Source organism: Patella vulgata, chromosome 1 (assembly GCF_932274485.2).
Source record: "Patella vulgata chromosome 1, xgPatVulg1.2, whole genome shotgun sequence".
NCBI lineage: Eukaryota > Metazoa > Mollusca > Gastropoda > Patellidae > Patella > Patella vulgata.
In genome coordinates, this window is record NC_065879.2 from 74,133,285 (window position 1) to 74,205,373 (window position 72,089).

Genomic DNA, 72,089 nt, shown 5'->3' on the forward strand with positions numbered 1-72,089 from the left:
TGAAGCACACCATTTAGGAATATTGCATGGGTAGTTTAACATGATGTTTCAAGTGGGCGCCCTAGTGACAAAAAACAGTTTGTTGCAAATAGACAATACAGACCAAAAAATCAATCATATCAATATTATACGTTCCCTTGGGTACATGTGATCACTGGGTGTCCACGCATTTAAAAAAGAGAGGGAGAGAGAAATGGGGTTTAACGTCCACTCGACACAGACTAGGTCATTTCGGGACTAACATGGTTTAATTTTATTTCAATAATTCGCTTGCGCGTAGTGGTCTTTAGCAGCAGTGGGAGAAAACCGGAGGACCCGGATAAAACCCACGAGGTTGAAACGCATTTAAAAGCCAACTGAATAGTTTAAATTCTAGGGGGGAAAAGGAAGTGAAAACTGTGATGTTCGACACACAAAATAAACAAATTTTACCGATTTACTAAAACGATTATCAGCATTTTCAAGCATGGGGACACCATACTGCAAGCTCTGGTTGTATTTATGACGTCACTAAAGCATTCTTTAATTAAAGTTAGTACTATCATTTTTCTAAAAGTTGATCCGAGTAGCCGTCGCCATTATACATCTTTTGTTGTAATACAGAATCAGTTGGACGGTCTCTTCTAATGACTCAATAATGGCTGTAGACTTTAGTAATTAAACAGTCGAGAATATAACCAGACCATTATAGAACTCGACACAAGACACACGTGACTGGTTCTACATGCGAATCAATATATTCTTTAATACATTATAGATAGTGATTTGAGCAGATTTCCCCTAACACTACCACATGTATAGAGTTTATTTAGTGGGATGGTGGAGTTAAAACATATTATCAAAGCGGTCATGGATATATAGTCAGTAAGTTTGATTATTATATTTTTATATTAACTATTTAATTTCTTGTTATTGAAGTACAGTGGTATTTAATTTCTTGTTATTGATGTACAATGGTATTATTGTTTAATATTGTCGCTACCTTGAAGTTAAGTAGTGTTAATATATCTGTTGATGTGATATGTATTATTCTAACATTGTTTGTGACGCTGTAGTCGTGTGGCTAATACACAGCAATGTTCCGGGATCCATCGGAATTTTTCCACTCCGGTTCTTACTTGTCAGGGGTGGAATCTGTGTAGCTCAGAATGAAAGCGTGTCTAGTTAGTAGTTTAATTTACGAGAAAAATAAACTCGATATATATTGTTTTTTCGTTATATAAACGTGTGTTTAAAACGTATGATCTGCCAGTATACTTTGATTTTATTTTAAAACAGTTGTTTATACGAATAAAGTCTTTTACAAAATTTCAAACATATGAAACATTCTGGTTTGTTGATAAATCCCATTTCAATTTCCGTACGTATGGACCAGAAAGGGCCGTAATCACCAACCGAAACAAATACATGTACAATAGTGTTGACAATTTAAGGACTTCGGATATCAAAAACAAAATCAAATGCTCTTTTCCATTTTCTTTGTTGCATGTTTATAAAATCACTCACGAAACTAGGATTTTTTTAAATGTAACCCCGTTAACCAAATCTAGCGATCATTTCCCAATGGCTCAACATTTGAACTTGAAATATTCAGACAACATGAATTGGCTAAATCATCATATTTAGACATTATATTTTGTACATTTAAATCCCGTTTACGGTGTACAGCGATATCTGGGATTACCCCCTTTAAAGTTTAAAGTCTCGTCATTATCAACCAATGATAAAATATGGAGACGTGACAGTCAAACTCATTGATCAAATACGAAGGACACGGGGTAAATATGTACATTTATGTAACAATCTTACTTTTTTGATGCGATTGCCAGTATATTAAGGTGTTTCTGGTTGGTCAGCATTAACCTAGTTTACATTTTTATATGTATATATTGTCATGTTAGATTTCATTTTTTATCATTGCTTGATAATGACTAGAGAAGCCCTGTCTAAATGTCGCTCAGTAATAAGCAGTAAATGTATTCCATATAATTGTGACCTGTATATAGTAGAGAAAGTGGGATTTAAAAATGTGTGTGTTTAAAAACAAGAAAGTTTATAAGGAAAATGTAATAAGGAAGTTGTTATATTAATAGAACTAGTAATAACAGTATAAAACATGCATAGTCATTTGTTTAATTGCCATACTGTTTATATTTAGTTAAACGATCGGTATTTCCTTGATTAATATGAAGGATACTATCGAGTCCCTAATTTTTATAATCTATAATATACTACGTTAACGCTATCCCATCTTCAGTGTTTATATTATCGAGTTTTAGTCAACAAATCGGACAATTTTAAAAATCGATTAAATGACAGAACATCGACATTATATATGATTACACGATAATCGGTACAGTATATCGGAGTCTGCTCAAAACCCTTATCAACAAACAAAGGAAGCAATGCAACTAATGTTAAAAGAAATGTTATATTTAAAGGCGAAAAAAATACGATTGTAGTTACGCCTACCTCTAACTCAATCTGTTTCACAGAGGATTACGAAAGTCTTCTTATATCTCTGTAAAAGATGACTACCTTCACGCGGCGTTAATCATTCGCTCAATGGCGCGTGTATTGTTTACATAAGACGTTACTGGTTCGGGCAGAATGATGTCTTTTACTCAATTTAATACCCATTTACACTCAATAGGAAATAATTTTTACCTACGCCAAACGTCTTTATAAAACAATGTATTAGAATTTAATTTGCCGGGGGAAAAGAGTTAATATTTGTGGCTCATTAAGTCTCGATGGCATCCTTATCAGTGGTTGTAGCGGCCTAGCGAATATTCACTGCTGATCAGTGTGCCTCTAACTCTGCGACTTTCTTTGTGATACGTCACGAGCATCTTGAATAGCCGATATAGGACAAAAGTCATAGCGTGTGAGAATGTCGTATCGTACCCTATCGTACGATTGATTTCCTGTAAAATGGCATGATTAGCTGCGACAGACTGAAGTGAAAATAGCAGTTTGGGCGGTCGGCTTTGAACTACTAGGTCATCCATAGTTAAAATAAGTTTCGATATACCAGCATCCATTAGCTTAACAACATCATTAAAGTAACGAAGCGTTCACTAAAATATCAAATTTCTCACGGATTAATTTACGCTAATATCTACTCAAATTAATTAAAAAAGCAAATCAAAAAACAAATATATATATAGATAAACGCCCGGCTTGGATTCAATCGGATTTACAATAAGTATTATCAACAAAACAAAATGGTGGTTGGCTTATTACATGTACATAGCAAAATGCATAGATCGGAGAAATTTCAATTCAACGTATCTTTGTAAACACTGAACGTGATTGAACAATATTTGGACCGATATTCTTATTGGATATTCATCTTGCACAATATGTTCGCCTGCAAGGGATGGAACCTTAATCAATAGATGAATTTGTAATTCGAGTATTTCGCTAATGCGGGTTTGTTTCCATATGTTTGGACAGGGCCGGATTAAGTTTGTATGAAGCCACTGGCTAACAAAGACACGGGGCCCTTGCATCAACAGTGTAAAGGGGCACATTCTGGTCATTGTCCGTCACACTGACGCAGATGCAATTTGTTTGTTAAAAGAAACTCATAAAATTATAAATAATATGCTTTATATAACAATGTAGAGATAACACAGGATTCGGTAAACGGTCCACTTTCCACTGTGGTCTCTAAGTATAATGTTAACCAAGATATGCGACAAAACAACTAGAATAATAATAATAAATTTAGAACTAATTTTCGAGCACCATAATATTGGGGCTTCTGGAAGCAGTCCAGTCTATCCCCCGCCCCCATAATCCGATCTTGTGTTTGGACATTATCGTCATGATCTTATATGGTAATCACGGGGGTTGGATGGCCGAATTGTTAGCACGTGCGTGCTGTATCATAAAGCCTGTCATTGAGTCAACTGGCGTGGTTTCGAATCCTTGGTTGTACGTGACAAGGAGTAGGTTCGCCTGTCCAACCTCTTGGGTTTTTTCCGGGTCCTCCGGCTTTCTCCCACTGCTAAAGACCCCTACGCGAATGCGAATTATTGAAATAAAAAAATAAACTGTATGTTAGTCCCGAAATGACCTACTTTGTGTCGAGTGGACGTTAAACCCCATTTCTCTCTCTCTCTCTTATATGGTAATCAAAAAAAAACATGCGGAGGTGAACACCTTCACTTAATGGTTATTGATCAAATTAAACTATGGCTGTAACAGATACCTCGAGTAGATATTATAACAAATAGTAACCGGAGATGGCCCACCTAGTTCTATAAGTATTACAGCTATAAGAATCAACTTTTTTTAAACCCTCTAGACGCCGCACTGAGTTAAAAAAAAAATGCGTTCGTGGCGTCCCTGGTTTAACCAAGACTGACAATTTGATTTTGGTTTAAACAATATTTTACAGAAATATTTACATACGTCTATATATACGGATACAATAACAAGCGTTGGAAAGTTAGACGACTGGATATATGATTTGATTTTCAATCGGATTGGACAGAACCACCACTAAAAGTTAATCTCGACTCACAAACTAAACAGATCTGAACGTCTGCCATTGTGTTTTACCCGGAACATATAACTGGGACTGCTCCGTTAACATGAAATTTGATACAGAGATTACATTAGTAGTGTTCGTGTAAGTTATTAATATCCAGTAACTACGTAGATTTATAATCGTTTATTTTTTTCCTCGTTATTAAGGTCATTGAGAAAAAACATCTAGGATTTCAAGAAAACATTTACTTAGGTTTGAAAACCGGTCTTAATTCGGGCTTGGAGTGAAAAATGCTTCACATAAAACAGTAATACAATCCAATCGCTTGTAGGCTATGTGAACTCTTCAAATGAGAAGTGATACCAGGTGTTTAGTATGAGTAAGCACCACCCACCACGACTTATAGCTAACTGAAGCAATGAGTTAGACCTGAGAAATAGGAATCTGATAGCTAGTGTGCAGACGATAACCTAAGGACAAATTCCAGCAACAGGCACCATACCAATGGTTTTTAAATATAGAAGTACTAAAACAAGTTGTTAGCTATGTGAATTCTTCAAACGAAAAGCAGTATCAGGTGTTATAGAAAGAGTAAGCATACTAATGTTTATGTAAATATATTGTCTGAGAATTATATATCAAATTGTGTCTTTCTATGTTGTATCGTTTGATATAATGTGTTCTGTTATGAATTAATCTCACTATTTGTAATAGTTGGTGAAAATTACATCAGCATACCTAGTAATTGACTAGTAATAAGTACGTAAACCTTATCTATCTTATACTTTTGCGAAGACACACAATAAGTTTGCATACGAGAGTGGCCATAATTCGTCACATTTCCCCACATAAATATTTTTAGTCGCGCTTGTCTTGGAAGATATTCGTTTTACATGTTGTTTAATAAGAACTTGTTCAAAGTTACCAAGGCCCCTAATATCAGGGGCGGATCCAGGAATTTTTGCAGGAGGGGTTTTGCCAGGTTCCTTGAGACAATGTATCTCCCCCCCCCCCCAGCTTGAAATTTTTTGAGAAATACATGGTCCCTATCGTCATTTTGGCGATGCACATTCAGCTTTTTAAACAGAGAAATCCAAAATCCTGTTTGACATTAATTTTTATTATGAATTAACATGATCACATTGTGAATCAATTTTATTACACATGTCTATATCATTATCTCGCGGTTGAGTGCCCATCCCGTCGCACCATCTGACGATAAAGGATAAATCACAATTATGACACTTTTCTCATAAAAAGGGTTGTTTGACAAAAAAATGCATGTAGCTGAGCAGCCCCCCCCCCCCCCTTCTTGATCCGCCCCTGAATATTTATTTCGTTTGTCCACGCCACTAACGATACGATTATGAAATAAAATGGGGTTTAACGACCTACTTTTCTGCACCGACTGTGCTAATGATGCCGGGCATATGCAACCCAGTGTACTATGAGGGAAATTGTGCCCAGCGAGTCGGCGTCTTGCTCGATGGAAGTCTATAACTATCATTCGTAATTTCTACTTTTCAGAACGCAAAAGACGAAAAGTAGAACCACGCACGTCAAGCAAAAATCGACTCGAAAATAGGAAATGATCGCCATCTATACTAGACTCAGACCATTTTTTAAACGCGAATAGCGCGTATTCAACTGTCGCCTGGAAATATAGAGACTACAACAACTTCCGAGGCATAACAGCAAGCCAAAATGACAGATCGCTAATATCGCGGTGTGTTAATTTCCCAGTTTCTACTTTTCGAGTTGCATTTTGGCTTGGTATGCGTGTTGGCGACTTCTTACTTACATGAATAATACAAAAATACGACTAAGTTGAAATTACGACACGCTACACAAGCCAAAACGCAACTCGAAAAGTAGAAGTCACGAATAAACCAGGGGCGCTAATATCGCGGTGTGTTTATTTCTTAATTTCCTATTTTCGGGTCGATATTTGCTTGGTGTGTGTGCTGTTGTCTTACATTTTGTTATAACTTCGCATTCTGAAAGGGGCGAAAAATAGATATTGATAGTTATAGTCCATGTGGCAGGCAGATATTCATTACAAATTTGGTGAGTTGATTTAACTATGATTTTCAGTTAGCCTTAGGTCTAAAGTGTCCAAAATTGGTTGATGGACTTCCGGGTCACTTTGCCAAATGTCAGTTTAGAGGCCATTTCATTTGAAATAGTGCGAATCGGGGAAGCCTTCATAACTCCTCAATAGTTTCACCTATGGATATGTAATATGGTTCAAAATGTTCATAATAGAATTCTGCATCTGCTGCTATATGTTGTTTAATCAATACTATCTGTTTTAAAATAAAAGATTAATCTGAAAAAAGCAACATTTTCGATTTATTTTCATGATTTCTGTTCATAAGTTTACTAACAAATCTTGTTTAGACCCATATAAGCCAAATTATCTATTTGGTCAACTAAAGTGATTTGATAGTTATCAGAAACAGTGATCCTAAAAAAATACTGTCTAATATGAGTGTCCCAAATCCAAGATGGCGGAAACTCAAAATGGCAATCAAATTTTCTTAAATGGCCAATTTTTCAGATAATAGTCATTTCATTGTTTGATATGACATGTAATATCCAATTGAAAGGGTTCCCAGTGTTGCTGAACTTGCAATTAACCTAAACAAAGAGTTTGAAAAATCCAAGACGGCGAAAATTCAAAATGGCGGCCAGAATTTCCGTAAAATGAATGATTTTTTGGAAAATGGAATATTTTCTGTTTCATATAGCTTATTATATCTCTTTTATAAGGTTTGCAGAGTCACCGAACTTGAATACATGATGTTAAATGATGTTAATCATAATGCTAAAGATGACATATTCGTTAGATAATATAATATCTGTCTTATCGGACCCTCCAACCCCACCCCATAAGCAATACAATGGGGCATATGGAATTGATATCACAGATCACAAGACATTCTACCAAAATAGCGGGGCATTTTAATTTCATCTCCTATGCCTTTGCACCATTTATGATATTTCCAGTTGTTAAGAATTTAATTTCTCCTATTCGTTCAAAAATAGTAATGTAGTCCGTTTTTTACATTAAAGACTCTATTCCCGGCAATTTTTGTCAGATATGTCTAGTAGGCCTGCAGCCAAAATTTCTAACTTGCTTAGAAACACAATGCCGCTACAAAGTCCTCCCTACTAAGCGAACTATACATATTTGGAAAGCTTATAGCACCAGGAACACAAATCAAGAGAGTTCCAAGCAAATGTTTGCAATAACTCGATTTAGGGCCAGATGAAAATTGTGATAATTGTCAAGTAAATGCTATACATGTATTTATACTAACAATTGTGAAGTTGGCATACAATTACACATATATTATGATACCTAGGATAGGACAGTCTTATCTTTGCTCCGTAAGGTGAACGAAAGGGTTCTCTCCAACCAGGCTCGAAATTTCTGTTGAAAAAACTGATTGTAAATGGTGCTTTCTATAGTATATCCTGGTGGATTTAGCTTATCTTAACAATTCATGAAAAACGATGTAAATTCATGACTACGCAAGTAAAACTACGCAATATAAAATGATAATTCGTATATTATTTCACAGTTATATAAAAAAAAATGTTTCCTTTTTATCCAATATTGTTATAGACCGTGTAGAAAGATGTGGTGTTAAAACGTGTTGCAAATTTCCATATTTCTTGGTAGACCGTAACTTATCATATAAATTAATTGGTATATTATTTTACAGGTATGAAAATGTTTCTGTTTTATCGAATGAACAATTTATTGTTAATTCGCGTAGAAAGATATGGTGTTTAACCATGCTTCAAAAAAACAACTAGTATTTTAGTCGAGTATTTTACAGCTACAAGAAAGTTTACGTTTAATTGAAAATTCCAACAAACAATTTATTTTTAAGTTGAAGAGAGAGTCATATGGTAGACCATATTAAATGCTGTTTAAATGTGTATTTTCATAAACTTTGTATGCAGATAGATTATTATACTGAAGGTCTGTCTGGACAGAAAATAAGATTTTGTGTGAAACAGGTGTCGTGGAAACAATGGGTTCACTAATAGTAACATCAAATATCTGGTTCTTCAAATTGTATTTGTACCTTTTAAGCTAATTCCTGTGAGGAACAAACCTTTCCGCTTCAGCGATAATTCCAATAAATAATTCATTTTTAGAGATAATTTAAATTCAATGGCTACGAAAACACTATATATATGATATATCACAAGCGCTACCTCCTACTAGAAATTCATTTTTCGTTCAATTTTGGCGACCATTTTGGAAATCGGACAGAATTCCAACTGAAAATGGCGTCACAGAAGTGACATAATCTCAAAATTGTCTTAAGTGACAAATATGGCCTCAGAAACAACCCGTCCCCAAATACCGTTTCGATTGTGATACCTTAGCTAAACGTTCACTAAATTGGTACCCTGCCTCGGCGACGTTCAACATTTTAAATTTGACAGTCTACTTAAGACTTATGCTGAGTTTGCACTGAGCGTATTTATTTATGCCAAATGAATAACTTAAGAAGATCACACACATAATTTGGCTAAAATTACCCTGAACATGATTTGGTAGTAAACCTATAAAATTAATCTTAAAAAAATGGCGAAACGTTGCTTTTTCCAGAATAATCTGTTGATTTGGAAAACATATGATTCATTCAACAACAACAACAAGTATCATTTTAGCAGAAGATGTCGTATTTTCTTGCGAACATTGTGAACCATATTCCATATCCATAGGTCAATTTGTTCAGGAGTTATGGAGGTTTCCCTAACGCGTTCAATTTCAATAAAATAACGTAGGCCATTTTTAAAGATGGCCACCAAAATGGAATTTAGCAAAGTGACATGGAAGTCCATCAACCAAATCTCAACACTTCAGCCACCAGGCTAACTGAAAATCATGGTTGATTTTTTTTTACCAAATTGGTAATGTGATGCTCCAAAATCAGAGGTCTGTCACATGGACTATTATAGGATTCGTCCTAGTATTAATCACGACAATTTTAAAGTTGCGGTTTCCAATACCAAGAATGTTAACAGTTTTATCTACTGCATAAAACTATAATTTTAGGTCAAAATCTGGTAAAATTCAGAGTTCAAGCCCTTCCTATCTTATCTGGACCAAAAAGTCAATACAATATAGATGGACCTACAGGATCCGAATCTTTATAGGAGAGAGCGCAATAGGGTTTCACGTTCACTCGACACACACTAGGTCATTGCCGGACTAACATATGGTTCAATGTTATTTCAATAATTCGCTTGCGCGTAGGGGTCTTTATTAGGGGAGGAAACCGGCGGATCCAGAGACAACCCACGAAATTGAACATGCCACCCTACTCCGTGTCACGTACAAGTTGGGAATCGAAACCACGCCACTTCACTCAATGGCAGACCTTATGATCTAGCGCGCACACATTGAACCATTTGGCCACCTAACCCCCACCCTTTTTATGATATTTAGGTGGATTTGTGTGAAATCAAAATGATGGTGGGCCTTTAAGAAATCAGAACACAAGGTTAATATCCGGTGCAGCACGTGCCTACCCATTGTTTGGAAGACAGATACAATTAATAATTAAGTTGGTTGACAATGTTAAAGAAGGATTCAAATTTCTTGAATAACGCGTGGACAATGATTATTGACTTCGGCCAATTAATAAATAGTTCACTGGTCGATATCGTTGCGGGTATGAAGAACTGTGTTTTTATTGGCTGTTTACAGTAAACAACTAAGAACGCGATATAATGGTAGTAAAATATAAAATATATGAAAATATGAAAAACGGTTTGAAAGAAATGTCCAGAGACACAATGTTTTGGGCAAAAGAGCATCAGTTACTGCTACAAAACTCGGCAATTATTTCTGATCTGAGTGAAAATGTAGTCTATGATTCTACTCGAAACTAAGTGTCAGCTTTTAGAAAAAATAGTGTCAATCAAAATCTCCATTGACTAAATACGGAAACGAACTTGTCAGGAAAATGCAGGAGAGAGATATCAATATTGTTGAAGTGACATTAAACACAGTCCATTTAAAAAATTGAATGTCTCTTTGAATAAAATATGATAACGCATACGTTAATGGCTAATGTCACATTAAACCACCATAATGGAAATGACTTATTTATATTTTATATAACATAATACAATAGCATCATATAATTTATCATTAAAATGTCAAAAATTATAGCTGTGCTTAGATCACTGTGCTTGGGTCCGAAGGCCCTACCAGAACAACAGGGTCCGAAAGGGGTGGGTGGGGGAGGGGTCGGGAAAGCAGAATTTCAATTGCTGATATATAGATAATGATTTTTGTGGTACCTGATATAAATGAAGTTTTTAAGCTATAAATCTTATATAATGCATTTTAATTCGATAGCAGACACATATGCCGTGTTATTGATTTAATAACTGTCTAAATAGTGGTTTATATTAGTAGTTTTATTTTTGCTGAATGTTTCATTAGGAATTACGCTACATAGAAAATTAGTTGATCACCATGCCAGTCTAAGCTCAAGTTTAAATTTCCATTGCCAATAGTTCTTAAGACAAATTTTAAGCCATTGAATAACTATGCAAACCGCCATAACCAGTGGATATTGTGGACCGAGTTATTTTTTAGTATGTCGTGCAGCCTCCTTCGAAAATTTCATCACGTGTCTGCACAATAGCAGATTAAAATTTTGTGCGTAGCTTATATCGATGTCAAAAAGTTCAAACCAGTGGGATAAACAACCGTGGTCTGGGGGGTTGGATGGCCGAATGGTTAGCACGTGCGCGCTGTATCATAAGGTCTGTCACTGAGTCAACTGGTGTGGTTTCGATTCCCCGGCTGTACGTGGCAAGGAGTATGATCGCTTGTCCAATCTCGTGGGTTTTCTCCGGGTCCTCCGGTTTCCTCCCACTGCTAAAGACCCCTTTGCGCAAGCGAATTACTGAAATAAAATTAAACCATATGTTAGTCCCGAAATGACCTAGTTTGTGTCGAGTGGACGTTAAACCCCACTTCTCTATCCCTCTCTCTCTCTCTCTCGCTTCAAAAGAGTTATTTTCTACAGGGCCGAAACAACCACCTACATATCAAGTAGGGCGAAATGACTTAAAGCTAACCCAGCACCCCTTATCCGCTTAGGTTCATCCAGATAACTAGGCCAAACATGGCTGTTTTCAGTACCAAAATGTCAACAAACCACTATTTTTCAAGGGAGAAAAGCTAAATATCTTGATCTGAATTTAATTCTCACAAGATAGAAATCAATGGGATGACCATTCCAGTTATTTCACAATTTTTTAGCCATTTTAAATAGAAATTAAAGAAAAGGCAAGCAAGTTTCGAGTCGTAGCATCACCTGGAACAGACAATAGTGGCGTGGGTAGGATTATGATCGGATTCTAATAGTCCACTTTCTTGTCAAGATTGGTGAATTATAAACTATGATCCACCTCGTTCCGTTTGCGGCTCTGGTCAGGGTATCCTGACCCGGCAAATAATGGGGGCCTATAGCCCGGGCCTGTAGAACGCTACAAGAACGGTGAGCGCACCATCGTTGCGCTCTGCCACCAGTGATCATGCACGCGGTTATTGATCGCTCTAGGTAGGCTGACTGCATCCAATAATTAAAAACGAAACTGAAAGCGAAACTTTTACTTTCGTCTTGGTTTCGTTAGGCGCTAAAAAGGCTATATTTGTACCAATTGCGAACCTTCTCCTGACCATTGTGGTTTAAAGCGACCACCAGTTACCCTGCAGATAAACGCTACAGTGACGCTAGAGACCCATGTATATTTCAAAAGACCCCCATCCCCTCGGTGAGTTGCTTGGCGACAAGCTCCTCCGGGCCCTGTTTATATCTCTTGAGTACAATGCAAACAGTGCGATTTGATTTTAGTTTTCTTCGGGTTTGGGGGCTGATCAGTTGGATAATTGAAGAGTAATTTATACATATAATTTTGAATTGCATTAAAAGTTTTAAATATTTACATAAGGTCTGTCATTGGGTCAACTGGCGTGGTTTCGATTCCCCGGTTGTACATGGGTTTTCTCCGGGTCCTCCGGTTTCCTCCCACTGCTAAAGATCAGTACACGCAAGCGAATTATTGAAATAAAATTGAACCATATGTTAGTCCCGAAATGACATAGTTTGTGTCGAGTGGACGTTAAACCCAATTTCTCTCCCTCTCTCTTTAAATATTTAAGTTTAATTGTCTGTTATCTTTGTTTGACCTATTAGGACACAAGTAATAAGCAATTTCTGTACTACTGAGTTACCAATATAATTATTATATAAAGTGTCTGGGGAAACAAAGGCCGTAAATTAACTAATGGATTACAATTTTTAAATCTGTGTAATAAAAGCTGTTTAAAGCCACTCTAGAGTGTCACCCTGCTTTGTGTGCGACAAGTTTTCGTGCAACACCATTATAATATAATAGCGAGTTCTTACATTGCGCACAGTTCTATCAAAGCTAATGCCCAAAGCGCATTTAGCTCTCCACTTATCACATGATAAAAACACAATTAATATTAATAAACAGTCGAAAAAAGATGTGTCGTTAAATGCTTCTTAAAACAGCCAGGAGATTGTGCATTCTTTATGGTTAATGGTAATGAATTCCATAGATTTGGTAAAGTGTATGAAAAGCATCTATGACCGTATGACTTAGGACTAAAAGTAAAGCCCGTCGTACACGAGCAAATTTCTTAGAGGAAATTTGCCATACCAGATTTGACAAAAGCAGGCATGCATAGCTTTTCGCCAAATAAATGTGTCAAAGATTTGGAACTTATGCTCGTGTACGATAGGCCGTCAAATAAACTTGCCACAAATCTGCGCACGCATATAATGATATCACTTTCATTTTTCGACGCAGGGGCGGATAAGTGCAAAGAAAAAGTAGTTGAACTTTCGATTATCGTCTCGTTGATTAAATTGATACCGCATCAACAACAGGACACCTATTCCACAACCCATGGCCACTTTTCTACGCGTCAAGGGCATCGTAATCACGCTGTGAAATCACTATTTTGAATTTTTTTTGTACACAAGTTGGCTTTCTTTTTGTTCTATGAATGCGGTTCTATCACAGTTCCGACCAACCATGTGAAGTGGCGCTGTGATCGTCAAATATATTTGATGGCTTCGTACACGGTTAAAGAAATTTTGAAGAGACCGTCAAAGAAATTTGTCAAATTTTCTTTGCTCGTGTACGACATCCTTAAGGTACCACAATACATCATTCACGTTCAGACAGAAGATTTCTTTAGGGGGAGATAAGAAACAAGCATTGAGGACAAGCAGCCTGGGGCTTCGCTTTTCTGCAATTTGTAGGCTATGTACAGAAGTTTGAACTTAATTCTGCTTTCCACTGGAAGCCAATGTAAATCCTTTAACAGGGGTGTGGTATAACACTTTCGATATAGTGTACAAGTGCCGTTCTTGTGTATTTTCTGTAATTCTTGTTATTGACTAATTAAGACAGGAATCATGTTGGTTGTTAATATTACTATATTATATGTTAACAGTTAATCAAAATAAATTACAGCAGACAATTAATGTAACAAATATTGGTTCAATGCTTAATAGTAGATAAGCTTCAATGTGGATATGGGAATTGACATAAACTTCTGTCTCCAAATATCCAAATACAGGTAAATAAGGTCTGTCCTTAGGAATGTGATCTATTTTAATTTCCCAATGACACGGTTGTAGCAAGCCGCCTCTTAACTAATTCATTTGAGTCTATATATCCCATGAATTACCGAGGGCATTAATCCCATAAATCCATCTTCTATACAAATAATATAAACGCTATAGCCCGTAGACGTTAATTACAATTTATAAGATCAATTTAAAGTGTAAAATAAAGAATACTGGAGACAGGTGACAGAAATATATAAGACAATATGAAGTAGATATAAATGGGGGGGGGGGGGTTAATTAAGGTGGATTAAAGTCCATTAAAATATAGTTCATTGAATTAAGTAATACTCCGCGGATTAGCACGATGAATTAAACATTTACTATTGGGTCGCAATTCACTCGTGCATATGGTACTAGCTGTGTAATTTTTTCGGACATTTCATTTCTGCCCCACCCCTAAATACATCGGACTCGTGCGCTTATGTTACCAACAAATGATGCTATCTAACTATAAACGAAGCGGGGGTGGGGTGGGGTGGTCGAATGGATAATGCATGCGCGTTGGATCATAAGGTCTGTTACTGAGTCAAGTGGCGTGGTTTACATTGCCCGCTTGTACGTGACAAGGAGTAGGGTCGCCTGCCCAACCTCGTGGGGTGTCTCCGGGTCCTCAGGTTTCCTCCCACTGCTAAAGAGGAAATCATTGAAATATAATTTAACCATATTGTATTCCAAAAATGACCCAGGCCCTTATTCACGAAAACTTAAACTAAGATACAATCGAAATTTTAAGAAATACTGCAATTCGATTGGCTGACCAGTAAAATCAATTTGCATATATCCAATTTGCATATTGGTCAGCCAATCGAATTGCAGTATTTCTTAAAATTTCGATTGTATCTTAGTTTAAGTTTTCGTGAATAAGGGCCCTGGTTTGTGTCCAGTTGACGTTATTTATCTGGTTAGTGAATATTGTTATCTGTTAACATCATAAAAGGGTGGTTTTTCTCATTGATTTGTTCACGAAAATATACTTCAGACTGGCTGGTTTTTGCAGCCTCAATACCGGTTTATGTACAGAGAGCGAGCGAGAGAGAGAGAAATGGGGTTTAACGTCCACTTGACAAAAACTAGGTCATTTCGGGACTAACATGTGGTTCAATTTTATTTCCATAATTCGCTTGCGCGTAGGCGTCTTTAGCAGTGGTAGGAAATCTGAGGACCCAGAGAAAACCCTTGAGACAATTTAGGATCTTTATAAAATTGTCTCTTCAATTTTGTCTATAAAGTCAAATCTCACGTACTTAATGAACGTGGGTATAGTTATTCGTAAAAAAGTGATATTTTGGTCAAATTATAATCATTGTCAAAATAGTCATCAAATTCTGGCTGTTTATTGACCTATGGTTGATAGACCAAAAATAGGTAATGTTTCCTATCTTATTTGTGGGAAATAAAGAGTTTTATTCCTTATATGGCGTGGAAATTAACGTCAAGGTTATCGAAGACCTGCAGAAATTAGGGGGTATAAATTAGGGTGTAGAGGCGAGCTGGATTAGAGCTCACCCAGAAATTCCTACCAGCCATTATCATTGAAACTAGTTGTGAAACTATTTTATGCTGTAGTCTTATTAAAGATCACCAGAAAGTAGTACTACACCTTGAGTGGTGTAAACCTTATATTCGGAGGCGTGTTTCACTCAAAGTAGTTTCACACTACAATCACACGGGTGGCAACTATAGTTGCCATTTCCGATCGCGTAACTCCTCACGTCTACACCACATTCGGATGAGTGTTATATTTAAAATGGTGTAATTTTACTCTTAAATTGTTTACATTCGTGTGTGTAAATTATTCATTACACCTCAGTGCAGGATTTTTTATAATTTACACTTCTATATTAAACATGCATTATGTAAGAGCTAAATCTGCCTATTGCGGGTCTTTCTTTTGGTCTGAAATGTTATCTGAATTATTAAGTAGGCATTCATCAACTTATCCAGTCCGTAATCAACTCTCGATGCCATCGTTACCCTGCGATATTTAGTTGATTTAAATATATTTTGTGATGGATAATTTAACGTAAAAATGCATAATCAAGACTTTGTTTATTATCGTACCGACGTTAGTAATGAAGCAATTTGACTGAAATTTTCAGCATATTCTGTTTTCATTATCTATTTTTAATTATTATAGCCAGAACTGTCAGCTCTTATCTAATCTTAAGTAATGCCCCTTGAACTCTTACACCCAAACTGGTGTAATAGTGTAAATATTTATTGAAAACAGTTGCAGAATAGAGTTGATTGAATAACTCTTTCAAGCCAACGACTTTTACGTTCAGAAGACTTGAAATTGAGTTTAGGTGCCCCTGTGAAAATCAGTATAGGTGTTTAGTTCGGCACATTTACATACAGAACGTCCGTTAATTTGCTTCATTTTACAACAACTTTAAATTTACAAATATCCACCAGCAGACCAATTCAAAGTTAACTGCCGTTGAGCAATTAGACATCCCGTAAACATTTACAATGAGTTGATAGTGTGGTTTATTCATTTATGCACGTCATCTGAATTTAAAATAAGTGTTTAAGATATTGTATACGGTAATATTTTGGAACATTTACACGTTTTATATTGTAAACACTTGAGGTAATGATAATATTTTAAGAGTAAAACACTCTTATATAGGTTATACCTGTGATACTAAGGAAATCAACGCTATATTTTACGAAAACACCCAGATTGTAATAGAATGGTGTAGCGCATCCAAAATAAGCACCCATTAGCGGCTATAATTACACCGTCCGCTTCTGCTTAAGGTGATATTGCAGACAAGAGAGGGATCCACTCGACACAAACTAGGTCGTTTTGTTACTAACATATGCTACAATTTTATTCAATAATTCACTACCGCGTAGGGGTCTTTAGCACTTGGAAGAGCCCAAAGAAAGGACATGAGGTTGGGCTGGGGACCCTACTCCTCGTCACGTACACGCTTGGTATCGAAACCAAGGCACTTGACCCCATGCCAGATCTTATTATGTAAGCCGCACGCCTTAGATCATTTGATCACCCTCACCCCACCCCACCCATCCGACAAGTCCAGTCCATTCCGATTTCGTATCAGTTTGCTATACAATCGGCGGTATAAAAATAATCGATGAAGAATAAAGAGCAAATAATTAACATTCTACTTCTTGGGGTCGTATTTAATTACACTAATAGCTAATAGAAATCCATAGACTATTCATTTTATTTCAATAATCGATAAATCTCGTTGGTTTAATGCTAATCACAAAAAGACTATTGATTTTTTTTTGATTTTTGTTTTATGCCGATATAAAATCTTAAGGAGTATTATGGGCCAGTGTCTAATCTTTGTTTAAGAGGCACAGTGACACAAGAGACTAGTAAACATTTTCCTTATTTAAAGATACATTATGGGAGATTAGAGAACTATAATGGTTAAAAACTAGATAATAAAGGCAATTGGCTGAATATTTCAGTCAAATGGATCCACTATGAACCGAGAAATAAGCGATCGAAAGGACGCATAGCCTCGTTCATCATTACTAAAGTCGGTACGACAAAAATCATAGTCTCGATTATCCATTTAATCGTTAAATCGAGAAGGAAATTTATGCAGCAAATCGGATCATAATCCAACAATTATCGCAGGCTAGCGTTGACATCGAGAGTTGATTATAGTCTGGACACGTTAATTAATGTTTACTTAATAGTTTATATAACATTTCAGGCCTATAGAAAGACCTAGAATAGGCAAATTTACTCTTGGATAATGTATGTTTAACGTTAACTAAGATACACCCGCCCACACATCCGCTGTGTCTCGGAAAAAAAGATAACCATAGCCAGCAGCTTATCCGAAGAGAAAATTTGGATGGTGGCCAAATTGGATCTTTTATGCCTTCAATAAATCGTTATGACCCAAATTCTTCACCAAATTTAAACGAAATCTGTTAAAAACAAAAAAAGATGAGGCAACTACCACTTTGGCCTCGATATTTGTGGATAGAAATGATTTATAGCTTATTTTGTAGTATGTTATATTTTTAATGAAACAATTCACTTGCTTGTAGGTGTCTTAAACAATGGAAGTAAAATGGGGTTTAACGTCCTACTGTTCTCCGACTAATGATGATGGGCATACGCCATACAGTGTGCTACAAAGAAAATTTTGCCCGGACAGCGGCACTACTGCCTACTCTTATATCGAATTCCAACTGCTAAGGGATCTTTTAAGTGCACGCCATTGTGTACACGGGACCTCGGTTTTTCGTCCCATCCGAACGACTATACGTTCCTTTGCCAGGCCCCCTGTTCTGCACCACTGACAAGGAGGAACCACATCGGAAAAATTCAGATGAACTTTCTCCGCCAACCAAGGGGCTAGCGAGCCAACGTCGTAATCACTGAGCCAACGTGACTCCGTGGAAGGAAACCCGCGAAAACACACCGACCCTACTTCTGTTTGCATACAAGCATGGGAAATACTGGGAATCGGACTTCTACACATGCATCGATGATAGACCTAAAGCGTAAGCCTACTCAGCCACCTGTATAAAAAGTAAATGGCTTACATGTCAAACATTTATTTATTTTTCAGAAAAATGAAATCACCAACACCAACAACAAACACCATTGCATACACCGTTAACCATGGAAAAACAACAGACACCAGTGCGTACACTGCTGACCATGGAAAAACAACGGAAGACGATTCGTCACAAAAGAATGAAAATTCGGAACCGCCACGACTGGCGTGTGGCTATTTTGGTACAGCATTTCCTGATAAATTGGACGAAAATTTATATCAAAGATTTTTCCGACGTCAAAGAGTGGAATGTTCAGTGCTAATAGTCTTCGCGACTGTGCTTTACTGTGTGTGCGTTATTATACTGGAGATTATCAGTAAATATATTTACAAATCCAACGCCAGATATTTTATATTAAGAATCGGTATCAACTGTGCTGTGTTAATATTAACAACCTTCTTTCACTGTGTCGACCGATTTTCAAATCTATTTCACAAATTTATATTCTATCCTTTTATACCTTGGGGTTTGTTTTTTATTGTTGTGTTTTTTGACACCGGAAGTCGTGATATTAACACTCCGTCTGACGGATTGACCGTTACCTTACTCTTGATATTTGTTACTTTTTTGACTTTACCGAGACGTCTTGTAGAGTGCTGCGTGGTAGCTGTTATAATTTGTGTTGTTCATATAATAATCGTGACAATATTCTGGTATCAACAACATAACCCTTTTCTTCTTGGTAACCAGGTAAGTTGCTATCGCCTAACATGAAGCATGCAGGCGTGGTTTCCCATTGTGGTTTTTGACTGAGGTCCCGTGTACACATTGGCGTACACATTCTATACTTGAATCACTAACGGTCCTTATGGTCTAAAGCGCACGCTTTAGTCCTCTGGACCCCCTTCTGACCGTTAAATATCAAATTGGCTAAAATCTTATAAGCGAGCGCTGGTGGTCATAAATTACGTTAAAAGTTGAGATAAATCACACTGCATGTAGAAATTGATTGAAATGAAGTTCTGACATTTGTCTAACTTTGTGACAAAGGTAGCATTGATAGAGTAGATTAAAGCCAGCGTAAAGCCGTACAGGCTGGCATTATACAAGGTTAGTTATGATGGAGATTTCATTGAGTAGGGAGAAGCAATTGTTATAAAATAATGGCTAGGGAATAAAAACAACACTGATTGATTAATATTAACGTATTGCAATACATGACTGGCATAGTATACATACAAGCTAATCCAATCTTAAAGAAACATTCCCACGAAAATTCTACTAAGGATTGTTATTTGCAATAAAATTATGGCGTATTTGGTGTACATGGAACGAAGAGACACCCAATCTTTTTAGAAAAATACTGGATTCTCGGAAACACCGCAGGACAAAAATGTAAGTTTGTCACTAACTGGCAGTCTGTCTACTCGGGTGACGTAAAGAACGCTTCTTCTGCGTTGATCTAATGACTATGGGTTGTAAGAAGACTAAGAAACACTGATATTAGGTCTTATAATCACGAAATATCGGAGTTATACTTGTAGATATCGCGGATACTGTTGTTTTCAATTCTTGGTGTGTTTTATGTTTATGCTTCAACCAGTTTATTGGTTTATATTTCGACCATATTTCTTCAAATTCTAACTGTCAATATGTACACGGGAGGATCTCGGTTTTTCGTTCCATTCGAACGACTAGGCACGATGTTCTTGTCAGCCCAACATCAGTCATCCCTGACAAGTGAACACCTAGCTTGAAAACTCCCAAAGGGTATTATTAGCCTATTTTGGTGTCGGGTTTTTGATTTCGTGGTGAGGGTGTTTTATTCCGAAACAAAGAACATATCTACAGACTTTGGTTTAAACAAAAAAAAAACCACAAAAAACGTTATAGTTCTGGTTCGATTTTAATCATTTATAAGCAAACCATTAATTTGCTTTGATTTGCGACTTTGATAAAGCTATGTAAGGTAATAATTATGAATCTGCTAATAAATAATGCATTTGGTAATAGAAAAAATGAAAATACTAATTGCCATAGAGGTTGTTTTTTCTTTTTTAAAAATTATTTAGCTAAGTAATAGGATGTAAGTCAGATCGATTTCCATTGTCAACAGTTCCGTATAAATCGTGATCGTCACTAGAATCATTTAAGATAATTACAACAGGTTAATGTAATTTTTGTTGAAATATAATTTATTTTTCCATTAAGCTTATTTGATGACTGATAATAACATTATGAATGAGGATGTTTTAGTCAACACAGAGGTTAGCTGTGTAAATAATACACATATAAAACAGGCCAACAATAATCAATAGGCTTAAATACGGTACGTATATATAAAACCATAGTTTCCAGTTAAAGGTGAAGCTCCACCGATTTAAAAGGATAGGAGAATAGGGTTTAACGTCTATCGACACAAACTAGGTCATTCCGGGACTAACTTATGGTTCAATTTTAATTGCGTAGGACTTGCTCGTAGAACTCGGACAAAACCAGCGAGGTTGGACAATAGCCAAGCAGCTCCTTGTCAAAAGATCGAAACCCACTTGATTCGACGACAGATCAAATGCGAAAGCGTTACCCCCGCCCCCCAACACACACACACACACATATTACTATATTCTGATATAACGATGACAGCCACTAGCAGCAACTTTACCACGTTCTAGACGCCCCCCGTTCAATTTAACTTCACACGAATTTGAAAGATCTGGTCTCAGGCCACAATTATTTCCTCCATTCAGTCATCCATGAATGTATTTCCCGTTAATCCTTTTTGAATGACCATTTTTTTTACTTTTGGTGTAGAATCGAAGAATTCTTCCATTTTTAAAGCAATATATATTTTGATGCTGAATCATAGAATGTTTTCAAAATTAAGCTGTGGGCGAACAAGTAACGCCAAGGCTAACAAACGATATCATCTTCTTAAAGTATTGACCAGAGAAACCAGAAATATTTACTATTTAATAATAAACCATTTTACGAAGGAAGATAAATTTTATTACATTAAGTAACCTAATTACATTTAATTGTCTTAAATAGCTGGTTTATGCTAAATTACCAATCAGAAGAAATAAACCTCAAGTCCTAGAATCTGATTATCAATATTTATAATATGACATGGAATGATACGAACAATATGGACACAAGGTATATTCCCAGACCCCAATCGAAAATTGTCTCTTTTTTTTTAAGAAAAAAAAAAGTAAGGGGAAACTTCTATTATGACAATTTTGATTATGTCATATCTAAGTCACAATTACCAAAAATTCGGAAGTAATGTCCCATTGTGCCTAAACAGTATTTTGGTGGAATTATTTTTACAAAATGTCCTCCGCAAACACATTTAACTTTTACATTTCAGGTTAAGTGCACAGGTGTAAAAATCAAAAGATTATAAAATACCTTTATTATTCTTACAGAATCTAATTCTAACTTAAAGTAGCTAAGTCCCTAACTCAACATTTACCATAATATTCAAAATGAAATACACAAATTAGAATATAATATTGGTTCATATTAATCAATATTGATGTTGTTATCTTACCCTGAAGATATATTTAAGACTCGGTGGTTTCGGATGGCATTAGTAATTTGTATCCTACAACACAATGCGGATTGCGGAAGTAATTAATAATGGCTGATTCACAAACGACAAAATAACAATTAAACAAAAGTAAACAAATGCCGGTCGATTTGGATTGTTCACATATTTCCCAAAACATAATTGATTAGAAATTACAATGCACAATTTCAAAATTGAATACACATCACTTTCGTCTATTTTAATGTTCCAAAGAATAGAGCCATAACCCTTTAAAGACACTTAAAGTAGATGTTTGTACTGAAAAATTAAATCTTTTACTTTTATATTATAGATTGGTGCTAATGTTTTACTGTGTCTTGGATCTGGTCTGCTGGGTTCTATCTCATATCTATATTTCGATAGACAACACAGAATATCATTCCTGGAGACAAGGTCATCACTTTCCGTCGAGGTCACCATAGAACAAGGTCATTTAGAACAGGTATTTTAATTGGTTTCTAATTTATATAGCTCAAAAAGGATATTCGCCAATCCGCATTACGTTTTGTTCGCTTAGCACAATTGGAATTATCTACAATTGTCTACAAGTTTCACGAGACATGAAAATCATCCCACAACAAAATAAAATTGTGGAGTACATTCACTTTAAGAATTTTTCTCCATATATTTGTAAGCGTGATTGGAATGTTTTCAATAAGCAATAAGATATATATAATTGGATTGTTCCCAAATAATGATATCTTTCAATACGATTTATATTGTATACTCGAAATGTTCCCAATAAGCAATAACAGTTAAGTGATACAATAAAGTTATATTGTTCTCAGTAAGCAGTAAGGTTTATAATATTGTTTAAATGACATAAATAAATAAATATAGCTGTATGGTGTTTATAATGTTATCAATAAGCAATAAGGTTTATAATGTTATTATCAATAAGCAATAAGGTTTATAATGTTCTCAATAAGCAATTATAGCAGAGCTCGTGCGAGGATGTTGGGGGACAGCCGGGACAATTGTACAGGGGCCCGGAGCCTAGAGGCCTAGAGGTATGCCGAGTAATGTTTTTTTGAATAAATTAATAAAGAATACACTGTTACTTGATCGTAAAGTAGAAGAAACCTGGTGACTATTCTGAATATGAGTAGCCTACATGTAGCTACCTAGTGGCGTGGGTAGGATTAGAATCGGATTCTGTCAATCCACTCTTTTTGGAAAGATTGGTGAATTAAAAACTATAAGTCACCTGTCCGGGCCTTCGCGCCGTGAGGCCCCGACCCGTCATTGTTCCGTTTGATGTTCTCGTCACCGTCAGGGTATCTGGGCCCCGGCAGGTAATCCGGACCTAATCCGGGCCTGTAGAACCCTACAATGATGGTGGGTGCGCCAGAGTCGCGTTCTGCCGCCAGTGGTTGTCGATCGCTCTAGCTAGGCTGCCTGGTATCCCATCATTTTCATTTTGATATTTTAGAATCTGATGGTCACGGTGTTTTCCATTTGTTGCTTGCTTAAAATTTCCTGACAAAATTATGTACATATGATATTATTACATCAGTAAAACTAGAAACTAAAACGTAGTGCATGTATTTGGTATTTCATATGTTTTGTCAAAGGGCCCCGAGCAATAGTGTGTATAATGTTATGAATAAGCAATCAATAGGGTTTATAATGTTCTCAATAAGCAACAGGGTTTATATACTATTCAAAAAAAAGTAGGGGATATTTGATTTTTAAGTGTTATTAAAGTCACCTAATGAAACTGACGAAGAAACAAATGACAAAATGAAATGAAGTTCACATTCATCGATTTATTCCAAATGATCGTTAGACTAAGTAAGGCACAGACTGACCATTATAAGGGTAAAATGATACCCGGGGTCAAACAGCAAAGTTACCACAGCATCACAACCAAGTCAGTAACGGGTAAATCCTCCTCTGTTTGCCAAACAAGCATTGATCCGACGTGGCATACTCCTAATGAGACGTCTAAGGTCATTTTGGTCCAGATTGTCCCATTCCTGTTGCAACGCAGCAGCAAGTTCTTGGACATTGGCAGGACGTTGTTGACGTTGACGTAACCTCTGTCCAAGCATGTCCCAGACATGCTCGATGGGGGAGAGGTCGGGACTCGGTGCTGGCCAAGGTAATGTGGTGATGTTCTGTTGTTGGAGGTAACCTGTAACGATCCTGGCCCTGTGACATCTTGCGTTGTCATCCTGGAAGATGAAACGGCGGCCATGACGTCGTGCGAACGGCACAACATGGACTGCCAAGATGTTGTCCCGGTAGTACTGGCCTGTAACACGCCCTGCAACAACATGTAAAGCCGTTCTTCCAGCAACAGTGATGCCTCTCCACACCATAACAGAACCACCCCCAAATCGATCATGTCTGATGACGTTAACGTCTTGGAAGCGCTCGTTTCGACGACGCCACACCCTCCTACGTCTGTCCAAAAAATCAACAGTGAACCTTGACTCATCTGAAAACATCACATTGCTCCAGCGTCGATTATCCCAGTGTTGACGATCCCTACACCAACGACGTCTTGCCTGAATGTGATGATCTCTCAAACAAGGGATCACGCGAGGACGTCGGGCGCGAAGGTGACCCCTATGCAGTCGATTCCGAATCGTCTGGCCACTCACTCTCACACCAGTGTCTGTTTGAAGACGAGCGCTGATCTGATTTGCTGTGATGACACGATTTCTCAAGGCCAAGGTACGGATAAATCGATCCTGGGCTTGAGTTGTCGCCCTTGGTCGACCTGAGCGTGGTCTGTCCTGTACAGATTGTGTATCACGGTATCTGGACCATAGCCTGCTTATGACAGACTGAGAAACATTCATCGTCCGCGCCACAACCGCCTGTGTTGTGCCGATCTGTAGCATGCCAAGGGCACGTAACCTTTCATTTTGGGTAAGCCGACGCATATCAAAATTTGTTTTCTGGTCACTAAAACAATTAAACTGATGTTTCCACCCTGGAATTCAATGCCACAATGACTGTAACATTCAAAGTCAGAGTCGTGCAAATCTTGGGTTGGACCCCCATGATGATCCCAAGCATCACCTGCATTCCATGCGGTAGCTATTGGTGCGTTTGGGCGTCACATGTAACTGGAAATGTTTCTTCTGTTAGGTTCTATAGTGACTTTTTTCGTAGTCATTTGCATATTTTAGTATTATGCCCCCAAAATCAAATATCCCCTACTTTTTTTGAATAGTATAATATTCTCAATAAGCAAAAGGGTGTATAATGTTCTCAATAAGGTTGATAATGATAACAACCTGGGCTTCCGCAATTAGGTTTATACAGTTCTCAATAATTGATAAGGTGGATACAGTTCTCAGTAAGCAATACGGTTGATACAGTTCTCAGTAAGCAATACGGTTGGTTTTATTTTCAATAACCAATACGTTGATATATACAATCGGTATGTTCCCCAATGCGCAATAAGTTTTAATATGTTCACAATAAAAATTGCTCGTAATCATCGACGAGGTTTCTTAACACGTTTGGAATGTTACCAGATAAGCAATAAAAGTTGTCCGTATAACATGAATGTTCCGTGTAACAAAACATTAAGTTGTGCCACAAAAATGTTCATAAATAGGTAATACGTTTCGTATTATCAAACCTGGAAATAATGCACCTGTCACAGACGATGTCAGGCACAGATTAATACATGTCCTGCACTAAGTTGAACATGTCGGGTACTATTTCATTAGTGTCTGACATTTTGTCAGGTACATATAAAACCGTTATTTCCAGGCCTGCGTATTATCCATTAAGTGTTTTCCCAATGAGTAGTTAACACTCCCAAAAAAGTAAAAAGAGACATTCATGTAATGACAATGGTTCTCAGTCACCAGTATGTGTTTCAACTAGAATGTTCTGTAATGCGAAATAAGGTTTATATCACAAGCATTCATATTCCATTCTTTGATTAAAGTTATCGACCCCGACCCCGGTGGAGCGGACAGTATTTGATTTTGTTTCTGGTCTTATATAAAAGTGGTATGTACTTAAAACCAGTGTTTATTATATACACGTTACACCAATTTCATTTAAATCCATTTAAAATTGATTGATATATCTTCACTCAAATTCGGAAATAATATAGACCTGCCCTGGAAACGAGTTTGCCAACAAAACATCCTAAATTTTCACAAACGCCGGTGGCGTCACAGTGACAAGATGTTTATTAAGAGTGCTGTTTGCTCTACAACTAGACGGCTCGGATGTGTATTTGTTAACGACTCATTGATTCCTTAATCAAAATAAGCTAAAACAGTTAATTACTGGATGTTTGAAATGAAATCGGGCGAGATAAAGTAGCATAGATTATTAAAAGAGCGGTTGATTATAAATCACACATGTAATTTAGAGTTTATCATAAATATGGCACGCCCAGGACGATCGCTGTCGTCATATTCCCGTTTTATTTAAATTCGAATAATTCAAGGAAGCAAATAATACACGTACAATAATAGCCCTCCAATTCAAAAAATAAGTCAACAGGCGCGTGCCGACCACCTCGCCTCCTCCGCCCTTGCTCGAGCAGAGAATATTTTGTCTCTCCTACATTCATTGATTTAACGTCGGACAAACAAAGTGCGAAGAATTGTCTCCGTTTTGGCCTCGTTCCACTTTAGTTCTATACATATGTATGCACCTAAATAAACGAAAATATTGTCTGAGCTTCTGATTTTATAAAAAAATTCTCTGGTAATCCACCAGACCTCACGTCAAATTTGACATTGTCTCGATCCCAGACCCTCCCTTGCTAAAATTTATAAACACGCCTGTGTTCAACAATGAACCTGCAATAATAGTCCTCCAATTATAACAATACAATGGGTTGGAGCAATTGTTATCGACGCCGTTAATGTGAACATCAATGACGCCAATACATATTATTAAGCTGGCTTTCGCAAGAAATAACTACATACATGTGTACATTTAGTTGATCGATATACGTGTTATTGATCATTTAGATCAAACCACGCCAGTTGACACAATGACAGACCATATGATACAACGCGCACGTGTTAACCATTCGACCATCCATCCCCTCACCCCCATACGTTAAGAAAATGGAGGAAGAATGTTTAGACTGAGACAACACTAATAAATAAATAGCCACTTAAATGACGTGAAAGATATTTTGTTAAACTTATTAAAAAGTTGGAAATAAATGTTATGTGTAGGATAAAGCACGAGACTGATCTATAGTCTCAGAAAATCGTTTTTTCTTTTTCTCGAGTTTATTTCTTCAGTCTTTCTTTCCCCAGCATAACCCAAGTCGAGGACTTTATCTTGCTTATAAACCGACTATGTTTACATGTACGCAAGATGAGAATATCCCAGAATTCCCATAAGAAAAACAAAACCTTAGATCATGTTTTCTTATGGAAAAAACCCTACCCTGGAAGAATAACCTGTTACAGGTTTAAAAAAAAACTTTCAGAAGAATAACCCCAAATTCCCCTGTATATATCCAAAGCCCCCCCCCCCCCCCCCCGACTTTCAGATCTTAAGTTATTCCGGGCGTAGAATATACCCCAAAGATCAAAGGGATTTACCGTTACAGGTTTATAATATCTTCGACTGAATTAAAATAAGGTTTATCTGGCGTAAGTTATAACACAGTGGAAATGACACAAGGGTTTGGTTTAAAAACGACGTCGTCAAGGTAGTTAATCGTCCAGTTTGGATTAAGCTGTCCCTTTATCACCTGGAAACGGAATCTTTGTATATAAATACTGAACGACATTGAAAGATGTGAGGACTGATATTGCCTTAACGGATCGAACGTTTAAAATATTGTAGTTTACAATGGATTCAAAATAACTTAAATGGCAATTAACAGCTTTAAAGGCTCAATACCACTCTAGTTGTAACTAAATAATAATTTTATGTCCCAATCTTTATTCTGGTCAACAAATTGCACTATTTTACAATATTCCAATTAATTGATGATACAAATTTCATCTTAACACACCTAATTTAAAAAATTAGAAAAATTCAACTAAATGATTTGAAAAGCCTGACGTAAAGCTTTTCAAATGTGACTTGGATTTAAAAATATTTTTGAACCCTCTGGACAAGTAAAATAGGATTTAATGGATAATTTACACAACATTAGGACACTTACACATTTAGTACTTAGAATAAAGCTATTTTTTATCTTCTGGAGCTGTCAAGCCAGCAAGAGTGTTATTGTCCCTTTAAGGAAATTGAACTACAATGTATCAGTACTTTGATGATGTTTGGAGACTGAGTACCAAACGGTTAGAATTCCGTAAAAACAAGACATCTATTTATCTCAAAATCAATAACCTATTTCGCAATTATATATATATAATATCTGTGAGAACATGGTGTTCTATTGATTATATTATTATACATCTTGGTATCCGTATCACATATTGTGTATTTATATTATGTGTAGTGATGATGTCTTTAAGGCCACACCAAAATAATTCTGCTCGTCGGAAATTTTTGATTGTTTTAAAATAAGAAATTTCCAACTTTATACAACCTCCCATGCAAATCGAAATAAATATTGCATTATTAGCCCAGACTCGTTGTAGGCTGTCAGTTCTGTCACCCATTGGAATTATTTTACTTTTATAAAATCTCTGATTTATCTTATCTCATCTTATCTTATCTTATCTTATCCGGATAGATTAAAGGGGCATAGTTAAAATAATAGTTAAAAATAGATAATGAAAACAGTATATGCTGAAAATTTCAGTCAAATCGCTTCAATCTGAACCGCGATATTAATGATTCAATTTTAGGGTAGCTTCGATCGTCATTACTAACGTTGGTAGGATAAGAAACAAAGTCTCGATTATCCATTTTTACGCTAAATTATCCATCACAAAATGTATTCAAATCCACTAAATATGGTAGCCTAACGATGGCATCGAGGTTTAATAATTTAGATAACATTTCAGGGCTGAAGAAAGACCTGCAACAGACAGATTTAGCTCTTGTATAATGCATGTTTAACCAATATCTTATTTGTAATACATGCATGTTCCACTGGATTACAGTGGTGCTCCACTGGATTACAGTGGTGTATCCTTTGTGTATTATATTTAGAAGATTAGTAACTAGGAGCGTAAGGTGACCCAAACAATCTGAAAGAACTTTGGACGACCAAGCAATGAAGAGTGTTTAGATGTTCGGATGGGAGTGAATTGTCAAATTGTCCCTCATAGCACAGTGCACTGCGTATGTACATCTTCATTAGCCATGCACTAAATTAGTACCACATGATTACATAATATCACATGCCGGATTTAGGCATAAGCTAAACAAGTTTCTAGAGCCCCAAAATCCCCATGATAAAGTTTCTATATTTTTTTTTCTCGTAAATTGTTTTCTTTTTGGTATGCACCTTCTAAGCAACGTCATCAGCATTCTTTACAACATTGGAACAAGTAAAAGGCTTATTTATAACGCTGTGCGCATGCATTATTCGCCATATTGGAAAGCATAAGAAACCCAATTAGCCGCGGGCGTCATCTTTGGTCTACTACATTGAAAATAATATAGTTGTTTTTCATTGAGGACAGTAGAAAGATATAAATCGCCTGACAAGTTTTTATTTTTTCACGAAAATACCGCGGGTATGCGCCAACTGAAAATGATAAATCACTGTAGCTGAAACGTATTATTAATACGTCACGATTCTGATCACGCCACATCTGTTTTCGGGACAGGGAGAACTGTGATGGGACTCGATTCCTTGACATTCCATTGCCGAATAGTCACGCGTGAGCATTGACATACAAGATTGTCAGACAGGCCATTATGTTATTTATAAAATTACACTAGACTCGCTACATAATTAGTACATATTATATAATTATGATTTTCAAGCTTAGATTAAATACTATAAATAATTATGTATTTGTATAAGTCTAAGCAACACCTTTATCTAATTATAAAATTAATTGATACCATATTTCACAATCACCTAAATAATTATATTATTTACGAACCATTTTTAGTGTTGAGGGATGATGTCGCTCCTGTCATCCTATTATTTCCAGGAAAGATTGTTTGTTGTGTTTTATTTTTAAGTATTAGCTGTCAATCAGATGTCGATTTCGTTTCGTTTGACATTCAGTGTTGAAAGTAGTGTAAAATTCGAAAATACATAAACGAAACAACCTTTAGCCTAAATCGGTGATATTGTCATCAATAAAATAAATAAATGTCATTTTTTGTTTTATCTAGGAAAGATTACTATTGTCTGTTTTGCCAAAACACGTGGCGGATGAAATGATCAGAGACTGGGGTGCTATGGAAGATACACAGTTTAGAAAAATTTATATGGGAAGATATGAAAATGTCAGGTAATTATATAGTTGCATATGGGCGATGGATGGGGGTGGGGGATATAAGAGCAGTATATATTCGGTTGGTAAACATCCCTTCAATCAGGTTCGGACAACAACAAACGATATAATTTCTTCGTTTGAAACTTGAATCTTTTTTAGTTTGAAAATTAAACATTTCTAAATTTTAAGATGTGATTTTATACATAAGGATATAATCGTACGTTAAAAGGTGTAATTCTACATACATGGTAAAAGTCTCATCTACATGTGAAGATTCAATTCTACATTTGAAGATTCAGTTCTACATTGGATTGATATATGTGATTCTGGCAGAGGAAACTCTAGGATAACTCTATAAAGAAGATTAAAATAATCCAATAAAAACAACCTTGTCATTTAGAGCGACCGATATATAATTTTGTTTGATGTATATGACGAAGCAGTTATTTTTTATAATTATATCTTAATAAGAGCCGCCTGCATGGAACATCAAATCGATTTTTAGTATCCCCAATTAATTACTACACGAATAAACCTACGTGCAAATTAAGATGGTTATACCTATAATGGTATACAATTATAGATTATTTGACCAGGGTCAAGGACAGGTTACTAGTGTATAACTAAATATACTGTACAATTGTTGTTTTTTTATATCTAAAATTAGTCAAATGTGTTTAAATACCATTACGTAAGGAATTTGAGGATATAATTATAGGCGTTGGCTCAGTGAGTAAGACGTTCACTCACTTAGAGGTTCATTGTTCAATCCTGGTGATAGCCGAGAAAGTTCATCGTTATTTTCAGGCATAGTTCCCCCTTGTCAATGGTGCAGGACGGAGGACCTGGCCAGGGACAATATAGTCGTTCGGATGGGACGAAAAACCGAGGTCCCATGTAAACATTGGCGTGCAGGTAAAATAACCCCTGGTTGTTAGAATTCGATATAAAACTGGGTCGTAGTGCCGCTGTCCTGGCAAAATTTCCCTCTTTGCGCACTGTATGGTGTATGTCCGTCTTCATTAGCCAAGTCGGAGCATTTTATAATTAGGCGTAATGACATTTTCCAGATCAGATATTTAATAAGATGTGCAAACGTAGCAGCATAGGATATTGAAAGGGGGCTAAAACGTTTCATTTGTTCCACAAAAAAATTAACCAGTTTCATTTACTTAAACATGCATTATGCAAGAGCTAATTCGGCCTATTGCAGGTTTTTCTTTATACCTGCGTGCTATCTAAATTATTAATCAGACATTAATTAACTCATCAAGATCATACTCAGCTCCCGATGCCATCGTTAGCCTGCGCTATTTAGTGGATTTGTATACGTATTGTGATGGATGATTTAACTTAAAATGGATAATCGAGACCTAATTTGTTTATTATCGTACCAACATTAGTAATGACTTCCGAGATTAGCCTAAGATTGAACAGCTGATATCTAGGTTCAGAGTGAAGCGATTTGACTGAAATTCTCCGCATAGTCTGCTTTCATTATCTAGTTTTTAACTATTATAGCGAAAACTGTCAGCTCTTTATCTAATTTCCCATAGTGCCTCTTTAATAATTTACTTAAGATTTAGATAATGGTCGTTCATTCTATAATAGTTTTAAAAAAAAATAACGAAAAAAGAATACAGTGTAAATTTCAGACAAATTACTTTATTGTGAACGAAGTTATAAATGTTTGAAGTTTTAGCTAAACAATCCCATGGTCTGTAGAGTTGATCATGAGCTTGCCGTGTGCATGAATAATAATTTATAACATTTGAAGCTAGAGAAAAGGACCTGCAGGTCCTCTTCTCTAGCGCAGGCGCGGATCCAGAGGGGGTGGGGGTGGGGTCCAGGGGGTCGCCCCCCCCCCCTTCTCGAGCTTGAAAATTTGAAGGGTCCGAGAAACTTAAATCTAAAAGCCCGAATCTGACCCAAAAATTGCGAGTTTGTATACATTGAGTTGAGTAATGACTTTCATTCCATTGTGGGAAAAAACAAATAGTCACACACAGCTCTGGCAGTTAGCCAAAAACGTCGACAGCATAAGCTGCCATCGGGACCAATTGACCCCACGGCAAATCGCCTATTGACGACGGAAATTTTTTAATACCGTACTGTATGAAAATATAAGTTTATTGGAATTTAAAGAGTTTTATTAACGCTGTTCGCCTGTTGACGTTGAATATTGTTGTGTTTGCTTTTTAATTTTATCGGCAGCGTTGATAAGAACGCCTGAGTGCCCTGGTGCTCATCAACGTTAACAGAAAGCTCCAGCTAAATGTCGAGAATATCGTTGGGCAGTTCATCAGAAAAAAGCCACGCCGACTTTTCTCTGCATTGCACAGTTAAAGTGAAGGTCCCACATAATTTTTGAAAGATAAATCTGTTTAATTTTGTGTGAAAATTCCCTGTAAACCTCTACATTTATGATTAAGCCTGTGCAACAATTGCAAGCTATATTATTTATTTTTATGCGCTGAAAGTAAAAACAGTAAACCAAGTGTACAGGCTTGTCGTCTGTGAAATTTTGTGCTCTGGAAAACCCCGACCAACTTTCCTATACTTAAATGGACTGGTTACTCTAATAGTAAATTGATACTTCTAATAAACATTGTTAAGAACAGCCATAATATGGTATCAACATTTTAAGGACATTTTATGCGATTTTATTGGCGATTTTTAGACCTGTAATTTTGGAATTTACCTTCAGGAAATACGTCAGAATGCACCAAATTGAATCTAATTTACCAAATTACAACGCTTAGCGCTACGCCCACCGCAATAAGTTAACCAATTATCCAACCTAGACCCCCCCCCCTGCAAAAAATCCTGCAATAGGAAGATTTAGCTCTTACATAATGCATCTTTTAGTATACTAGGGTGACATTTTATTTCTTTTTTGTTTTACTTCCAGTATTTTATTTGCTGATATTGTTGGTTTTACTGCAATATCGTCATGCTGTACAGCTGCTGAACTTGTTAAGATATTAAACCAACTTTTTGCTAATTTTGATAAATTAGCGCAGGTAAATACGAACACAAAATTAAATGAAGTTTTTTTTTTGTTGTTTTGAATTTCACCTCATTGGTTATCGAACTGCGCCGAACCGTTCTAAATGTAAAAAAAAAAAGAAAAGTCGTGGTAGAGTAGTCTACCAAACTGGTACAAAATAACCATTCAGAATGACCATTGTCTCAAACCTTTGTATGTGAAATAGCTTGTATGTGAAATGAACCCCTCCCACGTGTATGGCGCTATTGCGTGTCGCACATGCAGCTCAGTAGTTCTGTTAAGGCGATAAGTTCTTCATCTGTGAACATACTCTCAAAGTATGACAAATGTCCATGACTATTTATCATATCATAACCTGCATAGGTATTTGCATTTCAATATCCCCTACTTTTTTGGAAGAGTATGTATGATTATAGAATGTGACGCTTCTGTTTCTATTTTTACCACAGAAATTTCATCAGTTAAGAATAAAGATATTAGGTGATTGTTATTATTGTATATGTGGAGCACCGGAACCTAGATCTGATCACGCTGTTTTATCTATACATATGGGACTAGCTATGGTGGATGCCATCAAGTAAGTAGTGTTTTCTATCACCCACAGAACAGATGATACTGTTTGTTAATAAGCGATATTTACGGCGATACCCCCGGGGATAAAAAATGAATGCCTCATTATTTTTCTTCTCTACCACACATCCTCCGCCCGTCTATCTGCGAAATTCGTAGAACCGCATATTGCAGTTGTAGAGCAACAAAAGGCCTATACACACCCAAAGGGAGTATTTGTTGCAGTGTGCCCAATCCCGATTGATTTGTCGTCACCGAAGTTTATTGGCCGGAAGCACACATATTATTATGTCGGGAACAATATGTCGGGCAGCTACACGATAATTTGCTAAAATACCGTTAGTGTACGCAGGCCTTTGAATGACCTTGATAAGAAGTGTTTATCCACACAGGGGCTCTTCCAAGTAAGAAACCCTGACAGTTGGTCACATTATTCTTTTTCTATTTGCAGGGATGTAGTAAAACAAACTAAGAAAGATGTAAACATGAGGGTAGGGATTCACACAGGGGCGGTTCTTGGTGGTGTACTGGGGCAAAAACAGTGGCAATTCGATGTTCTAGGCAAGGAAGTGACGTTGGCCAACCAGATGGAGAGTTCCGGTGTACCAGGGTAAAATATTATATTGGGGTGAAACAGATTGTTTTTAGGCTCTTAGTAACAAGAATTACACTGCAACCAAGTGTAAATAACAAGTCCGTTATATTAACTTGCCACAGAATCATGCTTATGTAAACTACGCTAGTATTGGGTTTGCTTTATTGTGTACACGCATTAGAGTGTATAAACCAATTTCTTTGGCTATGGCCGTTCAGAGTTCGCGTCTACCGCCTGTTGAACATGTACACCTCCACCCGTCCTCCAATTATTCAACTGCTGATCAGTAATCTTTTCAAAATATAGCTATGAATACAAAAGGCACATCTCGTTGTCAGGCGTCCGGCGCTACCTGGTTGTTGAGAGCTGACAGTCATGGCTACCAATAGTCTGTTGACCTTGACCTTATGGTTTGTAAGTTAAAAACGGTTACTTTCGACCGTATAAATGACTTTCAAATCCAAACAAAGACGAAAATGGGATTTTAAGCTGCTATATATATTGTTTTCTTTCTCATCTCTTGTAGAAGAGTCCATGTGTCAAATAAAACCAAAACCTTTCTACAAGATGAGTTTGAGTTGGAACCTGTTGATGGAGGTCAGAGTGATGAAATGATACGATTTAACAACATCACAACGTATTTAGTAAAAAGTGTTTTAATTCCGGTATGGACATTCGTGCCATTCATTATTTTTATAGGTTTTCCACAGGACGGATTATTGAACTGACAATGATACTATCTAGCTGAAACGTTCAATTATGTCACGATTCTGTTCACGTCACATCTTTTTTTCGGAACAGAGAGAATTGTGATGGAGCTCCATTCCTTGACATGCCATTGCCGAATAGTCACGTGTGAGCTTTGGTATATAGGTTTTCCACAGGGCGGCATATTGATGTTTATACCTTAATCCATCGCCGACGTAGGGGGGGGGGGGTGGATGTCCCAATGGGTAGCACGTGTATACACTGTATCATAAGGTCTGTCATTGAGTCAACAGGCGTGGTTTCGATTCCCCGGTTGTACGTGGCAAGGAGTAGGGTCGCCTGTCCATCTCTTGGGTTTTCTCCGGGTCCTCCGGTTTCCCCCCACTGTTGGAGACCCATACCCACAAGCGAATTATTGAAATAAAATTATACCATGTGTTAGTACCGAAATGACATAGTTTGTGTTCAGTATACGTTAACCCATCTCTCTCTCTCTCTCTCTCTCTCTCTCTCTCTCTCTCTCTCTCTCTCTTTCTCGCCGACGCATTTCAGCTATAGGCTATGTATCATTTGGTAAACTACAATGTCATCATGTCCCAGACGTCTAATTAATTTTTTTCCCTGTAGATTTAACAAAAACAATTAGTTTTCTTTAACAATTTAGACGATTAAAACTAAAACAACGTGTGAAATCAATAGAAAGTGATGTACAAATTATTTTACGTTAAGATTGACTGATTTTAATCAAATGATTATTGCACCATGCAAAGAAAGATAACATTTTATCATGTTTTGTCTGAAAATCTGGAATACTATGCCTGAAGAATTTCAACTACCTCGGGCACACAGGATCACTGGTTTGCATACCATCCGAACGACTAGATGAGTTTCTTTGCCAAGGGGAAGCCAGACTGAAAAATTCCGAGCAATTTTCTCGTCCAGCACCAATATTGAACCCGAATCGTGGTTCATCTTTTAATTAAGTTCGTGTTATTTACTGCTCTTGGAAATGACGGTAAAAAGACTGGCATATACAAAATATAATCAATTTTATGCATTTCAGTACAAGGAAAACGACGTGTTAAAAGATAAGAATGGTAAAACAATATTGGATGATGGGGATTCTGGAAAGGTAACTTTTTTAGTTAGAGAGAACCGTGCATGGGTCAGTCTATTTGAAATCAGACCTCACTTTTGTTTTGAAGTAAAGCCTGGAAGCATATTCAGCTTCGTCGTAAATGGTAGGCACGACTAAGCGATACTGTAGAGACACAGGTCAAAGACATATGGATTGATATTCAATAATTACAAAAAAAAGATATATTTATATATCTTTAACTCATGACTTTAGTTTTTACTAGAGGAATCGGGAGAACCCATAGAAAATCTCAGAGATTCAGCATTCGAAATCCGTGCAGAGCTGGTAGTACGTCCTTTCTTTTCATTTTTATTTAGGATTCTGATTGTTCCCGGAATGTTGATTTATTTAACCAAAGATTGGACAAAACTCTACAGAATCGAACGTTTACAAGGTAATTGTCATTTATCATACAAAATCTCTTATAATATTATTAGAAACACGGGCGAAATATTCTGTATATTCGTGCTAATAAGCCCGAGATATTTAAATAGTCTATTCTGGAAAATAACGTCACATCCGATTGCAATTGTTTTAGTTAAAGGTGAATTATGGTTTGCTTGAAAATAATTAATTTAAAACGGCATGGATAATAAATAAGATAGAAAACAAATCAGTGTTTTGATTTGTCTGATTGATTAAAGTATTTTAATACAAAAAAAATCTGTGTGTTTTACTTCAAACAGTTTCTCCCTTTTTGGTATGTCCCCAATAACTTTGAGTTTTGTTGACTCGAAGATGGAAATGATGTACAACGACAAAGCTGAACAGTGGAGTGGTATTATTATGATTGGACTGTGTTCCACCCTAACCTTGACCTTTCTGGCTAAAGTCTGTGTTCTACCAAGGTTTGTAACACATTTTACTGAAAATTGTTCACAGGTGGCTGGCTATACAGGACAATAAATAACTGGTCCAGTTTATGGGAGTGATTCAGGATCGTTGGGTGTGGAGTAATGAATGCTCCAAGATTGAAAAAGAAATTATCACATTGGTGTCTAGGTACCGCACCTGGTCGGTCTATAAAACGATCCCATCTTGAATTATGTCAGTGATATGCTTGTCAAGCATAAGCCATTTGGGTTCCATCTTGACCTTTCCTTGGTAATGATGGCGCAATAATTGGCATGTCACGATTCTACGGGAAGTGTTACGTGTGATTGTTGTTGAGTCCCGATCTTCTGTAAATATGACAATAATACCACCAACCCACTACACACGCACCCCTACCGGGATTTACTAATTTACATATATACTTAGGAGAAGGCGAAGATAAGCACAAAAATGATTATTTTCAGCTTATACTTTGGTAACTTAAAATTGATAGGCTGGCCTGCATTCTAAGTTAATCGGTTGTATCGATTGCTACGTTTCGACAATGGATAATTCAAATCTTCAATAAATATGATTCTTTGTTTTCCAGAAGTTTGTTGGTAATCCTTTGTTTTATTGTTGGTGTCATTCTCTTAGCTTTAATGACTTTTATCACGTGGCCTCGATTTATGACAAAGGTAGGCCAATATACAAATTTCTTTTATTATCTTCGCACATGGTTCTGGTTTTTCACAATATCCTTCAGCTCGTACAGACACTCTCATAAATCCCTGGGGACTGGCATTAAAGTGGATCTGGGGGTTTGGAAAGAATGTATACATTACAACAGCAATGCTACATTAAGACAAGGGACTAGTGCGCTAAGACACTAACCATCTCCTCGCGACTCCCTCAAGTGCTAAAAAAGGTCAAATTCGTAAAATAAAAAACAACTAGAAACACAGAAAACAAAAGCATGAACAAGGCAATAAACACGGACATTGTAAGTAATATAGTTCTGTAAATTCTAGTGAATGGATTGGGAGACTTTTCTACAATGATAACATGGATAATTTGAGAATGATTTTTAAACATTAATTCATTGTTAATTGATATTCTATGATAACTGATGTGCTTGTGTATGTTTATGCTCATCTTGTGTAGGTATGAAAACTATTAATATTATGTTTACTGTTTTCTTTCATTTATCAGGACAAACATGTAGTTGAAAGGTTTATATATTGTATGACTAACCACCGTATTTTACGTCTATTATGGACGATTGTTGCTGTTATTATCTTATTTTTATCTGACGTTAGCGGCATGGTAAGTATTGGATCTTTCTCTCGCATTTTAATTTCTTTAGTCTGTTACCTAGAACTATAATGTCCTTATAATGTGCGAAACTTAGGCTGTGTGGAGAAAAGACACGAACACGAAGCTAGTTGTCTGCCATTTTAATACCTGCATCGATGATTTTAGTCGACAACACTAAGCTGGGGCCTATACTGAGAAGTATTTATTCCGCTTTCATTTAATGAAATTGAAAATGTTTATTTAGTCTTTGTGTGTATGAAAGATGGCATACGGATTTTTTTTTTAAAAATCAATATTCGGTGGTGGTGGTGGTAGTAAGAGAGTATTCCCAGGGCAGCAACTAGGTCAGAGCAACGACGGGGGGCGGAAAGTGTTCTCAGGGGTGCTGTAAAATTGACGGACAATGTATATCTATTTTTTCATGGTCGAAAAAATTTTCATGGGGGGGGGGGGGGGCAAACTTTTTGCAGAGGCAAAGCCCCCTTAGTTACTGGCCTGAGTGTTCCCATGAAGTTTTCAGGCCTTCTGTAAAAGTCTTATCCTTTCTGTTGTTTTTCTATTTCAGTTCGGATGTGAAACTGGTTCTACGTACAACGTATCTGGTTCCAATTTAGAACCAAATGACGTCAGATGTCAGAATCCAGTATATTTTATCCACTCTACTAGCCTCATTCTCATAGCAATCACGTGCCTTATGCAAATTAGTCATATAATTAAGACTATGTTGATATTAACTGTTGCTCTACTTGTGTGTATATTTGAATGTTTGATATTTGCCGATATTTTTGACAGTTATGATAACAACGTGTATATTAATTCTGCGTAAGTATTTATATACCATAGAAGCAATGTGGGATGTGCTATGACTAACTAGATGGTACTTTTAAAGCCTTGCGGTTTATATTTTTGGACCAGGAAAATGCTTAAGACTCCGCCAATTGATGCAAGATTGATCGACACGAAACTTGGACGATTGTGTATTAATTGGCGGACTTGGATTTTTGATATGGCGTCACAATTCCAAGATGGCTGTGATGACGTCATGCTCGGTTCTTGGTTCATAATATATTACGCTCGTAGTTGTTTAAAGTTAATATATTTTGTTGGTAACACAGAGCTATTACGAGATCCCTGCGGGAAAAAGGGGGTAAAATGTTCATTCTGGCATATATATTCTAACGTCGACCTAATATGATTTCTGAGAGCTGAATTAATTGATGTTACTCTTACACGATAGGAAAATATTAAAGTTCATTGGAGACTTAAGGGCGCTGATATGCTTATCAAGGGCCCGAGAAGCCCATTTATGTTGATATTTCCTTCGGATTACACCTGTAGGGGCGAACCAAGAAGAACGCCGGAATGTTTTATTGCATGTCAACAATTATTAAAGATAGCTGTTCTGAATAATATATTTTATATATATATATATATACTCTTCAAAAAAAGTAGAGGATATTCAGAAAAAATACAAAACTGCGGAAATGGACTGCTGATTTTATTAGAGGTAACAAGTGTATGTTAATAACAGGCCAATTGCCTACACATGAACATAAACAGTTCATATGGGCGGCTTATTTGACGGCCCCATTTCACTGTCAAACGTGAAAATGGACGTTTTTGATTTTTGTCTCAATAATGAGTAATTGCTCCACCAATCCTCAGACATTCAGCAATTCGTCGTGGCATGCTCCTAATCAACCGTCCAATCACGATTTGAGGCAATCTGACCCACTCCTCTTGCAGTGCCACGGCCAATTCTTGCAGTGTTGTCGGTTGACCTTGACGTCGACGAACACGTTTCCCGATCAAATTAAACGTAACACACTAAAGCAAAGATACGCTAAACAGTAAATCTTATGCAAGAACCGATAGGAAAGCAAACATGGACAGATAAACCAGCACGCGGCAGTTTTCGTCAACCCTTCCTTGAAGTGTCAAATTTGACAATGAACCCCTCCCACGTGTATGGCACATGCAGCTCAGTGGTTCTGTTGGGGCGATAAGTTCTTCATCTGTGAACATACTCCCAAAGCATGTCAAGTGTCCCTGACTAATTATCATATCACAACCTCCATAGGTATTTGCATTTTAATATCCCCTACATTTTTTGAAGAGTATATATTAGTTGACCAGATAACTTTTGCATAATGATTATATTTCTTCCGTTTCTTTATTCAAATAGCTATTTTCCTACCAAATATAATTCGCTAGCAGTCTTGGTGTTTATGTCGCTGATTCTTGTGTTCATTTCTAGGCAGGTTCGTATAAATTTTGTTGGGTTTTTTTTAGTTGAAGTGAGGGGAGACGGGAAATAGTGTTGTGGAGATAATACATGCCTGCAACCCGAATACACACGTAACACCGCATGCAAAATCAAAAATTTAAAGTGAAGAAAATCAAATGAAATGAAATGTGGTTTAACTTCGTACTGTTCTGCTCCAGTTGGGCTAATGAAAACTGGCATACACCATACAGTGTGCTATGAGGGACTATAGCCTACACTTATATCGAATTCCAACTTCTAAGGAATCTTTTACGTGCACGCCAGTGTATACACGGGACCTCGATTTTTCGTCCCATCAGAACGACTTGACAGCTGTCCTTAGACCCTCCTTCCTGCACCACTGGCAAGGGGAAACCACGTCGGAAAACCCCGATGAACTTTGTCAGTCAATGCAGGGATCAAACACGTGACCCCCCGGCTAGCGAGTCAGCGTCTTACCCACTTTAATTAGCCACCGTGGCTCCCGAAAGTGAAGAAAAAACCGTATAGTTTCGTCTGATATACATAAACCCTGTGACAAGCTATATATCGGCTGTGCGTGGCGGAATTAGCATATAGATCTAATCAAATCAGCTTTTTCGGCGTGGAGGGGTGAGGTGGGGAGTACAGGAATGACCCAATAGGCATACAAATTTGAGTGAACGGTCAGGATGCTTGATAGATGGTATGTGTATGTGCCTGCACAAATTTAACTTCGGTTTTGCTTTTTGCTGTTGTGAAGAAGTGAAGTGCACAATACGTTACCTTTTTTTTAACGTTTAATCATCTTATAGTTTGTTTTATATATTTATAAATATTTTAACAAGATGGATAAAATCTACAGACGTCTGTTTTTTTGGAAAGTCGAGTCTACCAAACAGAAAGAGGAAGTGACATTGTTGAGAGCGAAGAACGAGGCTCTTATATACAATATTCTACCTACGCATGTGGCGAAAGATTTCATTGGACAACTCAGATGTGACGAGGTGAGTTTTCATCTATTTAAAATTAGTTGCTGATATCATGATCGAAATTCCTCCTGGTTGGTTGGATGGTCGAATAGAGCGGGAGCCCAGGGGGTTAACCTAGCTGAAAAGTGTACCAATTTTCTCCTATATGGTATCAATGTATGTATATCTGGTATCATCAGAATGTAAGTCTGCCTAATCTAATCTAGCCTAGCTTTGGTCTGGAAATTAGATTTTCATTTGGTACACTTTTGAGCTAATCTAGCCTAGTTGGGGGCCATGGCATTTAGGGCGTGGAATACCACACCCACCACCAGAAACCCGGCAGACTTACATTCTGATGATACCAGATATACATACATTGATACCATATAGGAGAAAATTGGTACATTTTTCAGCTAGGTTGACCCGCTGGGCTCCCGGTCTACTGGAAAACGACCCCCGTCACCCACCGTACGTTAAAACTTACATGTAATCTAACATGACGTAATAATTAGAAGGATTACCCTCTTAATTTTAAAAGCCTTTTTATTTTGACAGGAATTATACAGTCATTCGTATGGTCATGTTGGTGTTATGTTCGCCTCATGTCCAAACTTTCACGATTTCTATAACGAGAGTTCGATTAATAATAATGGACTGGAGTGTCTCAGATTTTTAAATGAAATCATTTCAGATTACGACGAGGTAAGTTTCATTATTTTGACTCGAACAAAAATGACGTTACTGATACCACTTCTCCTCAACATACAGTCGCTCGGGTGGGACGAAAAATCGAGGTCACGTGTACACATTGGCGTGCACGTAAAAAAAAACCTTGACAGTTGGAATTGGATTTTAGCCGAATTTGTAATAAGAATCCAATAAAGATTGTTGTGTCTTTTTACCATATTGACTAATATTATGTGGTATTTAATTTAATTTGAAATGCAAATCCAAAAACGTGGTGTCGGGTTTGCTAATGCACTGGACACATTAGCCGAATCGTTCGGCCGAATCGATCGGCCGAATCAATCGGCGCCGAATTTTATTCGGCCGAATGGGTGGACACACTAGCCGAATGCTTCGCCCGATTCAACCTGTCGATTGCATCACCTTTCACGTCACATGATTAAACATGGCGGCGTCTATGTCTTCAATCTATCACGTGACTTCTCGATATGAGTGGTGATTGGCTAATGAATTCTATATTCGGCCGAATGCTTCGGCGAAGCGGACACACCAGGCGAATATAATTCGGCCGAATATATCAAACCTGTTTGATTCGGGCGAATCATTCGGCCGAATGACAGTGGACACACTAGGCGAATTTCGACGCCGATTGATTCGGCTGAACGATTCGCCCGAATCATTCGGCTAGTGTGTCCACCGCTTTACTCTTTAAATGGCACCTGGTGTTGGTAACCATTTCTCTTTTGATGAGTTCACATAGCGAATCGATTTTTATTTCACTTTTGCTTTTTTACCACTAAACTGGGTCTGGCGACAGTCTTCTATCGAGTACCTTCGGCATCTGAAATAGTGATCGAAACCGACACCCCGGTTAGCTATAGGTGTAAGGTGTGATGATTGTTGTGCACGAGACAGGATATCCTCTCTGTTTTGTGAATAAGAGTGGGATAGGTGTCATATGTGTACTCGGGCAACTACTGTCTCCCGTTGTCCAACCAATTATTAGAAGAATCCCTAATTTAGCTGATCAGGCAAGGGGTCAAGATTTTGTAACGGCGTTTCAGTTAGGTTTAGTAAATGCCACAGGAAGCGCCAAACCAACCGATGGAAGGTCGCGAGTAAACCCGTTGGAGGTTTGGGGAGTCAGTATTTTAATACATAAGTTTGTTTATACTTATCAGTTATTATCTCAGCCGAGGTTTTCAAGTGTATGTAAAATAAAGACGGTAGGACCAACATATATGGCAGCTAGTGGAATGACAGATCTCATATGTAGTCAGGTAAGTAATCAGACTAGGTTTAATCATTATACAACAATATGAGATTTTGTCGGGTACTTCTCACCATAACATTTTCTTTGGTCTTTTCTATAGACAATTTCTGGCTTATCGCAGCAGAAGGCCGATTTATGTCCATTAATTAATTTTGATCTTGCTGGACGGAGGGGCTGACAAGGAAAGCTGTCTAGTCGTTCGGATGGGACGAAAAACCGAGGTCCCGTGTACACATTGGCGTGCACGTAAAAGATCCCTTGGCAGTTGGAATTCGATATAAGAGTAGGCCGTAGTGCCGCTGTCCGGGCAAAATTTCCCTCATAGCACACTGTATGGCGTATGCCCGTCTTCATTATCCCAGTTCGGAGCAAAACAGTACGACGTTAAACCCCATTTCATTTCATTTGATCTTGCTAATATTGTCAAAGTAAGATGACGTGGAACCTGAACTCTGATCATTTTCAATTTATATTACCAGACACAAGATATAAAAGAACGGTGGAAACATTTAGATGATTTGGTTCAGTTTGCTTTAACCATGAAAGAAACACTAGCAAAAATTAATGAACAATCTTTCAACCATTTTGTTTTAAGAATAGGTGAGTAAAACAATTAAATTCCATATCTCTTAACTTAAGGCTTGTGCGCACTGCACGGTTATATTCTTCTTTCAAAACTCCCGTCACCAATTTTTTTTTATATAGTTATTTGTTCTGATAGTTAGATTTGGGTTTCAAAAACCAAAGTTACGTGTTAACAAGTTGATGTCGTGGCAGTGACCATTAGTCGAGTGACCAGCTATACAGTATTGTTTACATGCAGTAGTACAATTGAAAGAGGTGGATTAGGGAGTTCTAAAAGAAGTACCCCTATCCTCACCATGCACGAGACCTGTTACACTACCTATTGCAATCTTTTGGTCTCCCTTTAAAAATATTCGACGGTCCTGTCTAATATATTTGCACACGTACATACACGTGTACTGGCGAGTTTCATATTATGCCAATAATTTCACCAACTTATTGCTCATCATTCTGAAAACTTATTACACTGTCTAGAGACATGCGTATTCAGAATCCATGTGAAACCTACGAGGTTGGACAGGGGATCCTGCTCCTTGTCACGTACAAACTGAGAATTGAAACTATTGACTTAATGACAAAAGCACACGCGTCAGACTATTCGCCCCGCCCCGCCCTCTCACCCTTGTGATTAAGGAAACGTTCTGTTTATTAATTTTTAATTTAGGTATAAACCACGGGCCAGTAATTGCCGGTGTTATTGGAGCTAGGAAACCACATTATGATATCTGGGGTAATACAGTAAATGTAGCAAGTAGAATGGAATCAACTGGTCATCCAAATAAAATACAAGTAAGACTAGGTCACCATACACTAACCGATTATTTGTCCTTTTTACCAGGACGTTAAATAATTTAACCATTTTGTCTACACCTGATGCACCGTATTTTGGAGCCACGGTGGCTAAGTGGGTAAAACGCTGGCTCGCGTGTTCGCTCCCAGTGTTGGTCGAGAAAGTTCATCCAGATTTTCCGGCGTGGTTTCCCCTTTTCAGTGTTGCAGGACGGAGGGTCTGACAAGGACAGGTGTCTAGTCGTTCGGATTGGACGCAAAAACGAGGTTCCGTGTATACATTGACGTGCACGTAAAAGATCCCTTGGCAGTTGGAAGGGATACAAGAGTAGGTCGTAGTTCCGCTGTCCGGGCAAAATTTCCCTCATAGCACAACGTATGGCGTATGCCCGTCTTCATTATCCCAGTTGAAGTAGACAGTAGACGTTAAACCCCATTTCATTTTATCCTTTTCCATTTCATTTAATGTCAGGTATTTTCTTTGACTGTCCTTAAATAGATTGATTAACCACAGTACAATGTCTTTACTAAGTCTGTGTTCAATGTCCTTGTGGCAATAATTGTTTTTGCCAATTACAGTGGCTCACATCAAACTTCAAAGAAAACAGATAACCGACAAAAAAGTGATTAGATCTGAAATGATTAGACCAGTCGGAGCGCAATAAAGATACAAATTTAATTAGACTGACATTTGGTGACACTTTACGAAAATTAATTTTACCAATTTAATTTTCTTACAGATAGTGGAGGAAACAAAAGATATTTTAGAGAATTTTGGTTACTCGTTCCAAACACGTGGCTTAATCTCGGTCAAGGGTAAAGGAGATCTAATGACATATTTTATTAAAGAAGAACCTAAACAAACGGGAGTTATACCCAATCAGATTATTTGAAACCAAGCAATATATAATAACGCCCAATCAAACTATTTATAACAGAGGCTACTCAAATCGTAAAACACAGTGCTGCTACCCAAAGATAGTAGGTAGCCAGTCAACAAAATATCTGACCAATGCAGTCCATAAGATTGTCGCATTTTCATTTGTTTGGGAGTAACGGGGGGAATACTTTTACAAAAGACGGGCAACAACAGATGAAGTAACTATCAGCAATAAATGTTATAAAAAAGGCTCAAACATAGACAAAACATGTTCCGGTTATCAGATTTTGTCCTGGAGATTTTTCAAAGTGATCAAAGCAAATGACAATCGGAAATTGTTGTAATTGTATAGACATCTGAATCTTGATCTCACAATGTGTATAAATTAATGAGATAATAATTTTAACATCACTTTATTTGAATTGTGGGTTTGTTTGTGATTTCTGCGTATTATGTCTTGTCCTTATATTTGTTTTTGTGTAAATTATGTGTGGTGCAGTACCCCTGCACTTACTATTAGAATGTCTACAACTGTATATTGCTATCCAATCAAATTGTCTTTAACAACTATTGCAGTCTAACAGAAAACACGCCTACGCAAGAAATTGATGGGGGGAATTTACGTCCGCGATATGGACAGTCTGTGTGTTAAAATTGATACACTGGTTAACATTACAAACTGATTCAGATAATGATTAGCCAAGGTTGTTCAATGATGAACCCATCTAGACCAGACAACGCGGACCAGCACACCACCATACCTATCACTTGTTTCCAGGAGCAACGCGTTAAAATTGGATTGGGAATGGTACTGAAGGGGTCCATCATATACTGAGCGCCATGGAAAACGCATCACTTAGTTTTTCGTATAAAAAAATGATCCTGTAAACATATCTTATTTATTTTTCTTCTTATTGTGAACAATATTCAAATGGGAACACATCAATAACAACACATTTGTACACTTATGGATGTTTAATCTGTAATCAACGGTACAAAGTCAGAGGGGTCAAAACCAAAAGTACGACACAGATGTCAGTAGCGCGTGTGTCCTCCACAGGCTCTTACGCACGCTGTGCAGCGACGTCGCATGGAATTAACCAATGTTTGAAAGAAGGCGTGGGGCAAATTGTTCCATTCTTGGACAAGAGCAGCGTCTAAAGCACCAATGGTGTGCATCTGTGGTCCCCGATACAGACGGCGTCCAATCTCATCCCAGACATGTTCTATCGGTGCCATGTCCGGAGGCATTGATGTTGTTAGCAGCCAGGTAGTCTATACTAAAACGGGCGGTATGCGAACGTGCATTATCCTGTTGGAAGTGCTGAAGTTGTGGGTGAGCTCGAAACAACAATTGGTTGCAAGACATCATCACGGTAGGCTACAGCATTAACGCGACCCCTGCAAATATGTAGGGCGGTCCGGTGATGAAATGTGAAGCCTCCCCACACCATTACACTTCCCCCACCCCATCGATTCGTTTCGAAGACGCAGCAGTCTGCAAGACGTTCCCTGAGACGTCTCCACACACGTTGACGGCCATCAGCGTGATAAAGATGAAAGCGACTCTCATCACTGAAGAGCACACTTTGCCAGTCTACTCTTCTCCATGTCTGGTGTCCTTGAGCCCATATCAAACGCCGCTGACCGTGATGATCCCTGAGGATAGCTCCAACATAAGGTCGTCGTGCACGGAGTCCTACTTCTCTTAGACGACGTCTTACGGTGTTGGCACTTACGACTGCTGCACCTGTTCGAGTCGCTGGGCGGAATCTGTCACGCAGATGAGTGACCCGGATGTAGCGGTCTTGAGTCTGGGTTGTAACGTTGACGGTCACGTGTTGATCCAGTAACTCGAACACGTTCCACCAACCTTACAATAGTGGACTGATGACAATTGAAGTGTCTGGCAATAGCACGTGTAGACATGCCAGCCCTGGACATTCCCATGGCTTCATTCCGTTGATTTTCAGTAAGTCTCGGCATCTCTAGCTCGATTCCTTCACACGTCCAACAACAAATTACGACAGATTGACGTTTCACGGTTCATGTACTGCACATTAAGTTGAAAACATGCTTTTAAAGGGCTCACACACAATGCTGCACGTGAATATTGGGTTTTTCATGTGCATCTCGTGCAATTTTTTTTTTTGTGCATACGGGCAGATATTTTTTTTGCGTTTGGGGGCATTGTGAGAAACAATAGTTCATAGTATTGCATAATATTATACATACAAAACCACCTAGTAATAAAATATTTGAGAATAAAAGTGATGCGTTTTCCATGGCGCTCAGTATATATTGCGAGGTTGGGGTTTTCGTCCTCTCATTTTGTTCTACGTTGAACCTGCCATTAATAAGACTACTGGCTCTTCTGCTTGACAAGGTTGTTCACTCGGCAAACCTCGGCAGATTCCGGAACCCTACATCTAGCCTTTGTTGTTGGACACCGGCATTAACCCTACGACTTTCAATTTTACCCCCTCCGACCACTCACGTGATGTGTGACGACGGAATGCATGTAAAACAGTGACCACACGTTACATACATATTATGACTTCTGATATAAATTTTATTATATTGTATGTAGAATTTCAAAACATTATTTAAAATTACAAATTGCAATGATCCGGATTCAATATTTAATTGATGTGTCGTGACCCAGCAATACAATTGTGTTGCCTTGGTAAATCACAATTATAGGCTTTAATAAGGTGCAGTGGAATTGTTTAACCAGGAACAGAGTGCACTGACTCAAATTCTTTGACCTTATGGTAACATGTTATACAGACATATCCAATGAAATTGTTTGAAAAAAAACCACTTGTGGCGATATCCAATTAAACTGTTTTTTTTAAATATGTTGAGTTTTGTTATTGTGCTGCTATTTGGTAATGTTGAAACATAGAATAATGAGGAACATGGAATTAAGAAGTCCAATGTTGCTGGGAAAAGGGATGGAAATGTGTTAGTAAATCGCCCTGCCCCCCCCCCCCCCCCACACACACACTTTCTCCAAATACAACAATTTACCCCCTTCATTTAAAAGCGTTAACATTTAGTCTGTTGTTATGCTATCAGTCTATCAAGTATAAACATCAAAACTGTTCCACCATCGAAATGCCTAATGACATGACGGTCCACAATACGAATGATGCTGATTCCTTTGGTAAGATATATGCACAAATGATTTCCAATTTTTTATTTTCAAAAAACAAAACGAACACTGGTGTATTCGCCAATAATTTGCGTGTACATAATACATTAATATAATAATAAAATATTGAAATATGATATAATTTTAATATATCATAAAAACTCCTTAATGGCAACATGTACAGTATTTGATGAAAATATCAATAGAATGAAAATGTACATTACTAAGATATAAATAAACTTAACAAACAATGGCCTTAATTTAACAGTTATCGGATACAACGTATATTGATTTGGGTGTATGTAGTATTAGGATATGTGACATATATGACTAATTCCTACGTGTTGTCGGCCGACATCAAGGAGATTGAAACGCCCGACAATGGAGAAATCACGAGGTAAACTCGTAGATTAAAATTATAATCACTCTTATTGGATTGATGAATAGTCTGTTTAAGATTAGATTGATGAATTGTCCGACAAAGGATTAAGTCAATCAATCAAGGCAGATTAAGTAGTTAATCAAGGTAGGTGTATGTAGAGACGGAATAACACGATAAATACGTTGATCACTTAATTACCTAATCAATCCAGCGTATTATCAACGATAATCGGGTTGAGTGGTAGTTATACACTCAGTAAACTATTATTAATTTTGGAATTTTAAATATTATTCACCATGTCTTGATGTCCGATTGGGCACATTCCCGGTCGGACAGTTTTGGGCGTTTGGAAAATAGCGTCGGACAAGTCCGGAATATACGGGCTAAATCCCATCCCAGGTTGAAATCATGTTTCGACTGAAGAATAAGAAGCCACAAAGAAAATATCTATGAAGTCTTCCAAATTTAAAGTGACAGGTAAATGAGTTAAGAGCCAATATGACAGAAGACTAATAAGCATTTTCCTTTACACATACATGTGTTTCAAAAGTCAACAATATCTACTTCCTTAATGTAAAATCTGTTATTATTACTATGTATTTAAACATATGTGAGTATATAAAAACTTCAAACTTGTATGAAAAATATAGCATAATTATTACTACATTTGTCAAAGAGAGACAGCAGCGGGAAATCAATAGACAGTAGACAATGTAAAATTAAGTTTGAACTGGTTGATTTAAATAACTCTTGGACCAATATCTTTATTCTGGCATATTGGGGCTTTAACAAAATTGTGGCCTGAAAATATTTTTTTAACCTCATGGATAATCATCAGTTATCCTTCAAACAATTGCAAGAAATTCAAGATGGCAGTGGGAAATTACTTGAAAGTAATGTGAAATTTCAATGGTCACAACCTGATCAATTTTAAAAATTTTGTAATACATCTTAAGGTAAAATTACTTTTTATTGGTATATTCTGAAAGTCTATATTATGTGCGGTTAACTCTGAAATATGGGGACTTTAATAAGTTATTAAATCAGTACTTCAACATGTTTGGATACAATCCTAACATTAGTCAATTTGACTATTTACACAATCACAATAAACAATAATATAACATATTGTACAAAACAAATGTTTACAAATTTACCGAACATATACTGGTATTTAAAGACATGAACATGGTTGATATCCCCTACCCTTCCCAAATAACCCAACACTATCCACTTTCTTCAGTTCAATCCCCATTAGTTGTCTTTATTAAATGTTCTCCTTTCTTAATAAGTGGAGATTCTTTATCAACTAATAATTACTAGCCTAGATTTTCTTCATTTAGCATTCAAACATATTCAAGCCCACCACACACAAGACATATTCAAGCAGATTTCTATTCTCAATTTGTTGAACTAGTTAGTTCTCTTAAATCAGATTAATCTGTGGATCAAGCTCAGTATTTAACACTTATTCTGGTATGCCGGGACTTAAGTTTACAATTTATTGTAAGAGATTTCAGTTTTAACCAATAAAAGCCCAGGAGTCCTGTGTCACAGAGTTCACAAATTAAATGTTTGATTTACGTGTAGTCTTAAGTGAGCTTTGTGAAACATGACCAAGATCTAATAATTTTGTTCCATTTTAATATGAAAGGAACATAAACAATATGAGCAACTCTAAAATACCCGAAACTCAATAAAATCAGTCCAATATTTTCTTGTAATGAACAGTTGGTTGAATCAGATGAAAAATAGATTTGTGTGAAGTGGACCTCACTATCATAAAAGCTTGTAACTAACAAAATATATAAAATGACCTCTGATATATATAATTTATAAATATTAATAACATCATAATTCATCATGCTCTAATACTGTTCCTGTATTTGGGTCTGGAGCAGGTTTTACAAAAATACCTTCAGCTGCCTGCCAGTAATTCAAATTATTTGGTGATGGATGAGCACTTATTTCCCTTTGTCCATTTATAGGTCGACCAAAGGTATCACCACTCACATGTAAGTAACTGAAAGTATAAAAGATTAGGGACTCATTATTAAACACCAAGCATGAACAAACCTGTGACAAATGGACAACACAGTAAAATAGTGTGTCTGATACAGGGATATGGAATAGTTAAAACATCCACTGGACACTGAACAGGGCATTTACAGACTCGCACATGGCTCAAAGAGACACAAGAGTCAGAAAATCAAATCAAATACAACTAAGTATAAACTTAAATTCATATATAGATACATGTAATGGGCATCATGATCTACAGCAACCAAAAATCCTAGTGTGAGAATTTAAAGACAAAGAAAGAGTAAATTTTGATAGGAGAGGAGAACTCAAAACCATTTGTAAAATATTACGACATAAACATAAACTTACTGTTCAGTTACAACATGTCTAAATCTAACTTGATCTTTTCTACTCCAATATCTACCAGAACATGTAACAACCCAATTATCACCTACAAAAATAACAAATTACATTATATACACTTCAAAAAAAGTAAGGGATATTCAGAAACAATACAAAACTGCGGAAATGCATTCTGTTTTTATTAGAGGTAACCAGTGTATGTTAATAACAGGCCAATTGCCAACACATGGACATAAACAGTTCATATGGACCGCTTATATGACGGCCCCATTTCACTCGCAAAGAGATACATTGTCAAAAGTGAAAATGGACATCTTTGATTTTTGTCTTAATAATGAGTAATTGCTCCACCAATCCGCAGACATTCAGCAATTCGTCGTGGCATGCCCCTAATCAACCGTCCAATCACGATTTGGGGCAATCTGTCCCACTCCTCTTGCAGTGCCACAACCAATTCTTGCAGTGTTGTCGGTTGACGTTGACGAACACGTCTCTCGAACAAATTAAACATAACACACTAAAGCAAAGATACGCTAAACAGTAAATTTTATGCAAGAAACGATAGGAAAGAAAACATGGATAGATAAACCAGCACGCAGCATCCTTGAAGTGTCAAATTTGACAATGAACCCCTCTCACGTGTATGGCGCTATTGCGTGTGGCATGTGCAGCTCGGTGGTTCTGTTGGGGCGATAAGTTCTTCATCTGTGAACATACTCCCAAAGCATGTCAAATGTTCATGATTATTTATCATATCACAACCTCCATAGGTATTTGCATTCCAATATCCCCTACTTTTTTTGAAGAGTATATATTAAATGCCTTTGCAATGGGCTTTGTCATTTTGAATTGTGAGAGTTGTCTTTTTTTAGAGTAATTCAAGAGCTGAATTGTTGTTTCTTTGTATTTACTTTTGGCAAGTACAATGTGCACTGGTAAGATTAGATCTGGTTATAAAAACTAACACAAATTTATGTTGCTGTTACCTACCTTCATCTCCATCTCCTTCTTCACCAAATGCACTGACCTCAAGGTTACGTGATAATGGAGACTGAAAATGATGACTGTGAAGATTACGTTTAGTTGAGAGATGTGTTAATCGAATACTCTGTCCACATTTTATCGGTGCTCTGCAACAAAAAACAACAAATTCTTTAGTCATTAGAAAACTCCCAAATTTTACAAATGTAGTAGAATATGGGACTTTATTTCTTGCTATAGAATTTTTCAAACAGCATATTTCTTATACATGTAGGTCAATCAAATATATATTATTTTAATGTAAAGAGTGTTGCTGTTATGTCAGTAAGTGTATTTATGTATTAATAAATGTTCAAGCAGAAAGGAAAGCTCCTAATGTATAGGCCTACAACGTATTTAAGACCATGCACCTTATAATGCCATAGGTCCATGCTAAGACACATAATGAAAGCTGTATGAAATGTTAAATAAGATGCTTTAAGTTAGAATTGATTGATTAGAATAATTTTGGATCAAAATGTTGTTAATAAAGGGGGTACTTTGGATTACCTATGCTCTTAAACTATTACCGGTATATATTTAATTTTTATTCTGGCATCTTCTAGCTTTCAAATGCATCATCGTTTTGTTTATCAGCATCATTTGTTAGCAACAATTAATTTTTTTTACATTAAATTAGTCCATTACCAAGATATAGATATTATCAGATACATAAGCACACTAATAATGTGTTAGCTACATCAACCTGGGGTTGGGTAATGCGAAGGGACACAAATAACTATATCATCCAAATTTCTACTTACCCTCTGGTACAAGTAGCACCAGTTTTAGGTTGAACTTGCCAGTAACTATTATGATCATCTGATGAATCAACTCCGGTCACAGACTAAAATATAAATTAATATGGATGATCATTATCATTATTTATCATACACTTCATTATGATGATTTACTTTAAAAAAGGGAGATAATCACCCTTCGGATAAAAGTTTGCAGTAAAACTGGGCTTGTTAAAATATATAGATTACTGAATATAAAATGAATGAAATAACACTCTGCTGATCTAAAGCAGAAAACTTCCATTATCAAAGGTGTATGTAATTAAACTAGACATTAAGTTTCATCACTCTCTCTCAATTAGAAGCAGAGTTATTGTGTTCTATCTTAAGTCTAGACCAATCAAATCGCTTATTTCTGCTCAACCTAAGCGGAAAATGCCCATCATTCAACCCAGTCAAGATATTCACATATCAAACATCATCAAGTTTGAAAACTGTACCTCAATTAGAAGCAGCTACAGTTATTGTGCTCTTATGTGTAAGCAGTAAATGCTCATTAACAAATACAATAAAGGCATTCATCTAACGAATAATCACGCCATTCCACCTCAATTAGAACCAAAGTCATCCGTCCCAAAAGGTGTGATGGACTGGACAAACACAAACCTATTTTAATAGTCGCCTGCTTTCTTTGAAAGGCAGGGAACAAAAATATTTTGGATCTACCGGTAATACAGTTACTGGTAGTTACTTACAGTGATTTCATACAATAGTCTTAAATTCATATGGAATGTTTACCTGTTGTCCACTGCCTGAACCATACTTAACATCATGGGAATGTAGTCGAACATCGTGTTGGGAATTGATTAACTTTAATACTGAACCACATGTAACATATTCATAATTCATCTCTGAAATAAACAAAATGATATGGCATGTCACTTATCATAAGTCATTTCACTTTACATTAATGGATGTACAACAAGAGGAGAAAAATTTACACGGCTTCATTACCTTCTGTATGCAACTTCTCAAGCAAGAAGTGGTATCAGGTGTCCTACATGAAAAAAATTAAGATGAATTGCCTCACTACTTATATCCAACTTGTGTAATGATTTGGTGTATGAATGTTGTTTATCATGTTCTGTTTTACCTGTGTCTTCTAGCGTGTCACATCTTCAACTAGCGCAACAAAAATAATTCTAAAATTGTTAACTCATAGAGAAACTGAGTTGGCCTATTGCAAACAAGTATTAGCTGGCATCCTACAAAATGTGTGAAACGTCTATATTTTAGAAGTATATTGACATATCTAACAGGTATATTTTAAGTTATTACTCGGTTAGGTTGCCTAGAGTTATATCGTTATACTGTCAGAATATAAAAGAACATCTAACTTAACACAAAGTTCAATTTTATGGATACACAATTATTGAGTTTAATACTATGAGATTTAATACTATGAGACGTTCCAACAAGGATACTCTCGTTCCAACAAGGATACTCTCGTCTTTATCATAGTATTAAACTCAGCAATTGTGTATCCATTGTACCTTGTGTTAATATGTTCACTTATTAAATGTCTATCAAATAAAGTATACATCTTACTTGTTGGATAATGGATTGGAAATTTTACTGAACAATGCTAAATAAAGATTCCGTCAAACATGATTAGCTATGAGGACCAAGGGGGTAGAGCTAAGTCATATCCTTTGAAACAAATATCGCGACATTTTACAAAATGTCAGTAATTTATTGTTCATCTCTCTGTAACAAAGTTAGACATACTCTCTGAATATTCACTTAACATTTTGTAATCAATATTATCAAAAATTAAGTATAAATATACGCATTATGTAGATAGCCACGAAGACTTGCTAAAAATGTTGGTTTATAGGCTGATTGCTGTTGTTTATTACAATTTAACGTTGAATACATTCAATTTGATATTATGGATAATTATTTAAGTTTATTTACATATGAAGGGGGCATAAAATGGTTAAAACATAAAAAAGTTATTGTTTGTCTATTGGGTGTACATGTTTGTGCGTTTTTATAGTTACAATTGGAGTACATGTATATTCATTTGCCCATGCAGGGCCGTTTTTCTAATTCAAGCACATGTCTTTTTGAAAATGAATTTTACATTTACAATTCAAGACCACTAAAATATAAAATGTCAGTGTTGTCTAAACAGAAGTGTCCATTAAAGAAGTCAAATAGCAATTATCAGATCCTGGACAGCCATGACACATCAATGACAATCAGTCTACCGTTACTCTCTATATTTCGTCTTAATTAGAATTTATTTCAATAAGAAAATCAATGATTTCTGAAAAATCAAAGCATCGGTATACGGTACACAATTCGTTAAGATATACTGAAAATTGAACAGGAGCTGAAAAAGGTGAAAAAAAACAGGCGAGTAGTCACATGGTTTAAACAAAGCTCTAGGCGTTTGCTACATGTAACTTAATGGAACGAACACCCGGGAGTTTTAACGTTATTTATTGCCATTTATTCATCATTAAACAAAAAAATATGGTAAATATATGTAGCATGAAAAGAAAAACATTTTTTCAATATTTTTGCAGAAAAATCAAAACTGCCATATATCGCAGTATGATCGTTATTTCTGAAGAAGATATTTTTGACGGTTTTTATTTCTGTGACGGTTTTATATCGAAAAAAAACAGAAAATGTCGCCCGGCTCCACCTGGGGGTGGGGGTGGGGAGGGGCTTTGAGTCACAAAGAATCTCTTTCAGCTTAATGATAGCCTATAGTAATTGGGCAGTATTGGATAGTGTCCGAAACGGTTAAAGGCTAACTAGTTCCTTTAAGAACTGTCTCTGATCGGACGATGCCCGCTGACAGTTCCTATCGCTTTCTATATAGCTGTAATATGAAAATATCGCTCATCTCGACCTCTGGTTGAAGGCTATTTTGGAATCCTTACCGACTATTTTTCACCCTGATTCTTTTTTGTTTGCCAAAGTAATCATTTATTGCCCCAGCTGACACATTTATAATAATCAACACTATTTTCAAGCAGAATTTTGCGATTAAAAACATACACATAATATGTTTGAACATGCGCAGACCGCATGTTTATTTAATCGCTAAATTATACTTGAACAAAGTGCTGAATTATTATAAATTTGTGTCAGGTATCAACCAGGTATGATGAGAAATGATTCCTTTTGCAAAAAATAAACATTATTCAGGGTGAAAAATAGAAGATATGGGTTCCAAAATAGCCTAAGAAAAGAGGTGGGGAAGAGCGTTATTTTACCGTATTTTCATATTGCAGCTATATAGAATTTAGAAAGCAATAGGACCGATCACATTCAGAGACAGTTCAGATCACATTCAGAGACAGTTCGGAGCCAATAGAAATAAAACCTAAAGTAAAGTAAATTGTTATGTTTTCGGATGTCAATGCTGATATTAGCTATATATTTAGACAATGAATTCCTTTAGATAAATGTAGGATCTCAGATAAAAAGGTAGAAGATTACATTGATACTTTTTTTGAACAAGGCTTTAATCAGCACTAACACTAACAGACAGAAAACTAAACGAACAATTATAATTTATTAATTATGAGTATCGTCGAATAGCCAGTTTGGATTATCATTAACATTAATACAAATTGCAGTTCTCTCAGAAATTTGTCAATGAGAGTTTCTAAATGAATGATATATTTACCAATTCCACTTATCAAATCTACAGATAAGAAAATCAGAAAGGTTAAAAAGCTGAATTCCATTTTGAAGCCTTCTAAACACTACTTGCTCTCTGCGACCGACACGTACGTGCTAACTTATTTACCTTCAAGCATTGGAGAGTTTTTACGGAGTTGTCTTTCTTTAAATGCTAGGCAACTTTTATTAATTTTTCGTTTAATGCTCTACTTATTATAAATGTATCCTGAATTTAAGAGTTTCTTTGAAATTTTGATCATTTCTTATACATCATTCCAACACAGTTGTCCTTTAATATATTATCATCGTCATAAGAACCTATTAAATAGCATAATGGAACTGTTCGCAAATAATTAATTTTATTGGAAGATTGACTTGGAAAAATCCAACTTCCTGTTTTCTTTTGGGATTGCCTCCCTTCGACTGCTGCTCTTGTAAGTGTCAACAAATTAATGAATTATTTAGTTAAAAAAATATTTGATGTTTTGAAGATGAGTTCATGCAAAACAGGTTTGATATAGAGCTTTAATGTTTTCCATATATTGTAGCCAATGCAATGGTGCAACAGAAATATTTGCAATATATGAATATTTCTGCCAAAATGAGACTGAATGTCAGTAAAAGCCAAAAACACAAAAAGTTAAAAAAAATAAAATATAATAGAATTATTTCAAAGTGATGAATTGTATCTTATACAGATTTACATACAAACTCTTACAAGCATCAGTACAGCTTAAAATATAGGAATGCATGAATTGCTACACAACTACAAGTACAACAAGGCAAAGTCAAGATTACCGGTACATGACATCTCGGAACGGCGACATTTCAGACTCAAAAAAATATGTCCTCAATGTTTTGGACTCAGGAAGGTGATGTTTCAGACTCTAGAACAAGTTGAAAGGAAAGGTTAAAACAAATCTGTTATAAGCCAAAAACGATTTTATGTAATAACATGCAAGTAAAATTTACCGTTTGTCATCAAGTAGAAGTACAGCACATGGATCACACACTGTACGTACATGTATACTATGTATAGACCTCTAAAGAAAAGAATGACACTATTCCAATGTTGAATGTTTTATATAATATGTGTTTCTTCGTATATCTGTCCATTTTTGTATATTTGATATGAAAAAAAGTAGCTCGTGAATTTCTTTGAAATAGGCAAATTCAAAACATGAAAAAAAATGTTAACATGAAACATATGGTTATTAAAAGGCTCTACCAGTACCAAATGATAAAACATTAGTTGCATTTACCATTCTTTGATAATTATCTTAAAGGTAATATATTTTTTTAAAAAATGGATATGCTGATGAATTTATTTGAGAATGACCTACTGAAACACATAAGAAAATATTTACATGACACGCATGGTTTTTACAAGTCCCTAGAAATTATTAACGATAGGCCTAATCCGTAAGCTGCACTTTGACATTCCTCGACAAGCTGCATTCCTCGACAAGCTTGCAATAGAGCAATAGAAGGCAGTAGGGCCTACCAATTGATAAATTATTGCGTACAAAGAAAAGTTTTTGGGAAAATATCAAAGCGTGATAATTAAAGCTGATTAACCAATAATCCTGATGTTATTGTAGTCTGTGCAAAGAAATCTTACGGTTCTTTGGTAGATGGAGAAACAAATAAGTTGTCAATCATCGATTATCACGGCCGTGTGTTGATTGCAGTTATTCTGTTTCACGTAAAAGACATTTAGTGATCGGTAGTGATCGGTCAGTCAAGATCATTTTTTATTTGATAAAAGAAAATGTTTTATTTATTCATCATTTATTATTGTCCGAAACATAGTCCGGAACCTCATTATTTTGAAGTCCTCAAAGTCGTCAGACTGAGTCCAAAGTGTTAGTGTTAGAAGCAGATCACGTAGCATGGACATTAAATGGCCCATACAGACATCATAAAAATCATTTTCATGACTCTTTTACAACCTAGAATGATATTGATGTGCCACTTTTTTAATCATTTGGCACAGATTCTCTATTGAAACATTTTAAGATGTATACCGGTACATGTACATAACTTAATCAGTAGGACGTTAAACCCTATTTCATTTCGTTTCATTTCATTATGAAGTTAATAAAAGCTCACTTATACATTTCCATTGTATATATAAGCTTACTAATGCTAGATCTATGTGTAAGTTAGAATTTATGTCACCTATCAATATTGCATGTTGATGAAAATATTAGAAATATTAAAAGGCAGTAATCAAGAAATATTTTTTTTGCAGTTACTACCACTGTCAGGAAAACATTGTAGCCTTTGAGAATTTTTTTTTCCATGTGACGTTAAACCACATTTCTTTCCTTGGCCCTTAACCCATATTTCTTGAAAAGATTTTAGTAACATTTTTGCATCAGGCTTTAACTCAGATTTCTATTGTAATGTCATTTTAAATCTTTTTTATTACAGGTGTGTGGGATTTGTTTCTATAACTGAGAATCGTTGACAGTCTAGACTGTAATTGGATTGACACCATGTAGGCTACATGGCAGGCAAAGTGGAATTACTGACAGAAATATTCCATTGGACAAAAGAACTTATGTTTTTAACTTCTTTTTAATAAAACTGAACATTCAGTTACCGAATCTAAGGTTTTAGTTATAATTCATGGATTAGATTTTAAATGAATTGTTCTTGTTAAATTGTTAAAAGAAGATTGACTTAAAAAAGTACCCCACAATGGAATCGGATAATTTTAAAACTGAACCTAATGATATTCAGTCTGATCGTGATAACCTTCAATACACTGATAATATACAAGAGGATCATCCACATTTCCATCCAGTGCATGGAAACCTTCCTCCAATATCAGAAAATTTTCATAATGCATCAGAAAATACACATCTATCCTCTATAAACTTTGAAAAATCTAACAGAATTCAGCAAATATCACAAAATGTTTGTTTAATGCCTGATTATGAAACTGATCAACAATTATTTGGAAACAACCAACAAGATTGTGAAAATATCCAACAATTATCCAAAAATGAAAACCTTGAAACATCTCAACAATACCATTATCCAATTAAAGCTAAAATTCAGTCTATATTTGAAAACATTCTACCAACATCTGAAACTGGTCAATCACACTCTGAAATTTGTCCACCGTCATCTGACACTGGGCATCCATCATCTGAAATCTATCAACCGACATTTGAAAACAATCAACAGATATCTGATGTCAATCAACCAACATTTGACAACATGCAACAAACATCAGGTATTAGTCAACCGACTTCTGAAAAGATCCAACTACTATCAGAAATGAGTCAGCCAATATCAAATACAACTCAGTCTCTACCAGAAAATCTGAAACAGACATTGGATAACTTTGAAATAGTCCATGACAAATTGCCATTAAAATCTAATGAAACTGAACCAGAATCTGATATTAATCATGTCATTTTAGAAACTGCTAAACCCGTTTCTGAAAATACCATATCAGTTTCTGCAAATATTCAAAACACCAAAATGAAGCCAAATATTAAACTAGATGACAAGGAAGTTCCCAGTTGTCTTTTGAAGTGTAACATTTGTAAAATGATTTTCAGAAAATCATCTCAGCTAGTCAAACATATGTTTTGTCATGATTTACTGCGACCCTATCAATGTAGTTATTGTGACAGGAGTTTCGAAAAAGTTAAACATTTAGTGGAACATATTGATACCCATAATATTCAAAACCCATATGGCTGTGATGTTTGTCAACATGTTTGTAATGATATCCAGGACTTGCAGACCCACTTTGAAAAGAAGCATGGCATAGATGTAGCAAATTACGAAGAAGAAGCAGACATTGAAGACTTTGAAAATGCCATTGCTACATCATCGCAAAGGCCATTAAGAAATACAAATGAAAGATACAGATGTTACAAGACTATTCCAGAAATCAATGGAAATAATGTATCCATAGTAACAGAAGGCTCCAATCAAAATGCCCCAACTGTTACATTATCTAAAAGACATCGATTGTTTTCATCTTTTGTTCCCTTATCTGATATATCACAGAAAAATAGTTTAGGTCAAAATTCTATCTCCAACATATATGCCAAAAAGAAAAAACCAAAGAGGACTTGGCTAAGAAACAAAATTGTTACCAGCAGAAAAGAGAAGAAGTCCTGTTCGGCATTGTCTGTTTGTGAATTCTGTTGTCAAGTCCATCCAGACATCAGGCGTCATCATTTTTCACATCCAGAAAAAATGTTAAATGTCTGCGGATTCTGTAAATTAAACTTAGCAACAAAAAGTTCAGTCCTTAGGCATTATTTGATTGTACATAAACGCAAAAAGAACCTACAGTGCAAACACTGTAATTTAATTGTTGGTTCTGAGGCTAATTATATCAAGCATTTTCTAGAATTCCATCCGTCAGAGTCTACAGACCATGGTGTCGTTGAATGTAAAGACGAATCTGAATCTGAAGATGAACCATGGATTGAAGAAACTGAAGATGAAATTCCAGAAGAAGAAATCGTTGACCCGTCACAGTTGTCCATTTGTGAATTTTGTGGTCAAGTTCATCCCAATATTAAGCGTCACCATTTCTCCCACTCAGAGAGTAAATTGTTGCAGTGTGGGTTCTGTGATTTGAAGTTAGCAACTAAAAGTTCAGTGTCCAGACATTATATGCTTCTGCATAGAAAAAAACAAAAGTTCTTGTGTAGAATATGTAATTGTGTGTTTCGATCTGAGCTCACATATAAAAAACATTATCTTGAAAATCATCCGAACAAAGCAACGGAAAGATTAAAAATAGTCTTTGACGATACAGGACAAATATCAGATGGAGTTGTCCAAGAAAGTAAGATTGAGATAGATATGGATATTACCTCATCGGAAGATTCCCCGTCTGAAGAACTATCATCGGATGCAGAATCCAAAGCCGTCAACCTAGCTAAAATTAAAAATTCATCACAGCCTTGCATTTGTCCGTTTTGTTGCGAAGTTCAGCCATATTTGAAACGTCATCAATTGGAGCATGATCAGGCAACATTGAACAAATGTGGTTTCTGCGGCATAGTATTGGCCACTAAAAATTCTGTTATACGTCATTATGAATCCATGCATAAAGCAAAAAAAAATCTGGACTGTAAGATTTGCAATGCTGAAATCGGATCAGAAAGAAAATACCTGAAACACTTTCAAAGTACACATCAAAATTCTGGAACATCCAGTATGGACTACCGTAATAGTGATTCAGATGGATATGGACTGAATGAATATGGGGAACCTATTGACCATGGAATACTATCAAAAGAATTTGTTGGGGCTGCCATTAACAGAATTAATGATGACTCAACTAAGCATTACAAGTCACCAAATTCGGAAAAATTGCCACCAAATGAAAACAAAGAAGAAATCAATGACTCTGGATTCATTACCAATAAAAACAAGAAAATTAAAATCTCTTCCATGTCTGTCTGTGAATTTTGTCGCGAAGTCCATTTTTATATCAAACGGCATCGCTTCAAGCACTCAGACAGTACGCTCAACAAATGCGGCTTCTGTGATCTAAGTTTAGCTGGGAAAAATTCTGTTATAAGACATTATATTAAAATCCATAAAGGGAAAGATAATTTAAGTTGTAGAATTTGTGACAAGGATATGGGCTCTGAAGAAATGTACAAGAAACATTATTTGAAATATCATTCGACAGAATACAGCGATCTTGTGGATGATATTGGGGAACAGGGCAAAAATCATCTTGTATCCCAGAATTCACCAGACTGTGATGATGGTTTTCCTGATTATCTAACTACAGCAGCTGATAATTCCCTTGGATCTAGTCAATCGCAACACACCTTAGGAAGTTCTTCCAAACGATCTGGTGACAATTTTAATCAGCAGTCGAATCCAAATGATTCAGCTAATCGTATGAATGTGTCATTTTCTGATGACTCTTCATCATTACCAGATGTTGGAGATGTGTCTTTTTCAGATGGAGATATTGATGTTGATCAGACTATGAACAAGCACACAAACACAGCACTAAATATTCCAAGTGTTTATGGAAATGAATTAAATTCATCCAATATGGTGGTATTGTCAGAAAATAACCAAACTACCAATGCAAGTTCGCAGTCTTTAATGCCATTTTCAAACAATTGCCAAGAAGATAACATCAGATCAGCACCTGCGGTGGTTTTACCAACAGATGCTACTAAATCAACTCTGTGGGACAACCTGCTGAATTCTGCACAGGATAAATCTGGCAGACCCAACCCAAATCCAAATTCTTTAAGAAACTTTTATGATGTTTCCAGTCTTGTATCAAATCCTCCTGAAGGCATGTTACAAAATCCTCAGTTTGCTGAAATTCCTCAAAACTCAAATTATGAAATAAACCAAGGCACTTATTCTGGGTTGCAGAGATCTGGACCTAGTACTTATGATAAACCAAAGACTATTGAAAATGATGGTGGCATGAAGAAGGAATTCCAGGCAGATACTGCCAATTATACAAGACTAAGATCATCCCAGGGTGGTGCTGGACAGAAGTCTAAAAAAGATAAACATCACCACAACAAGGCAAGGACCGACAATCGAGTAAAAGACAAAAACAACGCCACCAGCAAAGTGAAAATCCTTAATGAACCACCCAAGAAAAAATTTAGATCTGCCCACAAAGCCAAAGCAGTAAATAGTGCAAATAAAAAATCACCAAGAGTCGAAAAACTCTCAATATGTAGGTTTTGTTGTGAGGTTCACGCAAACTTGAAACAACACATAGCAAATCATTCCAAGCATATTTTATCCAAATGTGGATTTTGTAGTCAAAAATTAGCTGGAAAACAGTCAGTAGAAAGACACTTCCGATGTGTCCATGTGCGTAAAGCTGATTTAGTTTGCAACATTTGTCATCAATTCCTGGGTACCGTGGATGAATACAAAAAACATTTCTTGGCTTATCATTACAACACCATTAACCAGACTGCGTCTTCCGATTCGGAATTGGAAGTATTACAGCCAGAAGATGCAGAAAAGGATGAATATGTCAAACCATCTATTTGTGAACTCTGTTGTGGACTGCACAAAAATATTAAAAAGCACCGAACCTCTCACCCAGACACCATGCAAAATACTTGTGGATTTTGTGGTGTTCAGTTGGCCAATCGTAGCACTGTTATTCGTCACTATCAGATGAAGCATAAAAGTAAAAAGAATTTAGATTGTAAATTTTGTGATCGTTTGATTGGTTCGGAAAAGAAGTATCGGAAACATTATTTAAAACATCATTCACTTCGAGTCAGTAAAAATGGAGATCATGATTCTGGAAGTGAGTCTGAATCAGAACCAGCTGTACATCCCTGTAATTATTGTGAGGCCATGTTTAGTACCACAATATTACTTAGAGCTCACGAGTTGAAACATACAGAAAAACAATTATTTTGTGACGTCTGCAACAAGGAATGTTACGGAGAAAAACAACTTGACAAACACCGGAAACTTCAACATAATATAGAAAAACCTCAAATTTGTCAAATATGCAGAGAGACTTTTGAGAACAACAAGCTATTAAGAAGTCATGTTGCAAAGCATAAGCGATTCAAAGGAGAGAAATGTTTCATTTGTCAATACTGTGCGAAAAAGTTCTCGTCCTCGGCATCATTAGGGATTCACATTAAACGATTTCATGACATTAATGCAAAATTTAAATTTGAATGCAAAACATGTGGAAAAGGATTTGATTGTAAAAGCTTGTTACGATGTCACGTACGGGTACACTCTGGTGAGAAACCATTCATGTGTGAATTTTGTGGGCGTGGTTTCCGTGTGAAAATAACGTTACAGATGCATCTCAATCGCCACACCGGAAATCGTCCTTATAAATGTACACAATGTGAAAAATCGTTTAAACAACTGTCAACTCTTCAGACTCATCAGCGCCAACATACTGGTGCCAAACCATACGTCTGCTACGACTGTGGGAAAGCTTTTAGTGATCTTAGTAACTTTCATTCACATCGGCGATCAAATCATAAAAACATGTTAGAACCAGTACCTCCTGCACCTGTAGCACCTGTAGCACCTGTTGTATATAATCCTTTTGGTACGGTGAGTGCCACATTCAATGCCTTCAATCAAATTTAAATTTGGATAATTTACTCAGCTTCAATCTTAAGTGTTAACAAATACAGAAATATTTTATACCCTACGTGTACTGTGAAGTAGTAGAGGCGTGTTGACTGCAGTGAATCTTTTATACCCTACGTGTACTGTGTAGTAGACTGTAGGCTTGTTGACTGCAGTAGATCTTTCAGAAGCTCAGCTTTGGTAACTTTTGGACTTACAAGTAGGACTCTAATTCTAGAATCACAAAATGTAACTAGATTTGAATCTTAAATGGATTAAAAATGTAAACTTTTGATCCCAACAACTTTAAGGAGCACAGATGAATTCTTAGGAATTCTATTTCTATTATTCTACAAGCTGAAGTAGCATGATCAGTATTTAAATGTCAAATTAAAACTTTGATAATGATTTTAAATGTAGGCAAATACTAAAATTCTCAAAAGCCAGTTCTAAGATCCAAGAAAGTTCAACTGACTTTGGGTTGGAAATTACAGTGAATGTTAAAAAATGATTAATTCTAGATTGAATTCTAGGTGAATTGAAGTGTAGATTTTATTATTTTAGGATTTGTGAAGTAGGAAATTTATGTTTGTGTTGACTATATATTCTAAATGAATTGTGATAAATTTATGACATCTATGTGAATTCTAGAAGTCAACTTTTGAATTCTAAAAGGTATCTCACTACAATATATGAATTCTAAAGGGTATTTGATATGAATTTATGAATTGTCCTTTCAATGATTTTATATGATGTGAATTAACAAACCTACTTTTCTTCGCCAACCATGTGACATGTTATTCTAGAAGCAGAGACTAGAAGCTGGTATCATGTGATTTTTGAAGCTATGTGACCTGTTAATCTAGAAGCTGTGACTTGTAAATTCTAGGAGCTATTTGGCATGTGGATTCTAGAAGCTGTGGCTTGTAAATTCTAGAATGTGAACATATAAGTATTATTATTTCAATAATTCCGAGCACAGATGAATCAAATTTGATTAGTAAACACAATTAATAGTTTATACTTGATCCCAAAGAAATTGCCTATTACTTATTTATATGAATGTTTTAAAAAAAATCAAAATGACATTATTGAGCATGTATAAATATGTTCTAAACTCTTTTATAATTATGTAATCTCAACACCAGGACACAAAATTTTAATTTGTTTCTGTACTACTTATTTAATCTATTTAAAGTCAAATGACATGTATTTTAATATTTTTTATTTCTGTTATCCCCTGTGTGTGGGATATAAGGATATTGTATTAAATGTACCACCATATACATGTGCCATGATATATAAAGAGCATAATAGTTTATTAGTGCAGATAATATTTATGTAAAATATTGTGAATTCTTTTATCTTATTATGTCAGCGAAAGTTTCAACTACAGTATAGAAGTTCAGAGCCATCCAACAATTTTCATAAAATTATTGCTACTGTCAGTGAAATCTTGTAAATGCTTTACAAGTAAGAGCATTTAAGACTTGCTGGGATTGTTTGGCTAAAGAAATTCCTTTAGAAATTTTTATATGTAATTATTGTAATTGACATGTAACTGCCCATCTTCAAAATGTGGCTAGTGAGCATATATTTTATTTATTAGCAATGGCAACACAATTTGACCAGTCTTAATTTATTTAGGTGATCAAATTAGAAATGGGACTTTTAAGTAAGACATGTACCACCAGTACCTTTATTTTATCTACCGGTACTTATAATTATATAGGTTATACAAATTTTGTTAGCTTGTATGTAATAATCTTGCACAAATATTGTATTTGTATATTTATTGTATTTCATTTTGTTACTCATTGATACATACTCTTTGTAGTGTTTCTTTTGAAAATTGGACAAAGTATAAATTTTGTGTCTATCCATTACCTCACTTCAGGTCAGTTGTCGCTCATACTTTATGTCTCTGGTTAAGCTCATTTTAACTGTTGGTTGCAAAAGTGATTTGTTAACCAATCATAGTTTAACACAGAAAATGCCCTTCAGTCCAACAAGACTGTGAAAGAAGGCGACATTCGTAATACATTTTCATTTTATGCTATATTTTGTATATCATTTGATGTAAGCTTACATAAATAGCCAGGACAATAATGTTTTCTACAGTTTTGAAATTTATTTAACTTTATAAATTTGTTTATATGCTTTTTATTGAAATTGTGTAATTTTATTGAAATTGTGAATTTCAAAACCCTATAAAAATGAAGATTCATAAATTTCCATCTAATGCATACAGAAAAATCTGTCAAATCTGTTTTTTTTTTTTAATTGAAATCACCACCCAACCCCCACAAATAAAATTAAATAAAATTTGTAGATATATATTCCTTGTTACAGAATTGATGAAATACGTTTTGGTTGATAATCTGTAGAATTTAAGATCAGCTCACACTGATTTTTTTGCCAGCAACTCATTGCATAATCAACGCATTCATCTGTTAGAAAGTGGTGCTGTAAACTACCAATGAATGTGAGATTAGTCATACAGGTTTTTAAGCAGTGGTCACATCTTACGATCACGCATGTAGTTGACCGTTGTGGGGGAATGACCATAGTTGACAGTAGTAGACCTTAGTTAACCGTAGAAACCCATGATTTGAACTGGTTAGCAGCCCCAAAATTTCAACATATTCAAAATATATCTACGGTGGTATTGGATGCCAAGACCCTACTGTGACCATAGTTTAAATGTACGGTACTTGACGGAAGTGTTTACTGTAGTTGTCCATAGTGTTTGCTATAGTTGACTGTAGTTGCATGATACTGCGCTTAACACTACAGTCAAGTACGAAGTAGGGTCAACTAGGAACAACTACTAGTATATATGTTCACAATACACATTACGGTTAAGTATGGTAACTAGGGTGAAATAGTTTTAAGGAGTGTGAAGTAGGACCCTAGTTGAGTTTAGTTGACAGTAGTGAACTATGGTCAACTACGTGCGTGACCGCAAGATGTGACTGTGGCTTGAATAATAGGGAATCCTCCTGTACTGTCAATTTGGTACTTTTTGATAAATGAATAGTACTCAGCTATTGACCAATGACTTCCCTTTATCGTGTGGGCTACATAAGCAGGCCTTAATCCCTGGCGGTTTCCGAAGTGGTTAGTTTCTTTTCCCAATACTTGTCTGTGACATCCTTGTTGGAAGCAGACGTTGACCCAGAGAACCCAAAAAGCTTTAATGATGTATGTTGATTTTGATAGTTTTTGAAAATTAAAGACTTTCTCATCTGAAGTTTAGGAGCACAGGCAAAATTGTGACCGGTAAACTTATCAGTACTCAGTATCCAATAGCCTGGAAAGTTTATTTTAACAATTGTCAAGAGGGACAAATATTGTGCCATTTTTTACACTGGTTTGATATAGAGTTGTTTTTGTGGGGTGTAAATTGGATGGTATCATTGGTAATCTTTAATGCTAGACTAATATTTACAGATGGAAAATGATAAGATAATTTAAATTCACTAGAAATTTTAAACATGTAGCTTTCAGATGGACTTGAACTTTGAACCCAAACCAACTTGCCTATTCTAACATTAACAAATGATTCTAAACTTGTCATTCAGATGTTTCATTTAATTATGCATTAGTACATTTTCCTCATGATTATTCATGCTGGCAGTTTAAAGCCAACCAATTCAGACATGTATATGTGAATAATATTCTAGTCTGCATCACTAACTGGGGTCTCACTTCAAGATTTTTTTGCCAGTCTGTCATTTTCTTGTGTGTTTTGTTTATCTCAGATAAGCATGGAAGTATGACAATCTTTAGCATTACATACTGAATTTATAAATACATTTTTACTGTCATATACTTCCATGCTTATCTGAGATAAACAAAAGACACAAGTAAATAAGAATTGAACTGTATTAATTGTCCTTTATGGTTAAACTGACTGATGGGTTAATTCTCTAGCCAGTAAATTGTATTGCCAGTCAGTTGAGACTGGTTAATATGACCAAATTCAGAGCCCTAGTCAGTACATAGTACTCTATATATAGGTTACCTTCAGACAAATAGGTAAACATCATAATACTTTCCTCCCATGGCAAAGTGAACATTTGTGTGTGAGTACGGGAGACTGAACAATAATAGTGAATTTAGTTTCATATCATGCTTCCAGATTTAATGAATTTAATTTACATAAAAATTTTAGTTCCACTGAAAATTTATTACCCAAAACTATTATTGCCAATATTTCCTATTGACTTTTAAAATGCTTCCCTCTAGAATTAAGAGTTTAATGTCAATTTTTATAACACTATATATTTCTGTATAAAATGTTTTTTTCTTCTGTTCTGAATTTTGTATTATTTAGTTATGAAATTATTATTGTTTTTAAAAGAATTAAGAAAGTTTTCAGAAAATTATATATTTGTTTATTGTTGAATACAATTTGTCCTCATGAATTGGCTACTTGACAACCAGTTAGGATTGCCTGTGTTTTTTACGTTGATAAATTCTAAAGAGGCATACCAGGGTAAGTGCTTTGGAAATTCTCCCTGGTCAATCAAAAAAATAATGATTTGATGTGGTTTGACTTGACATTTCCATATTGATTATGTATGCTCCAGAGATATAGTTTCAGTTGTATATGCTTGTCATGACCTACATGTATTAGCAAACATATGCTCAATTTAAGTCAAATCTGCAATTCCATCAGTAAGATAGACTTCTGACTTTCAATTTTGTATATGCCCGTCATGATCTACATGTATTAGCAAACATATGTTCAATTTTAGTTAAATCTGCAATTCCATCGGTAAGATAGACTTCTGACTTTCAATTTTGGAGTTTAAAAAATTTCTAGTGGTTGATTGGTCTTGGCTGTGATTGCCTTCTTCTGGACCACAATAGTAAATGTGTTGTGCTTGGAGAGGGGGGGGGGGTGAGAGAGAGAGATGGTTCAAGTTTATTTCACTAATTCGCTTACGCGTAGGGGTCTTTCACAGTGGGAGGAAACCAGAGAACCCGGAGAAAACCCATGAGGTTGGACAGGCGACTCTACTCCTTGTCACGTACAACCGGAGAATCGAACTGACGTCAGTTGACTCAATGACAGACCTTATGTACAGCACGTATGTCCTAACCATTCAGCCATCCAACCCTTGGCCTCACGGTATAACATAATCATCCACAGCTTTTCAACAAATGACAATAACATCACCAACCCGTAAATGATCCCTATGAAGATTGTCTCCTTGCACTATGTTTAATATTGATAGAGTGGATTAAAGCATATCAACAGTCTCAGGATAAGTTTATACACAAACTATTTTTGAGCAAGGGCAATAACTGTCTCAAATCATTAGTATTCAGTAGGTAAAACCATTAAAATAAACTAAGTGGATGAAACAAGAGCAATAATTCTTTCAAAAGAGGGGTGAATCTTTGCATTTATAATAAATAAAGAAAATTATACGAGATAAATATTTTTATTAGCAACATGGACATAAGCTTCAAAAGCTGATTTTAGAAGAAGAAAAAACTAAATTAAAACAATTCTTTGAATTCAAAAAATAAGGCTATGTTGGATTTGATAATAAATCAAACAATTGTAAAACAAATGATTGCATGGATATTTGTATTAGGTGTTCTAGAATGAATTGACAGGGATAAATTATTGGCTTATAAAGTCTTACATTGACTTTTATAAATCAAATCTAACATAGCCTGTAATTCGGCCATGATTCAATCCGGTACTGCACTATTTTTTTAAAATTAAATCTCAATTTACCAGATCTTTTAACCCATCTAATTGTTGTTTATAACAAAAGTCTGGATAATTGAGACTAAAGTGCAGTCTAACAAAATAAAAATACATGTGATTTCATCACAGGGATAAATATTATGTAATAATGGACGTATAAACATAAACACTGCATGTTTGAAGCCCCAACATAACAGAATAAAAGTCAAATACACAGTTTAAGACATACACAATCAAATCAATTAATTCCCTAATGTACGTTATGGCCATTTAAAATTAGGTAAATTACATTATGGCCATCTAAAATTAGGTAAATAAAGTAATAACTATTCTGCTATCTGTTTTATATTGAATGAATAAAATGGGTATAACGTCCTACTTTTCTGTTCCTACAGGGCTAATGAAGACTGGTATCTTTTTTGTACAAGACGGTACATTTTCATAAAGAATTTTTTTTTTTAAATATGATGTGTATAATTACATAATATCAACACTGTTTAGATTAAAATGGTATATTTCTTTGAGTTTTTAGATATGAGTTCTCTGGATCATTATGCTTTTAAGACCTTTATTACCAAATTTCATATGTGAATTATCTGGCTTGTTATGCCGTTAAGACTATAATGAATAATATAATGAACAAATAGCAATG

At 36.0% G+C, this 72,089-nt stretch overlaps 3 protein-coding genes across 4 annotated transcripts in view; 1 reads left to right on the forward strand and 2 right to left on the reverse strand.

The window, feature by feature from the left end:
- Positions 1-767: 767 nt before the first annotated feature.
- Positions 768-49,001, forward strand: LOC126811878 (adenylate cyclase type 3). Its single transcript, XM_050537911.2, has 21 exons — positions 768-864; positions 18,789-19,467; positions 22,602-22,751; positions 30,530-30,648; positions 33,545-33,656; positions 34,093-34,220; positions 34,665-34,823; positions 35,335-35,473; positions 36,580-36,648; positions 36,972-37,048; positions 37,341-37,502; positions 38,078-38,165; positions 38,680-38,793; positions 39,350-39,606; positions 40,970-41,045; positions 41,878-42,036; positions 42,559-42,705; positions 43,872-43,970; positions 44,443-44,563; positions 45,213-45,337; positions 46,078-49,001. The coding sequence occupies exons 2-21, from the start codon at positions 18,793-18,795 to the stop codon at positions 46,228-46,230; spliced, it is 3,129 nt and encodes a 1,042-aa protein (XP_050393868.1). The 5' UTR covers positions 768-864; positions 18,789-18,792; the 3' UTR covers positions 46,231-49,001.
- Positions 49,002-49,404: 403 nt separating this feature from the next.
- On the reverse strand, positions 49,405-57,740 carry LOC126811869 (stromal cell-derived factor 2). Its single transcript, XM_050537885.2, has 6 exons — positions 57,611-57,740; positions 54,700-54,812; positions 53,926-54,008; positions 53,132-53,271; positions 52,148-52,229; positions 49,405-51,779 (listed from the first exon to the last, which is right to left on the reverse strand). Exons 1-6 carry the CDS (start codon positions 57,669-57,671, stop codon positions 51,608-51,610), a joined length of 651 nt encoding a protein of 216 aa, XP_050393842.1. The 5' UTR covers positions 57,672-57,740; the 3' UTR covers positions 49,405-51,607.
- Positions 57,741-71,152: 13,412 nt separating this feature from the next.
- Positions 71,153-72,089, reverse strand: part of LOC126811851 (zinc finger protein 239) — a 9,102-nt gene continuing 8,165 nt past the window's right edge. For both annotated transcript variants that reach the window (XM_050537810.2, XM_050537799.2), the window contains one exon: positions 71,153-72,089. This exon is cut by the window's right edge and continues 6,847 nt beyond it. The gene's annotated coding sequence lies outside the window, so the exon portion shown is untranslated.

Bases quoted from the DNA above. Each gene is read 5' to 3' on its own strand.
- LOC126811878 (XM_050537911.2), top strand. From the start codon at position 18,793: ATGAAATCACCAACACCAACAACAAACACCATTGCATACACCGTTAAC. The intron at 43,971-44,442 runs GTAAGTAATCAG...TTATATTACCAG, and splicing joins CAGATCTCATATGTAGTCAG to ACACAAGATATAAAAGAACG. The intron at 44,564-45,212 runs GTGAGTAAAACA...TTTTTAATTTAG, and splicing joins CCATTTTGTTTTAAGAATAG to GTATAAACCACGGGCCAGTA.
- LOC126811869 (XM_050537885.2), bottom strand. From the start codon at position 57,671: ATGGAATTCAGCTTTTTAACCTTTCTGATTTTCTTATCTGTAGATTTG. The intron at 53,272-53,925 runs GTAAGTAGAAAT...TTTTTGTTGCAG, and splicing joins GGTGCTACTTGTACCAGAGG to AGCACCGATAAAATGTGGAC. The intron at 51,780-52,147 runs GTAAGTTTATGT...TTATACTTTCAG, and splicing joins AGACATGTTGTAACTGAACA to TTACTTACATGTGAGTGGTG.